Source organism: Balaenoptera acutorostrata, chromosome 9, assembly GCF_949987535.1.
Source record: "Balaenoptera acutorostrata chromosome 9, mBalAcu1.1, whole genome shotgun sequence".
Classification (NCBI taxonomy): domain Eukaryota; kingdom Metazoa; phylum Chordata; class Mammalia; order Artiodactyla; family Balaenopteridae; genus Balaenoptera; species Balaenoptera acutorostrata.
In genome coordinates this window covers 112,196,194-112,257,141 of record NC_080072.1, presented here as the reverse complement: position 1 = coordinate 112,257,141, position 60,948 = coordinate 112,196,194, and the positions used below count along the sequence as shown (strand labels likewise).

Here is a 60,948-nt window from a genome sequence, read left to right as displayed (position 1 = left end):
GCAGCAGGGGCACAGAACCGGAGACAGAGAAATAGCACATACGTCCTTTCAGATTCCTCTCCTGCAGACCCTCATCCCCATTACCTTCTCCTGTCACCTCTATGGATGGAGAGAGTATGGCTCAGACAAAAGAATGACCCAGACTCCCAGCTTGCTAGGGCCAGAGCTGGATGGCCCCCTTTAGACACCTGGAAGCCAGAGCATGTAAGTGAGGGCCACAGCTTTCCACCTGCTCCAGTGCCTCGCTGCTGGGCCTTTAGTCCCGGGCAGGCAAGGGCAGACTCAGGTGGAGTCCTGTGAATCACATTCTCTGTGACGCAGCCCTTGGCAAGGTGAGGGGTTTCTGAAGAGTCACGGCCGCGTATTCCTGTGGGTACTTCACAGGGAGGGCTGTCAGGGCTCCTAAGCTCTGTAGGACAGATCTGATGCAAAGCAGAGAACCTCTTTTCTGCATTCTTACATTAAGCCACAAAAACATGAAACACGTCTTCTTTGAGACTGTTCATAGCTGGCCTGGAAAGCCACGAAGGGAGAGGAGCGTGGTTGGTAAGGCTGAGAGGGTTATCGTCTGGTTTTCAGATAAAATCGTCCTAAATTATGGCTCTACTTTCTTCCTTGGGCAAAAACTTGATCTTCTTTCAGCCAGACAAAAAACGAATACAGTTTGGCTAAAATTCCAAGAACTGGCGCCCACCTGCTATATCCTACCATACACACGGTTCTGCAGTATCACGCTCTGTAACAGGTGGGGTCCTGGTAGACCCCCTCCCATGTTTGGGGACCCATCTGGATGAGACATCATAAAATGATCCTATGTGGTGGGAACAGGTGTCTTAAGCCAGGAAGGCCTGGATCTGTCTCTGGGCCAGTCACCACCTCCATCTCACCAAGATGTGGCCTACAGGGAAACTGTAACTGAGCAGGAGAATACTGGATATTCTGGGAAATTAGAATCATAATGAAGTTTGAGTTTTAAAAAGCAAAGTCTCCAGGAATTTATTTTTGGAGAGGACAAAGTGGACTGTTAGAACAGCTATTCGGGTCCAGAAAAACAACGTATGGCCAGAGGCTGCAGGTGCCTGCAAAGATCTGTGAGCATTCTGAGCTGAGATGGAAAATTCTTATGATAAGAAGGTTTAGAATCCTGCAAAGATTTTCCCCACTTCTCCTGCATCAGATCTTAAGATGAGATATTTATACTTCGGAAATCCAATTTCCTTTGTTTATTTTCTTCTCTCCTTCCAAGTTCTTTTAAACATGCTGACTGGTCTCTGGCATATTGAGAGAAAACAAGGTGAAAGAAGTTGCTTCATAAATGGGCTAGGCTTCTGTAATGGTCACGCTCACATCCCTGTGTGCCTGGGACTGGTGGTGGCAGCTTGAATTCAAGCGAGAGAATTCTAAGATCTAGATACTGTCTGTCTACAAATGCTTTCTTTCTAGGGATTTCCTCTAGAGTTCATTTTTGGCTGAATTTTGGAGACTGTTTTCCTGGCAAGTTGTATCATTTCCCCAGTGGCTGCAGCACGACCTCCCATCCCACGAGCTTTGGGATGTGGACACCACTCCTATCAAGAGGTAGGGATCTACATTCCCTGCTTTGGAATCGGGGCTGGGTTTTGACTCTATTGGAAGTGGTGCTATGTGTCTTCCAGGGCTAGGACATAAAGGGAAGTCTATCTTCTGCCTGGTTCTACTGGGATGCCAGCTCTTGGAACCCAGCCACCATGCTGTAAGGAAGCCCAAGCATCCCGCGGAGAAGCCCACCTGGAGAATAACTGCAGTTCTTTGCCTGCAGCCCTGGCTGCCAGCCAGCATCACTTGCTGACCACATGAGTAAGCCGCCTCCAGCGCACAGCTTCCCTCCACCGGTTGGTCAGATGTTGTGTGAAGCAGAGAAGAGCTGTCCCCACCATGCCCTGCCCAAATTGCAGATTTGTGAGCAAATAAGTGACTCTTGTTGCTTTAAGTCGCTACATTTGGGGATGTTTTTTTTTTTATATGGCAAGATAACCGATACAGTTCCTGACTATAGAAACACTAAACACCCTCTCTGGTGCTCACTGGGGTAAATTACTTGGACTTGGAGATGCCTCTCTTCCTCACAAGCAGCTGTTCTGACGGCCGTCCTCACCTAGATTCTACAAAGAGGTCTGGGACCACTGAGGAAGGGGGGATGACAGTGAGTGAACAACTGGTTTTGAGTCCTATGTGCTCAGTAGATGTGAGGAGGGAGTGAGTACCCCCTCCTCTTCTAGATTTGAAGCTTCCGCAGACACCTGTCCTTCAGGGCTCCAGGGGGATGTGTGGGTAGGTAGCTAGATGGTTCTACATGGAGGAACTGATAAGACTAGCATTTTGCATTTCCAAAATGTAGGAGGGATGACATCTACTCCCTTACCTGACGTACACACCTGCATTATTAGAGACACTGATGACTCACCAGGTACACCCAGGAGCTGCTCCCAGGAGTGGCATACATCCTTCCCTCATGTCCGTGTTGGATGCTGGGGTCCATGCTCACCTTGAGTCCATTACTGGACGTGTCCCATCCTTCTTGGGTCCCGAGATTAGCCACGTGCCAAGAGGGAAAGACTTAATTGTCTCATTCCTCACTGTGACCTGATATTGTACATCTCTTTTGAGTTGATATGAAACCAAACTGAGACATGTCTGAGGATGACGCTAACTTTTACCTTTAAATCTCAACTTTCCTCCCTTTTCTCTCTGCCTTCACTCCCCTGTTCTGCTGCATTTCCGGTAGATTTAGCCAGAAGAAATTTAGTTCCCTTTTCAGATAGATCTTTTGAAACCCTTCCCAACCGAACTCACGCTCTTAAGCTCTTTATGTTATTTTTTCCTTTCAATCTGACAGACAGTTTTAGTTCCCTAGCAGAAACCACTATGCTGAGTAGGACAAAGTCAATGGCCAAGCAAATACAGTCAAGATGATGGTGAGAGTGGCCCCACCCCTTTCCTTACCCTCCAGGCCCCTAGAAGAATGTTTCCCACTCCTCTGCCGTGTTTATGCCTACAAAGGGCTAGGGACTGGGGCGGCCCTGGGGGAACCCAGCATTTCTCTTTAGGCCAGCTAGCTGCTTAGGGGCTTTACAAAGAGAATCCTGTTATCGTTAGTTCTGCAAAGGGATCCCTTAAGGCTCATAGCCCTAGGACCCTGGTTACATGTATATGTTGAGGGCAGAGCTCTAGTTCCTGGACACGCTGGTTGGGAATCAGCCCTTCAGTGGGGGACCAGAGCTTCCAACTCATTTCACATCCCCAAGAAAGGCATCTTGGCAGAGAAAGAGATCCTAAAGTGATGGCTCAGGGAGAACTGTCCCTGTATCACCGGAGTTATGTCTCATGACTGGAGCAGTTGGGCAGGGCAGGATTCTGGTTCTCCAGGTTACATCCAAATGCTAAACTTTACCAGTGTATTTGCTGCTCTGCTGGGGAGGGGGTCCCAGCTTTCCATCTCCTGGCTGGCGGTGAGCTAAGAGGGTTCACCTTCCAGGGAAGGCTGTTTCTCCAGTGTTCAGGCCACTTTTGATGCATGGTGTGTGTGTGTGTGTGTGTGTGTGTGTGTGTGTGTGTGTGTGTGTGTTTTCTTAGAAGCAAGTTTCCCTCTTTTTTTTTTTCTTTGAGCTCCATGTCCTAGAACCAGTGAGCTCCCCTTTGCCGCCCCTGTGTCTCCCCTCTGTGGCAGCAGCCCATCCTGGGGAGCTGTGCCCCTCTCACCACTGCTCTCACTCCTTGAAAGAACAGGCATCTTCACTGCAGCCTCAGAACGCCCGTGTGAGGGGATTGTTTGTAGTAGATGTTTCCATGACACTTGTTTATTTCTTCTGCAAATACAACTGCACTGGGGGAGGGGATGAGATTGGGAAACATGAACACCTTCCAGTTTCCTCCCTGTCCTCTACTGTAGGAATAAGAAGCCCACTTTCCCTGGGTCCCTCCATCCCAGACCCCTACACTGCTCCCCAAATCCATTTGGCTTCATGCTGCTGAGATGGGGCCAGGCTCCCAGGCGGGTGGGGAGGGGGGAGGAACCTTGTGCTTGAGGAGACAGCCTTTTTAGGAGAAGAACAAACACTTTCACTGCTCAAAGTCGAGATTTCGTGGTGATGAGCAACTATGACCCGCACTGGGGGTGGCAGTATGCACACGTGTGTTCCCGATGGGGCCCGTGACTCTCCCGCAGCTGAGCCAATGAATCACCCCAAATCTTAGCGACTTTTAGAGGTCATTTTAGTCATCCCCCTGCCTTCGGGCTGGATGGAGCTTAACGTAATCTCACGTTTGGGTAGGAGGGGGTGCGTTGGGGAGAAAAGAGTGGCCGTGTGTGGAAGGGAAGGGGGTGGTGGCGGTAGCGCGTGACCCCTTGGAAAAGATCTCCGGCGAAGGACGTTCCCAGCTTCCCCAGGCTGCCGTTCCCGGGTTTCCCCATCACTGAATCAGCACCGTCCTCCCGGGACGCCTGTTTGCTGTATGGAAACCGGATGCTGGGTTCACTAGGTGGGCGGGGGCGCCGACCCCTCAGACCAGCAGAGTACCCGAGACTCCAGGGTCCCGTTAGCCGGCCCGGCAGCCACATTCCCTCCCCCAGAAACTTGCCAGGCAGCGGGAGCAGGGAGCAGAACCGAGCGGAGACGCGGTAGCGCCTTCTCCCCGGCAATGCGCATGATTCTGCGGCTCTGGGCTGGCCACACGTCAACGCACCTTGAATGGGCTCTCCCCCCTCGCCGCGACGGGCAGGCGTCCCAGCCAATAGGGCCCCGGGATCGCGAGCCGCGCCCAACGGGCGGACGGCGGGGGCGGGCCTGGGGCGGTGCCGCCGGGCTTCTCCTCGGCGCTGGCTGCGCTCCGCTTGGGTTCTAGTGCAGGTGCCGCTGCGCCGGGCGGGAGGCTACGCGCCGAGCCGAGCGGAGCCGCGGAGGGATGGGGAGCGGGCCGCCCGGGCTGCAAGAGCCGCAGGAGCCGCGGGAACACCGGCACGGGGCGTAGGCGGCGCGGGGCACTTTGCGATAGGATGAGGCTCCTGGCTGGCGCGCGGTAGTACTATGATTTGGTATGTGGCCACTTTGATAGCAAGTGTGATCAGCGCCCGAGGTCTTGCGGCTCAAGGTGAGTTGAAGTGCAGCGTCCCTCCCCTGCGCCTCCCTGCGCTCTCGGCCCCGTCCTCCCGCCGAGCCCGCGCCCTCCCGGCGGGCGCGCTCCGAGCACCGCGGGGAGGGCGGGGGCCGAGGCCGCGGCCGGCGTGAAGGGCCTGAGCCCGGGCTGCCGGCGCTCGGGAGAGGACGCCTCGGGCTTGGGTCCACTTCGCCACCCTTGGCCCCAGGGCTTCACAGCGGGTGCCGCGCCCGGTGCCCTTCGCGGGCGCAGCCGCCGCCGCGAGCGCTGGGGAGGCGGCGGCTTTCTGAACTCTGCCGCCGGGGAGTTTGCGGGTCTTCGGGCGGCTGCGGCACACTGGACCCCGCGCAGCGCCACCGCTCCGTAGGAGAGCCGCTGTGGGGCTTGGCTCCGGCTCGCGTCTCTCCGGACCACACGTCTTGGCAGCTGGAGGTCGGGTCCCCTCGCAGGACGGGGCGCACGGAGCCCCGCGAGAGGAGAAGAGCTGGTTTCGCGCGGGGTCCCTCGCCGGCTGCGAGGAGCGGCCGCCTTCGGCTGGCCCTGCCCGCGCCCCGTTCCGCCGCACCTGAGACCGGCCGGGCAAAAGTTCCCCGGGAGCGCGCCGCAGCCGGGCACAGCTGGCCGGGGGCGAGGGCGGCGGAAGGGGGTCCCCACTGCCGCGTCTCCGGGCAGAGGGAGGTTTTCCTCTTTCCGTTTTTTCGGTCTGAGCTGGGAAGAGGCCAGAGGGAAGCCCGCGCGTTGGGTGATGCGCGCGTGAGCGCGCGGGCTTGTGCTCTGGAGACGGCAGAGCCACCTGCCCGCCTCTGTGTGACACCCCGGCTCTCGGCCCTTGTGTGGAAGTAGGAGCGGAGCCTGGAGGTGCCGGGAGCTCACGGTGCTCAGCGCGCAGACACGACCCGGCTGCGGACAGGTTCGTAGGGCCGGGAGGGATCGCTTCCGGGGAGAACCGCCGGGGGTGGGCGGCAGCAGGAGGACCCGCAGCGGGATACCCCGCGTCCGGCCGCGCTCGCGCAGGAGGGTCCTCTCCTCGCCGTGTCTGGTGCTGTGTAGGGGGAGGGGAAGTGATTTGGGAAAGTTTCTGGAATGGAATAGGTCTCCGTGCGGTTTGGGGGGTGTGAATACAGAGGAGGGCCAAAGGAAGGGTGATTTTGTTAAATGGTGTGTGACCTGGATGGTTTTAAAACTCTCCCTTTGTCAGGTAGGGGAAACTGAGGCCAGAGTGACCGCAGAAGCTCGTGGAGTGGGGTGTGAGGTGGTTCGAGCTGCGCTTGAGAACCTGTCTCTAGCCTCAGGCCCCCCTCCCCCCATTCCCTTGTAGTCTTCCGATGCCCGTAGCTTCCTCCCCTCCAGTTTTTGGTATGTTCCTGCTATGGGACTGTGGCTGAAAGCACAAAAGGATGTGCTGGGATCTTTGAATAAAAAAGAGACTCCGAAGGGAGGCTCTGAAATAGCCTCCAAGCCTGAGACTTCAGGGGAGGCGGATGGACTTTTTGCAAGTTTAAGCACAGAATAAAGGAAAATGGGCTTTATTACAGCAACACACAAAGCGGCTAGACAGAAGGAAGGACTTCCCAGCATTGAAGGCTGTTGGTTATGAAGCTTTTGCCTTTTTCTGTCTGGGGTGGCTGGACATGAACCCCTGCCCGCCACCCCTGTGGGTCTTGGGGGTCTTTTTAGCCAAAGGGGCTCTGCGTGTGGTGGTGAAGGGCCTAGGTCTAGTCACAGGACCTGGACTCAAGTCCGGCTTGGCTACTTGCTGGCCTGTGACCTTGGACACGTTGCTTCGCTTCTCTGATTGTCACTTGCCTCATAGGGGGTTAGCCTGAGCTTGTAGGGTTTTTGTGAACATTAGCGTTCTGTAGTAAGTAAGTAAATGATGATGATGATGGTTTCAGTGTCTGGGGCTTCCAGGCCCCCCTCTCAATGTCTTTCCCTTGAGCCATTCAGGGCATTGGGAGCTGGGAATGCCTTGGGGTAAAGTTCAGTTGCTGCCTCTGTCGGGAACCAAGTTTGGTTTCCCAGGCAGACCTTGTCCGGGGAGACGTGGAGGGCTGCTCGGAAATCCTTCGAAAGATCTGTAAAACTGGAGTTTTGTCAGTGGCCAGAGGCTTGTGGGAAGGATGCGGCGAGCCCAGGAGGCAGGCAGCTCATCACGCACAGCCTCCGGGGGCAGGAGACGGGCCTGTGAGGCTGCTGCCCGCACACTGCCAGCATTCACATGCTGCTGTGTGAGCTCAGCTGTTCTCCGACTGGCAGAGATGACTTCCGGGAGATTCCTGAGGGGAGGGACTTCGCGGTGCCAGTCTAGGGTTTGGCTGAGCAGGGGCTGCTCCAGCAGAGGGGCAAAAGGGTTGGGACTGAGGGAGGGATGGGCTTGAGTCACGTGTGTCCGGGGGGCAGTGGAGAGGTTGGGGAGGGCGTGCAGAAGAGCCTGGAAGATGGCTATGGAGTCTGCATCCCAGACGTTTGCTGAACAAGCCTGGGGGGAGGACCCGGGCCTTTACCGCCAAGGCTGCCTCCTCCTGTTGACTACAAATCCTGCATGACTAGTGTCCCCAAATAAAGTGGGTTCTGACTCAGATCCTGCTGGTAGCTGGACCAGTGCCCTGTGCTCTTGGCCTGGCCCTGACCCTCCTCCCTCCCTTTGGCAGCGAAGGTGGGAGGGAGGAGGTCTAGGCCTGGAGGCTGCTTGCGAGACCCACGGGCAGCCTCTCAGCTGAGCAGGACGTGGCCAAGTGGCATGTGTGTGTCCCCAGCACACACGCTAGAGGCAGGGGTGTGTCTGGCAGGCCGCGCTCAGGAGAAGCTGAGCAGAGGGTGTGTGGGAAGAATCAGCTTTCAGCTGCTGGCCCCAAGATCGGCGTGTGCTGGACCTGGAGCTGCCGGGTCCCAGGGCCGGTGGTTTCAGGTTTGAGGCTCTGAGACAGAAAGCTGGGATCTGGTTACCCAAGGAGCAGATGCTGCCTGGCCGGGAGATGCTGAACTCCAGCCTTGCTCTGGCTGCCCTCTGTCCTGGCTCCTGGCCCTGTGCTCTCCTCCCTCAGATCTCCCTTCCTCGGGCCTGGCTGCCACAGCCTTGCTGCGCTGAGGGAGTGAGGGCGGACCTGGGCGCGAGGGGGTGAGGCCCGAGAGGGACGAACTCTCTTCTCTCTGAAAGGCTCCCTGTCCCCCGGCACGTCCCAGGCCTCCTCAGGCTGGGCCCGGGTCTCGGGTCTCAGGGAGCAGCTCTTTCCTGTCTGAGCCCGAGGATGGGGAAAGCAGCTTGTGTGAGAGTGGATCTGAATTGTGGAAAGAGCTGTCACTGGTGGAAGCTGCTGGAGGTGACTGCACACGCGCGTGTGTGCACGCTGTGTGTGCAGCTGTGTGTTTGCATGTGCACGTGAATGCAGCAGACAGGCGACCCAGAGTCTCTAGGAACGAGGTGGGCATCACTCCCGTCTGAGTGTTGATGGCCGTGGGCGGCAGTAAGGCTAGACTTGGAGCAGACGCCTGGCTTCCCTGCCCCCTGCTCCACACCTGAGTCTGGGCAGCCCAGAAGCTCAGCTCAGGGCCTGGTTGAAGGATGCCTGAACTCCCCGAGAGAAAGCCTCAGTGGGGACACACACGGGCAGAGCCCCGGGGACGCAGAAAACGGGTCTGTCTTGTAAGGTGGGCTCTGGCCTCAGCTGCCCAGTAGCCCAGACTCCTGAGTGGAGAAGGGGCTGGGTCCCTGGGGAGCCAGGCGCAGAGGCAGCTTGTAGCCTGGCCCTGCCCACGGGGGTGAGCCCAGCCTGCCCGAGGCAGCTGACCTATTTTTCTTAGGAATCTTCCTGCTTTTCTGTCCTCTCTTGCGTGAATCAGCAGGAGACTGGTGAGCAGAGTCGGGGCCTCTATGAAGGTTTTGGAGAGCAGTTCCTCGTGGGCCAGACTGTGAGCAAGGTCTCAGCCAGCCTGCCTGTCCTCCTGGAAGCGGGGGAGTGGGTGCTGCTCTCAGCCGTCCCTCCACCCCGCCCCGCCCCGAGCTCCCTCCTGGCCCAGGCCCCGGCCACAGGCCGTGGCAGGTAACTTGCACACACTGTACGAGGGGAGCCGCTGTCCTGGTTTCTGGCTTCTGAGTAGGGAGCGCTGCTGACGCTTCACTACGAGCAGACACGGGCTTCGATCGCCCCCTTGCTCGTGTCCACCTGGCGCCTTACCCGAGGGCTCTCCCGGCTCGCGGGCACTTGGACCAGGCCTGCGCCCGCCCGGCAGGCGGGCAGGGTGGGTGTCGCTGGGTCTGTCCCTGGAGGAGCCACTGCAGGCGGATTGCTGACTGCTTCCTGCCAGTGGCTCCTGGGGAAAGGCTCTTGGAAATACAATCTAGCCCAGAGCAAATTAAGGCTGCTAATAGCCTCGTTGCTGCCTCTCGGGCTGCCTGGGCCAGGAGGGTTAGGGTGGAGAGGCGCCCACGGAGGAGCGGGCCTGCAGATTCTGCCCCTCCCCCAGGGCCTCGAGAGAAGATGGGAAGGTTCCCAGCCAGGGCCAGGCTGGGCTCAACTGACCCTTGACTTGGGCCCTGAGAGTTTGATGGGGCGTGGGGGCCGAAGGGCTGTGAGGACAGCACTGGGAGACTGCAGAGGGTGGGGACCTCCCCGAGGATCTGCCCGGGGCTGGGGTGGAGGTCCTGGCCGGAGGCAGGCTGTCCCGGTGCCCTCTGGCCCACCTGCCTTCTGGAAGGGACAACCAGGGTGCGGCCTGACGTGGACACAGCCGTTCCTCCATCTCACACTTGGCTTTGGGTGGTATGTCTGTCCTCCGCTTTCCTCGTGCAAGCCTCTGGCTCTCCACCCCCCGGGTAGGGGGTGGGTGCTGTTCCAGGGGAGCCCAATCACAAGCTCCCTGGAATCTCCTGGAACCCCCTGGCGTGCCAGGGAGGAGGGACTGGGGGACTGTTGGGGGCTGTGCCTTTTTTGGACTCAGCAGGGATTATTTTTAGGCTGGCAGATGGAGGTGGTGGCTGGCGCTGGTATTATTAGACAACAGGCCTGTGGTTTGGGAGCCCGGTGCCCGAGGGGGAGGGGGAGGGGGAGGGGAGGCTCCCGGAGGACTTGTACTCACAGAGGAGGAGGCTGGCGCCGCCGCCACACCCAGCCCGAGCTCCCGGGTCCCAGGTGGAGGGGGCTCAGCCCAGCGCCGGCAGCTGCCTTCTGACCCAGGCGCACCCCGCCGTCGTCCTTCTTGGGTCCGGGGCTGCAGAGCTCTGGCTGTGAGAACCTGTCCAGAGTGTGCGGTGTGGAGGGGCTGGCCTGACTCAGCGGAGGGGAGGGGACTGCTTCTTGGGTCGGCGCGGGAGGGGCCTTCGTCCTTGGTCCCTGGACCTGTGGTCGGGTGAGCGGGGGCCAAGGGGAGACACAGCAGCTGGAACCTGCCCCGACCCGCTGCCTGGCGGGCGGCTGAGCCAGCCAGGGGGCCCCCAGCCTACTCACCTGTGAAATGGAGATGGTAGTACGCCTGTCAGCGAGTTCTAAGACCCAGCACGGGCCGGGTATGTAGGAGCGGCCTAGAGGAAGCCGAGTTTGCCTGGTGGCCGGCTCTCCCTGCCGTCAGACCTTCCCGTCCTGGCACCTCTCCTCCCCCAGCCCCGCCTGTGGAAGAGCCCCAGCTTGAGGGGGGGCGTGCCAGGCCCTGGATGCCCCTTGGTCCTGTGGTCACCGGGGATCCAGTGGCAGCCCTGGACCCGGCTACCCGCCGGGCACCACCTGGCCCAGAGAGCAGGAGATTTGTCCCCTGTGGGCTTTCGGAAAGGTCAGCCAGACCGCAGGGGCACCGCGTCCTCCTTTGCCCTCTCTGCCCACCAGGGTGCGTCCCCAAGATGCAAATTTGCTCTGCTCCTCCGGGTACAGCTGTGTCCTGCCTTCTCTGAAAGGGGTGTGTGGCATCCAGAACACCTCCCACCCCAGCGGTGCTCACCCTGCAGACGCCAGCGTCCCTTTGAGGCTCGCGGCCTTGTCCCTCGGCTGCTGCAGGCTTCTGTGGTGGGGAGGGGTCTGGGGCCTCCCCCTCCTGCAGCCCTCCCCCTCAGGTCACCACCCATCCCTGTCTTCCCCTCCCCCCCACTTCCTGCTCCCTTCTGTCCCCTCCTGGCTCTGGGTCCTCTGAAGGCCTGTGTCTCTGTGTCCCAGGCTGAGTCCTGTGTGCCTCTGAGCTCTCCCTGTCTGTTTGTCTCTCTCTGTCTCTGTCTGTTCGCACCCTGACCATCTGTCTCCATTCTTGCCCCTGGACTCTCTTTCACTCTTCGACTTCGGTCGTGTCCTCCTAGGGTTGAGGTCATCTCTCTCCTCCATCAAGCCCCTCTTCCGTCTCTGCTGCCAGCAATGTTTACTTTTTTTTTGCAGTGAGCTTTTCTGGAGAAAGTGTTTTATTAGACATGCTTGGCTCAGAAAGGCTCAGGCTGAGGGGGAAGTGCTCGTGGGTGATGGAGTGAGAGCACACGCTGTGTGTGTGTGTGTGTGGGTGGGTGGGTGTGTGTTGAGGAGATGAGGGAAACTGATAAATATTTTAGGACTCAGAAAGCCAGGAGGGCTGGTCTGAGCGTGGAAGCTGGGGCAGGGCCTCCCCCCGCCCCCCGCCCCGGCCTTCTTCCTGGGAAACGGGTCTCTTTTGGCTTTGCTCCCCGTCTCTGCACTGCTGGCCTCACCGTGTCCTCTCCCAGCTGCCGGCCGCTGGTGGAAGGGTCCTCGGGAAGAACCGTGGAGGCGGGGCTGAGGCCCCGGTGGGCCTTGGGGGGGTGGGTGCGTAGCCCTGAGTCCAGGCTGGCGGGGGCCGGTGTGGAAGAGGCTGCCTCGCTGCTGTGCGGTGAGAATGAGGCAGCCCAGGTGCAGACCCTCACCCCGCCAGAGCCTCCAGAGCCTTCGCTGTGAGGGGGGCAAGCGACCCTGCCCCCTGCCCCAGGCGCTGGGGCCGGAGCCTGGGAAGGAGCCTCTTCTGTGGAGACCTCTGCCCCCCAGGTGATGGCCCCCGGGAGGAGCCCCCTCCTCTTACCCTGCCTCCTGTATTTCCTCTCTTCTTCTCCTCCAGAGTCTACACACTCACACGTGCATGCACACACGCACACACGCGTGCACACACGCTGCTTTCCCTGCTCGCTCAGGCGGCCTGCTCCTTGCCCATCCCTGCAGGGTCCAGGATCAGCCTTTGTGCCCGGGTGCTGCGAGGCGGGCTCTGTCCCCACCTGGTACCCCTGGGGTAGCGGGGGTGCCTGCTGCGCTTTCCCTGAGGGGCTGGGATTCAAACTTAGCCTAAAGCAGGGCTGGGAGGGTTGGGAAACCGGCTGGGGCCTCAGGCAGGTGAGGGCAACACTCTGCTCTGCTCCAAAAATACTCTGTGATCTTAGCTCTTTCTCTAGAGAACAGTGATGTCACCGGTAGCCAATCAGCTTCTGGAAGGGTTGCCTCCTCCTTCTTCCGCAATTTGCAGGAGGAGAGGGAGCTGGAGCGGGAGGGAGAAAAGGAGAGACAGACAGAGACACAGACCCAGAGAGATGGAGGCAGAGCGCACCACGGAGACCGGGCAGTGGAAAAGCAAAACCCCTTCCCCGGCACAGGCGAACGGAACCCCACACGTTCCCCCAACACACACACGCGCTGATAGAGACATGCAAACGAGGAGGTGGGGAGAGACTGGCAGGTAGACAGAATCACCCATGTAGCGGGGAGCTAGAGAGAGTGACAGGGACACAGCGAGACGGCCGTTGGAGGAGGAGCCAGAGCCAGAGGGTCAGAAAGACACAGAGACACGAAGGATGGACGGACGAGAGGAGCGGGGCAGGAGCCCGCAGGGGAGGGAGGTGTGGTCAGAATCAGGCCCAGAGGCGCGCGGAGGACAGGCGCGGCTCTCCTGGGCGTCCCCGGCTGGAAGCCTCCGCGGAGGCTGCTGTCCCTGGTGCTGCCTGGAGGGGCCCAGCCGGGACTGCGGGGAGGGGCGGGGTGGGAGGGTAGTGTGGGAACTGGAGGGAAGGCAGGGGGAGGGGCCTCTTTCACTGGGAAGGGAGCTGGACAAGGTGCCTTTGGGCTGGAGGTGGGGGGTGCAGGCCTCGGGGCGGAGCCTGGGTTAACCGCTTCTCTCTGCGGCTGGGGGTGGGGCTGGCCTCATCGCCCGTCCCTTCCAGGCCCTTTCGGGAGGGTGGCCGAGCCCTATCCAGCCGTGCGCCTCGTCCTCTGCCGGAGGTGGGGATGTTCCCCTTAGCTGGCTGAGGTTAGCGGCCCCAGGGTCCCCCTCCTGCGTCCCTAGCCTCCTGCGGCCTTAATGGTGATGTCTGGGGCTTCGCAGCCTGATAGGCTTGGGGCGTGGAAACTGGCGGGCTGGAGGCCCCTCCCGCTCCCCCCTCTGCGGCAGGCGCAGCGGACAGAGGGGGGAGGGGCAGAAGGGCCAGCTCCGGCCCCCGGGGTTTTCCCTCTGGTGATGCCAGGAGCAGCCTCTGCTCAGCCTGTTAGGGTTCCCCGCTCCCGCATAGAGCACTCTTGCTTTGTGCCCTGAACCTCAGGCTGAGCTGGGGGCGGGGCGTGGGAGGACGGCTGGCTCTGCAGCTCCCGCCGGGCTCCAGTGGGAAGCATCCCGGTGCAGGAAGACGACCCTTGTTCACCCGCTGCAGCGCCCGGGCCACGGTGTCCGCAGAGGGGCCGAGGCCCCTCCACCTTCTCAGTGGCCACGCTCCTCAGAGCTGGCGGGGGTGTCATGGGGGAGGGCGCGGTCGGGCTCCGCTCTGTGGGGTTGGCAGGGCAGGGGTGGCCTCTGTGGGGGCCGGGCAGGATCTCCTTTCACCTCCTTTCCTGTGTCCCTGTGTGGCTGTCCCGATAGGTGCCCACGGCCTGCGAGAGGAGCCCGAGTTCGTGACCGCGAGGGCCGGCGAGAGCGTGGTCCTGCGATGCGACGTGGTCCACCCGGTGACGGGGCAGCCCCCGCCCTATGTCGTCGAGTGGTTCAAGTTCGGGGTGCCCATCCCCATCTTCATCAAGTTTGGCTACTACCCGCCCCATGTGGACCCTGAGTATGCAGGTAAGGCCTTCCCGCCTGGCTCCGGGGCCCCCGTACCGTCCCTCTTGCCTGTGTCTCGTGGCCTCTTGTCTTTTCCGACGGTCCTCGTATCTCTGTTTTCCCGTCGCTGTCTCTGTCCTCCCATCATCCTTTGCACTCTGGGAGGCTTTAGTTAAGTGGCGTGAGGAGAGGGACGCGGAGGTGGGGCAGACACAGAGCCTCCTCACAGCCCCGCTGGGCCGCAGGGGCCGAGGCCGGAGGAGGAGAAGGGAGGCCAGGAGCCGATGGGTGGGAGAGGAGGCCGGCGGGAGGGCGGCTCGGCGGGAGCAGCTGCGTCAGAGCCATGGCGGCCGTGGGGTTTGCTCTGTCTGGCTTTGCCCACTCCCTCCCTCTGGCTTTGAAGTTGGGGCCTCATCCCGTCCTGAGTCCTGAGTGCGAGGAAGTGTCGGGGCGCCTGCTCCACTCGCCGCCTCGTCCTCCGGCCGCCCTCCTCCCTCCTCCTGTGGCCCCAATGCTGTCTTGCTCTGCAATTACTCCTGCCAGCGGTGGCCTCACTGAGTCACTGTCAGGGCCTGCCCGCCAAGGAGGAGGGCGTGGGGCGGTGTGAGTGAGGGGCCTGTGTGCCTGTGCTAGGGTTGCACGTGGGCTTGTGTGTGTGTGCATGCATCTCTGAGTGTGTGTACGCATGCGCGTGTGTTGGGGTTTAAAGGAAGAGAGGAAACTAGTGGGACACAGCTTTTATCTTTACCTCTGATTTCTGAGGTTTGCATTGCATTTTTCTCAGCTTCTATTTTTCTCTCTGTCCCTCTCTTTCCTCCTGTGTCTATGTCTCTCCGGCCCTGGTTGGTTTTGACTGTCTGGTTTGTAGGCAGATTGCCATTGCCGAGGAGACGAGGAGGAAAGCACAGGAGGTGGTGACACTGGGGCGAGGGGTGGGCCCGAGTGGAGAGTGAGCGGAGGGGGGACCCCGAGGGCTGCTCTGGGGAAGGGGACGGAGTTAGGGAGGGTGGCTCGGGGCGTTGCTCGCCTGCCAGCCGCTCCTCATTCTCGGGCTACAGGCCCTGCGGCCAAGCTCGGAACCTGGGCTCTGGCTGGATGAGCGCTCTGCTCTCTGGCCTCCGCGACAGGACTAGGAGGGGACGCCGGCACCCTGTCCCCAGCGGCCTCTTCTCCGCCCCCCGTAGGGGTGCTGGGCAGACAGGGTGCTGGGCGTGGCAGCCACGGGGACCTGCTGGGGCGGGGTCCCGCTCCTCTTCTTCTGGGCTCTCTGGCCCCCTTCCCGCCAGCTCCGTATGCCTCCTGCCTTTCCTTGGCCCCAAGAGAACGGGAAGTTGCAGGGAACTGAGGCTTCCTCGGTGCAGCTGGCGGGCAGCGAGGCTGGGGCTCTCGGGGCCGCCCTGCTCTGGGCCTGCCCGGCGGGCGGCGGACTGGGGTCGCAAGGGTGCTCTGCGCGGCCCTGACCTGCTCTGTCCCCTCTCCACAGGCCGCGCTAGCCTCCATGACAAGGCGTCCCTGCGGCTGGAGCAGCTGCGCGCCGAGGACCAGGGCTGGTACGAGTGCAAGGTGCTCCTGCTGGACCAGCAATACGACACCTTCCACAACGGCAGCTGGGTGCACCTCACCATCCACGGTGCGTGCGTGCGCGCGCGCGGGCCTGTGCGTGGTGCGTGCGTGCGAGTGAGCGGGCAGACGTGCATGGTGCGTGCTTGCGTGAGTGTGCGCGCAGGCGTGTGAGCGTGCGTGCGTGCCTGCGTGAGAGCTTGAATATGTGGTGCGTGCGTGTGCGCCTCCGGGCTGGGGGCCCCAGGCCCCTGGCTCGTCCTGGAGCCCCCGGGGGCCGTGGGCGCAGAGGCCTGGCAGCTCCCGGCACCAGGGCGTTTGCCGCGGGCGGGGTCGTCAGAGCCCAGCGCAGGGAGGTGGAAACCGGCATCTGAAACCGGTAGGGTTGAGGATCTGCGGGGCGGACTCGGGCGCAGCCGCAGGAAGACCCTCTCCGGGCATCTCCCCGTTACAGCCTTCCTTTAGTCCATTCGCCTCAGTAACCGTTGGGCGCCAGTCTCTACGCTGGATGATTGGCAGCAGCAGAGCAAACCCAGGGCCGGGCAGGGATCCTGCTGGTCCCGGTCCGGAGGGTAACCTTCTGATGCCCGCCGCGGGTACTTACCGCCCAGGTGAAGGGTGACGGGCCTCGTGCTGTGCCGTGCTTCCCAGGGGGCCGGGGTTTCCCTGGACCGAGGGTCCCCTGTGCGCTTGGGAGCCCTCCCTTGGGAGGGGACATTCCTGAGAAGCCAGGGAGCGCCGGAACCGGGAGAAAGTGGAAGGAGAAGTGGTCCCCACGGTGGAGGGGAGCAGGGTTTTTGCTTTGATTTGTTTTTCTGACCGTACAGTTACTCTTGACTCAGTTTATGAGCCGACGTGTTCAGCCGCCGCGTGTTGCAGACGCTGAGCTGGTAATTGAGGTGTCAACAGTGCATGTGCTTTGGACGCGCCCCCCACTGCTTGGGTCTTTCTGGGTGTGATGTCTGTGACCCTGGGTGCCGTGGTCGGGAGAGAGGAATGGGCGGTTGCCTGGGTTGCAAGTCTTTCTGAGCCTCGACGGTCCCTGCCTTGTGGGGTCGGGTCAGGCCATGCTCCTTCCGCCTTGAAAACCCATCCAGGGCCCTGGAAGAACAGATTATTTTAGCCAGAGCATTGGTCTCTGGAAAGCAAACTTAGGGACGGTGGCCCTGGGTCAGTGGTCCAGGCTGCCTGAGCCTCTGGGTGCAGGCGGCTCCTGCTGGGCAGTCCCCAGAGACCGATTGGAGGCTTATTATAAATCTTGGTTGGGCTGTCCCCACCACCCGCGAGTTTTTGAGTCATCCCTTTTCGATGCCAGCTGTTGTGTGTGCCCAGAATGAAAACTCGGCTTAATATTAGCCCAAGCAAAACATAATTAGGAAGGTAAACCTGCTGCTGACAGCGTCACTGACGAGCACCGAGCCAAGAGCCCCACGCTACTTGCTTTCTTGTGCCCTTTCCCGAGGCGGGCCGACGCCTCCTGCAGCCCCACCTCCTCCCCTCACATCACTAATGGGTCCGGTCCAGCGAGTGGAGAAGCAGGCATGCGCAGACGCTCCGAGCCGGGACGCAGAGCTTCGTCCGGAGTCGTGTGTCCTGTTACAGCTCGGGCTCCGTCTGCCCCAGGGGGAGTTCATGGCTGGGAATTCCTCGTTGCTCGGAGGGACCGGCACGGAACGCGACCCGATGAGACTCGGCTTATTTCACGAATCCACCGCATTAGCTGTCTGATCCCTGGCACCCATATCACCTCTCTGAGCTTCCCTTTTGTGTTTCCAAGAACAGAGCCTGTTTGTAGGGCTGTTGTGAAGGTGAAGGGAAACGCTGTGGGTGAAGATGTCTGGCACGGCGCCTGGAAGGTTGGCTGCGCGGGGTCATTGTGTGCAGGATGCTGGTTATCTTCTTCCTTAAGGGAGAAAAAGATGAAGTCGGGTCGCACAGGAGGCGCCTCAGGCTGGGAGAGGTGGCCTGCGGTGGTCGGAGAGCCCTTGGGAATACACCCACGACCACCCATTCAACACACACTTCTGAACATCCACTTGGCAGGCTATGGGGAAACGCAGTGGGTGTGACCCAGACCCAGCTCTGAAGGACACGTCAAGAGGCAGTCAGGTCCAGAGAGAACTGCAGTATGGGCTTTGGGAGCGTGAGGGATGGAGGGCTCCTCTGAGGCAATGAGCCCTGGGCAGAGACCCTTCGGGGAGGAGGAGTCTGCCAGGTGCGGGGGCAGGAGGCGGGAAGGGTGTTCCAGGGCAGAGGGAACAGTATGCCTGGAGGCCCAGAGGAAGGAGAGCCAGCGCATTTAGGCAACCTGGCAGGTTGTTCTTCCGGAAGGGTCAGGCTTTAGCACTGGGTCTCATCATCGGATGCTTTCCCTCACCAGGGGCCTCCCTCTCAAAGTGTGGACACCACAGGCACCTCCCAAGGTGAGCGATCTCACCCTTTCTTCCTCCTGCATTCTGAGGTTCCTTCCCACGTAAATACTTCCGTTATCGAAGGAAAGAGTTTGGAGCACCAACATTCCGTTGCTTCCAAACTAGAATATTTAATGTCAGGCATTTCTGACTGGGATCACCTTTGGAAAATGAAAAATTAGAATCACAGATTGTCTTATTCTCCTTCTGTGTTTTCTTGAAGACCAGTTGGGAGGAGACAAACCCAATTATTTCTTTATTGCATATAAAATACCTGGAAAGCCAGAGTCAAACCTTGCTTTAGGTTGATGATTGCTTGGAGGAGAGACCAGCCTATTTCTAACGTGCACGATTAATTATAGGGCATTTGTAAAAAAGAATTAAGCCTAGAAATGCAGCTGGTAAGCTCACACCTAATCCAGTAAATAATCGGGAGTCAAACCATTATTTTCCGGAAAACTCGAAATTGTTCAAAGTGCTTTCCTGATTAGCACCTAAATAGTAAAGTAATTATGTAATTAGTAATTAATTTGTCACTTCAGGATGTAATTTACCATATTATCTTTTCTTTAAGCGTGACACAGAGGTAACAGAGGCCACGGCTGTGTGAGCTGGAGTTCAAGGGCAGGCGTGGCGGGAGGGCTCTGCTGGGGTGAGCGCACGGCCAGGCCAGGAGGGGCCTGGGGTTCGGATGCCAGGTTCCCTCTGCAAGGACTTGGAATGAGTTTTACCGTCACTTTTGGTGTGTTAGACGTTGGGTGAGGATGGACTTTCTCAAGGATGTGTCGTGCGTGAGGAAGCCTGCTTCCTGGTTGCCCAGCCCTCACTCCTGTGCCCCCTTTGTGGCCACGCTCAGCGGAGGGGTGGGGAGATCATCGAAGAAAGCCGTCTCGCCGTGGTTTTGTCTTCGGTTTTATGTTTGCGTTTGTGTTGGCCTGTTGTGTGTGTGTGTGTGCGTGCGTGCGTGCATGTGTGCGGATCTTTCATTGCATTCATCTGTCCGTTCAACCAATGTTTGATGAGACTCTCCTACATGCCAGGAACTGCACTAAAAGCTGGGCACATAGTGGGATTCTTGGAAATCTCTGCTCTCAGGAGACTTGGTCGTAAGTGCTTTAAACGGTCTGAGGAGACAGGAATGCAGCAGGTGCCTTCCTAGACCGGCTGACCAGGTGAGGCAGGGGTGGCATTTTAGCAAAGGCGAGCAGGCACTGGAAGGGTGAGATGTGGGTACAGCCCAGGAGTGGGGATGGCCGACGTAGAGCCCCCAGGAATGGAAGTCCTTGGCATGTGTAGGAAGGCGGGAAGGCTGTTGTGTCGGAGCAGAGTTGAGGGGTGTGTGACGGGAGGTGAGGCTGGTGGCAGGTGGTGGGTGGCCGCGACCCCCAGCGTGTGCTGGGCCTGGGGCAGGGCAGCCTCCGAGGAGACCCCTCTCACAGCTTCTCATCGGGGCCTCAGGAGCCCTGGGCGGCCGACAGCAATGACAGTGATGACAGAATGGCCACCATTTCACATGTTTACGTTTTACCAGCTCCCTTCACGGACTTCACCTCACTAATTCCTGCCACTGGTCTGGAGGGTGGGGTTTAGGTAGAGCCCAGAGTGGCTGAGCCCAGGGTTACAGAGCGAGTGGCAGCTGGACTTGAACTTGGAGCCTTGAGCCCGGTGCTGTGGACCCTAGGCTGGTGTCAGCAGTTGCCCCCCACTCCAGAAGACCCCGAATGATCGTCCAGGGAGTTGGGGTTGATCAGGTGGCTTCTATAGGCAGCTCAGACAGGTGAGACACAGTGTGTTATTCATACCGGATGGGATTTTAGTCAGAACTCCGAGGCAGGTGCTGGGGGACAGCCTGGCACGGTCATCGAGAATTCGGAAGGGAGTAGCCCGTAGACTGGGCTGTCGGCCTGGTCCCCAAGGCAGCTGCGGGGAAGGCGGGGGATTGTCGCTGCAGAGCCTGGGCGATTCTTTGTCACCTGGCTTATGATCCGCGCTAGGCCTGACAGGGCTCAGATGGCAAGTGTCCCAGAATCATGGGCCTGGCTGGGCCGGGGTTGCAGAAGGAGGGGTGTCTGGATGACTGTGGGGTGATGGGGGCCTCGTCTATTGCCGCATCCCTGGTGCTCAGCATGGGGGGCCTCCCAGTGGGTGGTGGACAAACAGTCCTTTATTGGGAATTGGGTGTATGCAATGGCGAAAGTTTAGACTTGGGATCCAGCCACACTGCCTCTGAGTTCCAGGTCCCCCCCCACAAGGCAGGGCCTGTCACCTGTGTCACCTCCCACCTCCTGGAGGGTGCCGGCCTCGTGGGGTGGCCCAGAGCAGGGCCCTTGCTGTGTGCAGGGCCGCTGGCTGACCCCACCCCGCGCCTTGGGTCTCTTGCAGCTCCTCCCACCTTTACAGAAACACCCCCCCAGTACATCGAGGCCAAGGAGGGCAGCAGTGTCACCATGACCTGCACAGCTTTTGGGAACCCTAAGCCCATTGTCACCTGGCTGAAGGAGGGGACGCTGCTAGGCGCCAGCGGCAAGTACCAGGTGAGTGCAGCTCTGCCTCGGCCGCCGCACCCTCTCCTCCTTGCCCTGCGCCTCCGGCCCCGTGCCCGGTCACGCTTGCGGAGGCGCAGGTGGGGCTGGAGGCGGCAGGCGGAGCGGCTGGCACCCGTGTGCTCGGAGGGAGAAGCCTGCTTCCGTGTCCCCAGGTGCATGGGCCCCAGGCCACTTCCACCTGGGATGGAGTTGGCGGGCCCAAGGCTGGCAGCTGAGCCCGACTCTCCTCGGCCCCAGGTGAGTGACGGCAGCCTGACGGTGACATCGGTCAGTCGGGAGGACAGAGGTGCCTACACCTGTCGCGCGTACAGCATCCAGGGGGAGGCCATCCACACCACCCACCTGCTCGTCCAAGGTGAGAGCGACCTGGCCTCTACGCCCAGGGCCTCTGGCAGGGAGTTCCGGCCCCACTGAGCTTGGGGGGTTCTTCCCAGGGCGTGGGTGGCTCAGCTGGGGGTGGTGGGAGCTCCTCCCCCTATCGTGGGGCTCCTTGGTGGCCTGCGGCGGCCCTCCTGTGAGGTGGCGGGAGGCGCCATGCCGAGTGGGTTTCTGCTTTCTCTGAATGTCCGGAGGGCGTCCTGCTGGGCCTCCTCCTTCCCCGGGGCAGGAGCCCTCTCTCAGGCCTCCACCTTCTGATGATGGCATCAGTAAACAAAGATAGGAATTCCGTCCAACCCCAGAGGGTTAAATAACACAGAGGGCATTTGGTGGGGCTGGCGCCTGTGGGGTCAGCACCTGAGATGCCAGTCTGCCTTGCCTGGGGCCCCGAAGCCCCCCGAGGGGGCGGCCTCCGTCCTGCTCGAGCGGTGGGGGCTGCGCGCTGCTTCCGCGACTAGGGCCTGTCTGGAAGACCAGCACCGCCGGGGCTGCTGGAGCGCCACCCCTCTCCTCCCCTTCCCTGACCCGCCTCGCCACCCCTATCTGGTCAGCCCGCAGCCTCTTACTCTCTCAGTGGCAAGGCGGTTCCTTTCTCCTTCCTGCACGTGTGCTGCCCTGGGCTCCGCTGCAGAGAAGGAGGGGCAGGGAGGGCCGTGTGCGTGTGTGTATGTGAGTGTGCGTGTGTGTGTGTGTGTGTGTGTGTGTGTGGGCTGGCTGCTCGGAAGACGGGTTTACAGAGGGGGTGTGCGTGGGGCGGGCGTCTACAGCGGGCTGGGAGCACACGGCCACACCTCCGGACCCCTTGCATCCCTGGGACCTGCAGGGAGAGGAAGAACCTGAGCACAGGCAGCAGCTGGACGCGTCTCCATGACAACCGCTTGGCTGTGCTGCCAGCTCCTGGACCAGTGCCTTCCCCGCTGTCCCTACCCGGCTTGGGGTGCCCCTTCCTGAGGGTCGGAGCCTCCTGGGAGCCCAGCGCTGTGGTCCCCCCCTCCCACCCCCCCGCCAGGAGAGGTCACGCTTGTTCCTGTCCCCCCAGGGCCTCCCTTCATCGTCTCCCCTCCTGAGAACATCACTGTCAACATATCCCAGGATGCTCTGCTCACCTGCCGGGCAGAGGCCTATCCCGGCAACCTTACCTACACCTGGTACTGGCAGGACGAGAATGTCTACTTCCAGAAGTGAGTGCCCGCCCTTCCCTTGGGGCCCAGCCAGGCCCCCCCGGGGTGAGGCTTCCGAGCAGGGGCTGCCCTTGGGCTCTGGGAGCTGGCGGGGGTTGGGGGCGTCCGGTCCGTGTGTCCGTCATGCTGAGGCCAGTGTGTGTGCAGAGGGCGCCTGTCCGCCTCCTCGGCTGTGCGGAGGACTCGCTGGCACGTTGTCCAGCGTGGAAGACGCCTGCCCCCGCCCCCCCGCCATCGTGTCCCGCGTTCTGTGTCCCTGCAGCGACCTGAAGCTGAGGGTGCGCATCCTGATCGATGGGACCCTGATCATCTTCCGGGTGAAGCCTGAGGACGCGGGGAAGTACACCTGCGTCCCCAGCAACAGCCTGGGACGCTCGCCCTCGGCCTCGGCGTACCTGACCGTGCAGTGTGAGTGGGGCAGGCGCAGGCCACGCTGGCCACACGGGGGGCTGGAGGGCTGCGTGGAGGCAGCGTGGACGGAGGAGGGGCCGAGGCGGGGACGGGACAGCGCGGGAGGAGGCCTGACCCGGGCTGGTCAGCGGAGGTGAATCGAGCCCCCGCCAGGCTCTTCTCCGGGCCGCACGGCCGCCCGTGTCCGCTAATCCATTCCGTCAGCCTCGCCCCGGTTGGGCTCAGGGACAGGGGGGCCTTCTGGACACCGCCCTCGTGCCGGTGCTGGCCAGCTCCTCTGTCCGCACCTTGAACGAGGTGTTTTTTCCTCAGTATCTGAGGGCATGTAGCTCACACCCAGTGGGGCAGCTCTCCTGCCGCTCTCTGCTCCCCTGCTGGGTGGGCAAGGGGGACAGATCCTCTCTGGGGTGACGAATCCGCTTCCCCAGCACCGGGCCCCTGGCGGCTTCCCTGCCGCGCCTCCCAGGGCTGCCCGAGACCCGGGGGAAGGGGCTGCTCTTGGGCCGGAGCGACCGAGGGCCTCTGTGCGGCATCACTCAGCTCGCTGGTCTCGAGTGGGGGAGAGGATGAGTGCCGGGGGCTCATCTCTTGCTCCTGATTGGAGGATGGCTCCGTCACTTTGACAACAAAGGCCCCCCTTGACGTGGTAGGTGACAGGCGCGCCATCACACAAGGGCTCGTGTGCGAGGACCACTCCCTCCCACAGCACGGAGGGGCGGGCGAGAGTGTGACCGTCTGGAGAGGCGTGGCCCAGAGGTGGCATCTGAGCTGAGGACATTAGCAGAACAGCTGGTGACCCCGGGAGGCGGGCAGAGCGTGGGCCTGGCGGTGGGCCCCCTGAGTCCCGACCTCACGCCCTCACGTAGTGACGCTGCTGGTGGGGGTGGGGGTCTCCTCTCCGCTGTCCACAGCCGAGGACAACCCTCAGCTGCTGTCTTTTGAGCCCCGAGTTCTTAAGAGCTGTGAGGCCCAAGGAAAGCTGTGTGGCCCAAGGAAAGCTGTGAGGCCCAAGGAAAGCTGTGTGACCCAGAGCCCCAGGCCTGTCCCACCCAGAAGAGAAAAAGCTTTCATAAGTTACCTACTGTGTGCCCAGGCTGTGAAGGTGCCAAGGGCAGGGCAGGCTCCTTGCGGAGCAGAACCCCTCTGCCTGTGTCACCCGGGCACGGAGGGGGCAATGGCGGAGGGAGAGGGCCAGCAGGGGTGGTCTCCGAAGGACGATGATCCAGCAGGACCAAGGCTCCCATCCTCCAGGCTGGGGCCGTGTCTGCTGAGGGAAGCGTTTCCCTGTCTCCCTCTGGCACCGTCACCCACTCCCACTTGTCGTTTTTTACCTCTTTCCTGCCTTCAAAGAGAACCCGGGGGGTGAGATTTTCAGGTGGGTGAGACAAGGATCTTTGTTTCTGCTAAAAAGCAGTGTTCAGAGTATTTCCCATTCATAAACCCTTTGAAAACCTTGGAGGAGAAAAAAAAACACCTACCATACAAAAGTAGGAAGCTATGTCTAAATATATACTTCGGCCTGGTATTTATGTAATGCTCTTCTCCGAAGGGCTCCAGACGCTACCAGAGCCGCCCATTCATCCCCGCCGCCTCCTGGGGAGTCCTGGGGGGAACCCGGGGAGCCTCGGAGGGGGTGACTCACCCACGTCACAGGGCTGCTGCCCCTGCTCTCCCGAGAAGGTTCCAGCGGCTCCGTGGCTGACTCTGCAGCCCGCCTGCACAGATGGGAAACCGAGGCAGAGCAGAAACGCGGCCTTGTGGTTCCGCCCCTGGCCGCCGTCCGCAGAGGATGTGGGGCGAGGAAGGGCTTGGGGTCCCGCAGAGACTCGGGAGGGGTGCTGCTATCTTATGTGTCCCGGATGCTGAATGAGTCTTACGAGAGGCCGGATGCTGGCTTTGAGGTTGGGAGTCTAGGGGCTGGGGAGGCGGACACTGGGTCCCTGCCGGCTGCTGAGTCTCCGGGCGGAGCTGTTTGCGGGGAGCTGCAGGCGGCAGGAGCAGCGGTGCCTCCGTGCATTCAGGCGGGTGTTCTTAAGGATGCAGGGCTGGACAGACAGGACGGGTGCTGTGGCCTCTGGGCGGGCCGCCCGGGGAGTGGGCTTTGCCATCTCGTGGCCCCCGCTGGGCCGACACCTGGCACTGCGCCGAGTGGGGTCCCTGGGCTGCGGGGTGGCTCGGCCCCCGCCCCGCCTTCTCACCTCTGCTTCCCTCCCCACACCCCCGGCCCTGCAGACCCAGCCCGCGTCCTCAACATGCCCCCCGTGATCTACGTGCCTGTGGGAATTCACGGCTACATCCGCTGCCCCGTGGACGCAGAGCCGCCGGCCACCGTGGTCAAGTGGAACAAGGACGGCCGCCCCCTGCAGGTTGAGAAGGTGCCGGAGGGCCGTGTGCCGGTCGCGGGAGGCCCCCGGCCCTGAGGTGCCGCCTCTGGGGATGTGGTTCCCGCTGGGGCCCCTCCCCTCCCCCCAGGATTTTGGGAGAGCGAAGCTGTTTCCCGGGGGCCGAGTCCGGCAGGGCCTGGCGGCTCTCGCTCCGCGAGACGCCGCACCCAGCCTGCGCACGGAGGAGCAGCTCAGGTCCGGCTGCGGGGCCTGGGCCGAGCACCGGCCCCTGACCCCAGCTCCCCCGCGCTGTCTGTGCCCCAGCAGAACCTGGGCTGGACGCTGCTGGAGGACGGCTCCATCCGAATCGAGGAGGCCACGGAGGAGGCCATTGGCACTTACACCTGCGTGCCTTACAACACCCTGGGGACCATGGGCCAGTCTTCCCCCGCGAGGCTCGTCCTGAAGGTGGGGCCGGGGCTGCGGGCGGCTCTACGCAGGCGGCGGGCGCCTGAAACGCCCGACGTCACGGCCTCGCCTGCTCTCCTAGGACCCCCCGTACTTTACGGTGCTACCAGGCTGGGAGTACAGGCAAGAGGCCGGCCGGGAGCTGCTCATCCCCTGCGCCGCCGCTGGGGACCCCTTCCCCGTCATCACGTGGAGGAAGGTACCTCTGGGCTCCGGGGCTCCCGGGGAGCGCGGTAGGGGCGCGGCCTGGGAACGGCGCTGTTCCAACGGGGCGGGGGCCGAGTAGCGACGGTGACTCCTGGTGCGGGGGGCAGGGAGGGCTGCGGGCTGGGGCCCAGTGCTGCCCCTGTCTTTCCTGGATCCCTGAGTGTTGGTGGCTTCTCTTCTTCCCTGCCCCTCCTCCCTCGCTCCTCCCCGGCCCCCGTGTTTGGCCAAGGTAGGGAAGCCCAGCAGAAGCAAGCACAATGCCCTGCCCAGCGGGAGCCTGCAGTTCCGCGCCCTGAGCAAGGAGGACCACGGGGAGTGGGAGTGCGTCGCCACCAATGTGGTCACCAGCATCACTGCCAGCACCCACCTGACTGTCATCGGTATGGGGTGCGGGAAGGCGGGCCGGGCTCTGGGTGCAGGGCTGTCTGCTCCCAGGTCCAGGCTGGGCCTGGCACAGGTGTCCCCTTACCTGGGGCTCCGGGCACGTGTGCCCACTTCCTCTGCCTGAGACCTCGTCCCCAGGACCTCGTGCCCCTCCGGGGACAGACAGCCACAGTCGTACAACAGCCCGTGCTTTTTGAGCATTTACCACCAGCTTTAGGCTCAGCACCTAGTGGCGCCTCACCACACACGTGTGTGAGGTGGGAGCTGGGGTTCCCCCCACGCTCGCTCATTGAGACCGAGGCTGGTCTGGGTGGGACGCCCTGCCTGGCGTCACTGCACTGAGTGGTGGGCCCAGGACTCAAGCTCCTGCCGGAGCTGTTGTCTGCCGTGCTGGGCTGGTGGGCGGCTCTCACGTTGGTGTTTGGGTCTCAGGCCAGAGAGCTGTGTGGGACGGGGGCCTTTGGGCTTTGCCTGTGGCCGTCGGCAGCGCTTCCATGCTCTCCAGACGAGCGCAGGCCTGGTCGGGGCAGATGACCAGGGGCTGGTTTCCCTCCGGCCCTTATTCCTATGCTCACGCATCTCCTGCTGGAAGGACAAGCCTGCCTGCGGGACGGTTTTCCTCCTGCAGCCCCATGACCCAGCAGGGCTGGGTGCAGCTCCTCAGAGCGTCCTTGTCCCCGTCTCTCCCCCGGGGCACCGCTTTTGCCAGGTGCACGAGGTCACAGTCCGGCTCCGCGGGCTCAGTTCCTCCCGCCTGAGGTGTCCCCTTGGCCTGCAGGCACCAGCCCCCATGCCCCGGGCAGTGTCCGGGTCCAGGTCTCCATGACAACTGCCAACGTGTCCTGGGAGCCAGGCTACGATGGAGGATTTGAGCAGACTTTCTCTGTTTGGTACGGACCTCTGTGAGTCACCCCCGCACGCCTTGCTCTCTGCTTATCCCCCCCACCACCGTCAGTCCCTGGGGTCAGGGGGCAGGTTATGAGAAGGGTGTGGCTCTCCACCTGCCCTACCTCCCTCCGGATGGTGGGGTGTGTTGCCCGGTGACCAGGCTCCAGGGGGGGTGGGGTGTCTGGGATGACGACGGGGCTGGGGCCTGGATGGTCCATCACCCTGTGCTGTGCGTCCCCAGCTGACCTCGCGGCCCCTCCCTGTCCTTGGCTCGCTCCTCCAGCTTCCTCTGTTCTCTGGAGCCCGGAAGAGACTCCTGATGTTCAAGGGCATCATAAGACAGCCAGCCACAAGCACAGATCTAACTTTTATTCTGGCCCTGCGCCAGCGGTTCCAGAAACCACTGTGAAGTGGCGCTCACCTTCCTGGCCTTTTGTGCACGCGTGCGTTTTCTCTCTAGGCCTGTGTGTCTGTCGTCTTTGTACCTGGTTATACGTGCACTTAGCGAAGGGCAGAGATTGGAGATCTTTTCCAAACCTCAGGGTAGACAGACATCTTAATAATGCATGAATCAGGCTGAGGACAGGAGGTGTAGAAAAGCTGGGAAGAGGCGCCTCGGCTGAGGTCCACCCGTCGCCTCAGGATTTTCTCTCCCCACATCCCTATCCTGAGCCGAGCACCGGCCACCTGCATCATGGGTGACATCCTCGAGTGGGGCGGGTGAGCCCTCACCTTCTCCCTTCCAGCCCTGTCTCTTCTGGGTGTGTAGCCCCAGCCAGGCTCACCAGGTCTCGGGGGAGGAGGAAGCATAGCCGGGGGCGCCTGGAGATTCAGGGAGAGCCCTCTGTATACTGCTCAGCAGCAGGGAGGTTAAGAGGGACCTGGCCTGCTTCCCAGACTCTGATTACCGAGGCGTTCTGAGTTGTGGATGCCGACTGGACCTAGGTGGCGAGCTTGGGGGGCTCGGAGTTGAAACGGAGCCCGCTCCCATCCCCACCTGTTCCCCAGGACAGGCGGGATGCTGCCAGGCGGCTGCGTGGCCGGGGCAGGGCGTGTGGCCGCCTTCGGGGAGGCCCGAGCTGAAGGTCTGGGCGTGGACTGGTTCCCTCGCTGCCTGCGGCTCTGCTTCGCTTTGTCACTCTGCTGCCTGCTGTGGTGCTGGGCGGAGGAAGGGCGGTCACGGGGCTGGGGAGGCCTCCTTCCCGCACTGGTTTCTCTTCGCTGGGCTATCGGCTGCCTCCGCTCCGATCCCTGGGCAGAGGCTTGAGCTGCGAGCCGTGAGCCTTTAGCCTGCAGGGGCCTGGCCTCCGCGGGGGTCTTCGGGCTGCTGAGGGATTGCGTGGCCAGTCCCACAGGACGACGTGTCCTCCCCGTGGTGGCGCCGGGCACTGCGCCTGGGCGCTGGCTTCATGGCTGGCAGGGAGTCAGGTGGGCCGCAGAGCGAGGGTCGACCCTCACCCCTGGTTCCCGTGTTCTGTAGCCATAGCGCGGCCTTCCTTGGTGACTTCTAACCCAGAAAGCCTTAGGGGTCCTGGTCCCCATCGTGGGGAAGCGCTGGTCATTCTTGTCCTGTGCCCAGCTCCTCCTCAGTGACTCAAGCCTGCTTGGACAGATTGAGCCCTCGGGGTCACGCAGGTCCCACTTTGGCTGTCCCCGGGAGGCTGGGTGGCCAAGGGCACCCGGCCTCCCCCTGGTCCTGCTTATCCCCACTTTCCCACTTTGGTACCTGCCTTGTTCCCAGTGTCCTCACTCCCAGGGCTGTGCCACTCTTAGGGCTCTGACCAGGGTGAGATTCTCCCAGAATGCAATTGGTAATTTGACCAGTATCTCGAGCATCAGTAATGCCAAGGGTCCCTTTTCAGAGAATAGGCACCAGTAGTGGCTGGGGACCTGGCTTCATGGGGACCGGCACAGCCACAGCTGGGGGGTCGTGACCTGTTCCTGACCTCTAACCTGGGGAGGCTGGGGCAGCACCCCCAACTCCAGCACCTGTGTGCCCTCTCGAGTCTCCAGTGTAACCCACCCCACGCCCTTGTCCCCGATCCTCTCTCTCTCGGGCAGGATGAAGCGGGCACAGTTTGGGCCCCACGACTGGCTGTCCCTGCCTGTGCCTCCGGGACCCAGCTGGCTGCTGGTGGATGCCCTGGAGCCCGAGACAGCATACCAGTTCAGCGTCCTGGCCCAGAACAAGCTGGGCACCAGCGCCTTCAGTGAACTGGTCACTGTGAACACTTTAGGTGAGGCCGGGCCGGGCTGCTCCTGGAGGAGCTGGGATGGAGAGCAGACACTTCCTGCCCGCTGTATGCGGGCGCCTTGCTAAGTGCCTCATACGACCAACACTGACCTCCCAGTAAGGGTCTGTCCTACCGTCGCGCGTGCTTTGTCCGGGCCAGGGTGCCCTCGTGCCCCGTCTGAGCGCTGTGGGCTGCCCTGACGTGTCCTCAGATGGATGGAAGAGCTTCAGTTCCATCATTCCTTGTTGGCCCCATGTTTGCCTTTTTCTGTGGCCTCCCGGGGGGTTGGGGGTCCTTCCTCCTCCTCCTGTACTCCCGCTGCGCCCTTCCTCTGGCCCCCGGCCTCATCTGGTGGCAGGCGTAGGGCTGCCTGTTCCTCCCTGACCCAGCGGCTCACCCCGCCCGCCTGCTGTTGCATTTGGCCCCTGTCTGCGGCCAGAGAGGTCGGCTTCGACCTTGTCCCGCATTCTTTCTTGCCTGGCTCACCCCGCCCCGGAGACCTGCGCCCTGGGGCCTGTTTTTCCACCTGGGCCAGAGGGGAACTGATGGAGTCAGCAATGCTGAGGGAAGATGTTCCTCCTTCCTTGGAAGAGAATGAAAGATACGTTTTATAGTATCTTTTCCTCTTTTTTAAGATATATTTGATGTGGACCATTTTTAAAGTCTTTGTTGAAACTGACCAGGGATCGAACCCACACCCCCCTGCATTGGAAAGTGAAGTCTTAACCACTGGACCGCCAGGGAAGTCCCTGTAGTATCTTTTCAAAGATACTGTCTTATTCAAAAAATTATTACATTTCCTTCTTCCATGAAGTTCCTGACTCTTTTCCTTTCACGGAATCTGATGCCCTTGTGTGTGTCGTTAGAAGTGCTCTGGAAATGGAGTCAGGAGGCTCGGGCCCACCTGCCCTGCCCCCTTCCCTTGGGTCAGGAGGGCTCTTCATGGGACACGTGTCCTGAATTGATGCCTGCACCCTGGGGATGTGGCCCTCATCGCCCTGGGGTCACTGCCCCCACAGGGACGTGTGGGTAGAGGGGTTGCAGCGGCCTCGGCACCCCCGCCATCACCTCTCCCTCCCCCGCAGCATTCCCTGTCACAACTCCAGAACCCCTGGTGCTGGTTACCCCACCGAGGTGCCTCACAGCCAACCGGACCCAGCAGGGTGTGCTCCTGTCCTGGCTCCCACCTGCCAACCACAGCTTCCCCATCGACCGCTACATCCTGGAGTTCCGCGTCGGAGAGCGCTGGGAGACGCTGGATGACGCCATACCCGGCACTGACGCGGACTTCTTTGCCAGGGACCTGTCCCAGGTGAGGTGCCTAGCGTTTTCCCTGCTTTTCTCAATTCCGGAAGTGACGTGACTCTTCCTAGAATCGCCGGAAGCTTTGAGTGACCAGCTCGGGTGTGTGTGGGCCGGCTGTGTGCCATCCCACACCTGCACTCCTGTGCTCCCGGGTCTCCGGCCAGGGTTTGGGATCCTCCTCAGATCGCTGCAGCTGAGGTCCACAGGTTCAGGGCCTGCCCTGTGGCCGCGGGGAGTGCTGTTCCCGCTTGAGGGGTCTCCAGGTGCTGACACGAGCCAGGGTGGGCTGGGGGCCCAGCTCCCTGCTGGAGTCTGATGTGGGCAGAGGCTTCCCAGAAGGGTTGTCTTCCACTTGCCCAGAGTAGGGTCCCTCCTTTAACAATTCCGAGCCCCTGGAGGAGAAGGCGGTACCTTTTTCCAGCTGACTCCCCTTAAACCGGGATGTCTCTCTAGTTGGAGAGGCAGCAGCTTATTTCTCAGATGCCCACTGTCTCACCCATCTTCCCGTCTCCCTTCCCTGCATACTCTGGAGCTGGGATCGGCTCCTGAGAGCCCACGTGGCATCTCTGCCCAACTCTGCTTTCAATGACCTCACGTTGGTAGCTTGAAATTGGCCACGGTGGGAGTTATTTATCCCATGGAAATCGGCAGATACTCCGAGTCGCAGAGCTGGGGTGGGGGGAGGATGGGCGGCTGCCGCAGGTCCAGGTCGCTTGGCTGACGATGGGGTGTCCTCCCTGGGGCTGTAGGACACGTGGTACGAGTTCCGGGTCCTGGCTGTCATGCAGGATCTGATCAGCGAGCCCAGCAACATCGCCGGCGTCTCCAGCACAGGTACTTGGGGGAGGGGCAGCGTCTGTGGAACAGCTCTTGTGGGAAGAGGCTGAGCTGGAAGTAGAGGGAGAGCGCCAGCTGAAACCTGACAGGTGGGTAGGATTTCTCCATCTAAAGAGCTGCGTTCATGACCGTTTCTATAAGGTAACCACAGAAAGAAATCCAGTTAAGGTTCTTGTTAGAATGGTCAAAAAGGACTTAAGCCCTTTTGCTATAACATTTCTGTTCCTCCAGTGTCATCCTCCTGTGGGGCGGGGAACGAATTGGAGCAAAGAGACAGAAGCAGGTCAGCAGTACTTACTGGCGCCTCTCGTTAAGACGGCTTCATGATGAGGGCGTTTCATTTGGAAAATTGCTGTTTGGTGGTGTTTTCCTCCATTCCTTCCTCTCCGTAGATATTTTCAGGCTAAATAAAGCCAACTCCCCAGCATTTTCTCCATGTATCTTTCTTTCTCTTGGCCCTGCTCCCATTTCTGTTCATCTTTCTCCAGCTACACTCCCTCACGTGTAGCAGGTCCCTCCCCCAGAAGTGGTTCCCTTGGTTTGGGAAGAGATTTTTGCTTAGTGATCCAGCAGTGGCTCACGTCCTCGGGCAGTGCCTGCAGAGACCCTCGGAGCCAGTGGGCGAGACCTGGGCCAAGAAGCTCGTGTTCGGGCCTGGGAGAGATACGGGGGGCAGCGGGGAGGGCGGGGGCGGGCGGGCGAGAAAGCCCAGGGGGGAGCGGCTGTGACTTCTGTCGCGTGTACTAGGCACTGTGGAGCTGTTTTTTTCTACACGGAGGTGCCTGCTGTAGCAGCAGAGACAAAGGTACTTCTGTCTTGGCTTCCCTCCAGGGAAGAGAGCTGCAGCCAAGCTAGAAGAGAGGACTTGAGGGTTTGGGGGTGCCTCTCGTGAACTGTTCTGCATTCGGTGGCTTTATGTCTGGTTCCCGGTGGTCGGGAGGTTCCCGTGGTAAACAAGGATGCAGCTACCTCAGCGTTCCCTGTCTTGAAGCCTCCCACTTCCAAAGGCTGAGCCCTCATTTTCTACTCAGCCAGTCAGCATGATCTGGATTGTTTTAATCCATCGCTGTCATCGACACGGCAATGGATTCTGGCCAAATGTATCAAGATACGTAGGCTTCGCCTTTGATGAGCCTGCAGAGCAGCACTTACTAACACAACTGTCAGGTGACAAGTGACACAGTGGACTGGTCCAGTCTTGGCTGTCACTCTGAGCTCTGCGAACCTGGGCACCAAGTGAGGCTCACTTCTGCCTGTAGAACAGGGACGTTGTTTGATGCCCCTATCCGTGCCAGCACACGCCTGTGGGGACCAGGATGTGCTGACCCCCTGCGGAAGTTGCCTGCCTGCACCGTGATGGTTAGGAAGGGGCACCTGCGTTCTGGGGCAACAGCCCCGCTGCTGCTGCAGAGTTTCACCCTCTGGGCCCTGGTCCTGTAGAGAGGCTGGTGGGAGTCACGATGCCCGTGTGACGCTTAGGCCCCTGCAGTGTCCAGTCAGCTAGTCACGGGTTCCACGTAGAGCGTGCTGGTAGGTGAGGGTGGCTGGTAAGGTGCTGGGCCAGCGCAGACCATCACAGAGCTGGCGTCCCACAGGGAAGAGATAACAGATGGTGTTTCCTCTCCACAGGCCAGGTAGCGATTCCTCGGCTCTGTAAACGCCCTCTCTTCTGTCTTCCCGCCACGCCACCTCTTCATCTTTAGGGCGGAGCCTTAGTGATGTCTGTCCTACACAGTTGTGGAACCACCTGGGGCCCTGGGGAGGGAGGGTCTAACCCGTGCTCTCCCCCTATCCCCCCAGACATCTTCCCGCAGCCGGACCTGACCGAGGATGGCCTGGCTCGGCCGGTACTGGCTGGAATCGTGGCCACCATATGCTTCCTGGCTGCGGCCATCCTGTTCAGCACCCTGGCTGCCTGCTTTGTCAACAAGCAGCGCAAGCGGAAGCTCAAGCGCAAGAAAGGTAGGTGTTGCCTTGAAAACAGGGAAACTGGGACCTCGTGGGCAGAGCTGCCGACGGGACTTGCTTTGATGGTGGGAGAGTTGGCTGGGACCGAAACGAGGGTGGAGGCAGACCCGGTGGGGGCACGTGATCCTGGACCCAGACGTGCCAGATGCTAGGGTGCTGCTTCCCAGCGGGGCTTTGCTCTGGGCCCTGCTGACAGCTGGGGAGGGCTGTGTGGCGTCAGGCCTCAGCGGGCTCCCCTCTTTCTCCCTCCAGACCCTCCACTCTCCATCACGCACTGCAGGAAGAGCCTGGAGTCTCCGTAAGTGGTCCAGCCCCAGAGAGACAGGGTACGGCTGTCTGGGGTGGAGGGTGGAGGGCTTGCTCCGCCCTGTGACAGTGTTTCCAAGCTCTTTTCCCTTAACTGACCTGCATGGTAATTTTAAGTTGTCCGCGCTAAGCGGTGGAGCAGTAGTGTAGATGACCCAGAATAGTAGACGAGCTGTTTCTTTCTTTGATTTTTTTCCGTCCTAACAGGTGTATCTTCTTAACGTGCCTTTTGCTTAAGTTACTCTTAAAATGAGCTTGCATTCCTTGAGCAGCCTGGGAGTGAAGTTGCAGGTGTGGCCAGGGAGAGGTAGCAAACATAGGAGCAGGCAGAATAAACGTGGAAACAAGGCGTCCGTTTGGAAAGTGGACAGCACACGCCTAGACAGTTGGGAGTGGAGAGTCGGCCAGAGTATTTCTCGCCGGCACACGCAGCCCACCAGCATTCCTCCTCCTCACGAGTGTCCTCCTAGGCGCTTGTGGTGCTTTGCAGGGAGAACGGAAAGCAGTAGTGTCCTCTGAGCCGCCTCACGCCTCCTGCTCTCTCCCTGTCCCCAGCTTATCCTCCGGCAAGGTCAGCCCCGAGAGCATCCGCACGCTCCGCGCCCCGTCCGAGTCCTCCGACGACCAGGGCCAGCCGGCGGCCAAGAGGATGCTGAGCCCCGTGCGGGAGAAGGAGCTGTCCTTGTACAAGAAGACCAAGAGGGCCATCAGCAGCAAGAAGTACAGCGTGGCCAAGGCGGAGGCCGAGGCGGAGGCCACCACGCCCATCGAGCTCATCAGCAGGGGCCCCGACGGCCGCTTCGTGATGGACCCCTCCGAGGCGGAGCCCTCTGCTAAGGCTCGGCGCATCGAGGGCTTCCCCTTTGCGGAGGAGACCGACATGTACCCTGAGTTCCGCCAGTCGGACGAGGAGAATGAAGACCCGCTGGTGCCCGCGTCTGTGGCCGCCCTCAAGTCCCAGCTGACCCCTCTGTCATCCAGCCAGGAGTCCTACCTGCCACCACCAGCATACAGCCCTCGGTTCCAGCCCCGCAGCCTGGAGGGCCCCGGCGGCCTGGAGGGCCGGCTCCAGGCCACTGGCCAAGCCAGGCCGCCCGCCCCCCGGCCCTTCCACCACGGCCAGTATTACGGGTACCTCAGCAGCAGCAGCCCTGGGGAGGTGGAGCCGCCCCCCTTCTACATGCCGGAGGTGGGCAGCCCCCTGAGCTCTGTCATGTCCTCGCCACCTCTGCACGCCGAGGGGCCTTTCGGCCATGCCACCATCCCCGAGGAGAACGGAGAGAACGCTTCCAACAGTACGCTGCCCTTGACTCAGACGCCCACCGGCGGGCGCTCCCCAGAGCCCTGGGGCCGGCCGGAGTTCCCCTTTGGGGGACTGGAGACCCCGGCCGTGATGTTCCCCCACCAGCTGCACCCGTGTGATGTGGCCGAGAGTCTGCAGCCTGCGGCCGGCCTCCCCCGAGGACTGCCGCCCGCCTCCCTGCAGGTGCCCGCAGCCTACCCGGGCATCCTGTCTTTGGAGGCGCCCACGGGCTGGGCTGGCAAGGCGCCGGGCAGAGGCCCTGCCCCAGTGCCCCCCGCCGCCAAGTGGCAGGACAGGCCTGTGCAACCTCTGGTGAGCCAAGGGCAGCTGAGACACACCAGCCAAGGCATGGGCATACCCGTGTTGCCTTACCCCGAGCCAGCCGAGCCGGGGGCGCACGGCGGCCCCAGCACGCTGGGCCTGGACACCCCGTGGTACGAGCCGCAGCCCCGGCCCCGGCCCAGCCCCCGGCAGGCCAGGCGCACCGAGCCCAGTTTACATCAAGTGGTGCTACAGCCCTCCCGGCTCTCGCCTCTGACCCAGAGCCCCCTCGGCTCGCGAACCAGCTCCCCAGAGCTCGCCGCGCGGGCCCGGCCACGCCCCGGCCTCCTGCAGCCCGCCGAGGTGTCGGAGAGCGCCCTGCAGCCGCCGGCTGCCGTCAGCTTCTCGCGCAAGTCCACGCCGTCCACGGGCTCCCCGTCCCAGAGCAGCCGCAGCGGCAGCCCCAGCTACCGGCCCACGGTGGGCTTCACCACTCTGGCCACGGGCTACCCCTCCCCTCCGCCGGGCCCCGCGGGGCCTGTGGACCACTTGGATGTATTTGGACAGACGCCTTCCCCTCGGAGGGCGGGGGAGGAGCTGCTCAGACCGGAGCCCCCCCCGCCGCCGTTACCTGCTGCAGGGTGAGTGTGAGCCGGCCTCTCCTGCCCACCTCCGCCTGGTCGTCTTCCTCCCCTCCCTCCCCTGCCCTCGCCCTTCCATCCACCGACTGACAGGGCTTGTCGGGACACGCTGCAGCATCCCTTCGGGAGAGGAGTGCTGGTCTTGGCAGAGGCAGGGCGCGGTCACTGGGGTGGGGGTGTGGCTTACCTGCCCAGGTACCCTGCCAGGGGCGTGAGGGATCTTCCCCACCCAGCCCAGAGCTCTCAGGAGGCCATCCGGGGGCCGGGGAGAGGACATGGCCGGGGGCGGGGGTGTGGTGTGTCCCCATGAGTGGTCCCCCGGGGCCTTCTGGAGTGGAGAGCCCACCACGTCCCCGTGAGCCTGGCTTTGGGTGGTTCCAGGGTTGGCCCAGAGACCTTGTATCCAGCCTCCTTTTCTTCCTCAGCCTCTCCTCCTTGAAAGCAGGACCCTGGGGCCTGACTTCCCTGGACCAGCAGGCTCCCGTCCCCAACCTCCTGCCCTTAGGCAGCCTAGTGCGTGCCGCCTCCCCCCTCCACCTGGCCCCCCAGCCTCCCTGGAGGCTGCGTCCTGGAGGCTGGGAGCAAAATCTCAGGCCTCTGAACCGTGTGCCCGAGCCACACACCCCACCCCAACCTGTGTGCCTCGCAGGGAGCTGCAGACAGACAGACAGACAGACAAGCCCCTGCGATCAGCCGGCCTGGGGGAGCCCACTGTAAACTGTAGCAGCTGGTGTGCCAGGTACCAGTCAGCCTGGACGCCTGCCCGTGTTCTTTCTCTCTGGTCTTTCTTCTGCTCTCCTCCCTCCTCCTCCCACTACTTCCTCCCAAGTCCGTCCTCTGTCCGTCTCTCTTCCTTCTCCATCTTCTTTGGGTTGGCCCGACTTGCTGGGAAGAGCCTGCACCGTCCGTAGTCCCCCATCCCTCCTGCCCCCCCGCCCCGGTTCCGTCCTTTGGTCTCTTCTTGATGTGGCCGCCTGTGCAGGGGAGCAGAGTCCAGAGGAGGCTGGCCTGGTGGTAGGCAGACGGGAGGAGGTCGAGAGGAGGGAGCCCAGCGCCCTTCCCTTGCCCCCTTCACTCCCCCCCACTCTGGTACCTGGAAACACAAGCCTCACCTCCCACCCCGGCTCAGGTGGGGAGCAGGCTCGGGAGGTGGAGGAGAGCTGCGTGCTGTCTGTGCAGGAGATGCGGGGGGCTGTGCCCTGTCGTCTGTGCTTTGTGCAGCCCTCATCTGCTTCGTCCCATCGTGCCGTCTGGGTCTCTGTCTCTCTCCTTACTGCTCCTCACCCCATTCTCTGGCCTCGCTTGTCGCTTGTCGGTTCTCTGGTCCCCGTGCTCCTCCCCTTCCCTCTGGGTGTGCGTGGGTGGTTCCCTCGCACCCCTGTTGATAACCGCTTTGTTTCTGATTGATCTCAGCTATCTGGGCAGTGTTGTCGAGACAAGCCTCTCTTCAGCTCAATAGGTAAGGGAGCTCCGGCTGGGTGGGTGGGCAGGGGGCGGACCAGCGGACGGGCCTCCGCAGGGCCAGCGCTTCCTCCACAGGGGAATCCAGACCGCAGCCCTCACCCCGCTGTGGGGCGGCAGCCTCTGCTCCGATGGCGCGCGGCTTCTGGGTCCCCACGCCCTGCTGCTGCCACAGCTGCCGGGGCCTCGCTCGCACTGCCTCGCTGCAGCTTCTGAGCCCCTCCCAGAGCCTCCCTGCAGTTTTTGCACTCAGACACCTCGCCATCTTGCTGCCCAGAGCTTCCCACAGAAGCCCTTGGGGCCCTGCATGCACCCTGAGGGGCCTAGAATGCCTACGAGCGCTTTGCACCTCTGCACCTTGGAAACCTGGCTGGGCACGTGGTGTCTCGGAGCACCGGCCCCTTTCTGCCCGGTTTCCCCAGTAGCAGGCGTAGAGACCCCCTTCTTCCCTAAGCCCCCTGGGTGCAGATCTTCCCCTGGGGTGGCCGCTCCCTCACTGTCCTCTTGGGATCCTATTGATGATCGGTCCTCCCAGGAGCACGGGGCTGGGCTATGGCCCTGCTCCTTTCCTCACCAGCCGGGTCTTTCTCAGGACGAGGCCACCTGTCATCCTCTTGGGGCAGGGGCAGGGAGAGGTCACCACTCCTGAGCCTGCCCTGCAGCCTGTTGGCTGTCACAGGACTGAGGCGTGGACCTCGCCCGCGGGCTCACGTTGCTCTCAAGGCCCCTGCAGTAGCCACTCCTGATCTCCCTGGGCCACAGCTCCGGGAAGGGGTCTTGGAGGAGCTCCGCTGGAGGAGAGGACAGGCCCCCGGGCAGAAGGCAGCTCTGCTGTCCACGTGGGCGACTCCTCTTCCAGGTGGAGGTCTCAGGACCTTGACAGCAGAGGGGTGCCGTCTCTTTGAGAGGTTTTTGTGGTCACCTGAGGCCTGCTCAGTGTCACGGCAGCTGACAAGGTGCTTCCTTTTGCCGCGGACGCCCGTCCCGTGCTTGGCAACAAGCAAGTGCAGGCACCAGGCCCTCAGATGGGAGTGGGAGCCTCCTCTGGGCGCTTCTGGCTTCCTGGGTTGAAGTCTCTGCATCCCTTCCCCACCTGGAGACGGCAGGAGGGCTCACGGTCCTAACTCATGACCATCCATCTCCTCTAGTCGTAAGGATGGCCTCCCGTAAACAGGACGGCCGTGCCATCTCCTCATGATCTGCAGCTATGAGAGTGTCCGCAGCCAGAGGTTGCGGGATTGTGTGAGGCTGGCCAGGTGCCACGCCACAGCCATGAGCTCGGGGAGACCAGGGACAGCGTAGTTATGAGCGGCCAACGGGGTGACAGTGATGGGACCGCCCTCCACCTTCCTGCTGTCCTCCCTGCCCCCAGTTGTGAACCCCCTGCTGCCCCCAGAGGAGTGATGACTCCAGGCCCAGCTCTCACTCCACTCCGGGAAAGTGCCTGGGCCCCGGCCCCATTCTCGTTTGTGACCCCCTCCCCGGTGTCCCCACCTGCCAGACCGGGGGGGTTGCTGAGTGTCCTCTCACTGCTGTGGTAAACCCAGAAACCAGGGGCACGATGCGGGATGGTTTCCGCCCGGGCCGGCCAGCTCTCCAGCCTTGGGGAGTCAGGCCCTCACCGTGCTGCCTGCTGAGAGCTCTGGGTGGAGGCTGCTGGGCCTTTGCAGGAGCCAGGCTCCTCCTCGGACGCCCCCCTCACTCTGCCTTTGCACGTGTCCCCGCTGGGTGTCGTTGGAGAAGGTGTGACTCGTCTCGTCTACGTGTGTCCTTGCTCTGTTCCCACTTCCTTCGCTCTCCCGTTACTGCTCCCGCACTCCCCGCCCCCCCCCTCCTCTCCCCTTTCCTCCTCCTCCCAGCTCCCTTCTCGGACCTGTCCCTTTGTGGACGGGGCTCTCAGTTCCCTGTCTGACACCAGTAGCGGCCCTGTTCTTGCATCCCCTCTGATCCCCTTTCCTGTTCATACTGACCTTGGCCTCCATGAGGCAGGTGGGTTGGGAGCGTGCTGGGGCCCCTTGTACTGGGTGAACCTTGGGAAGGAGGTCCTGTTGGTAAAAGCCTCTCCCGAGTTCGGAGGCCACACACTGGGCCCACCAGAGGGGGGCTGTCTGTGGGCGCAGCTGGTGGGCACCGATCTCCAAACTCCTGGCTGGCTGTGCTGTGACAGAGGGTGGGTTCACCCATGTCCTGGCTACACCGTGGATGTGAGTGGGTTTCCTCGGTCTCCACCCCAGTCCTGTAGTCAAACATCAGAGTGTGCGCTCAGGAGAGGAAGGAAGTGCTCCTTCATCACTGCCCTGCCTGTCACCGGGCACAGCAGCCGCTGGGGGTAACGGCCAGCTCTTGGGGCAGGAGGGCAGGAAAAGTCCGGAGGATTTCGACTGTCCTGCCCTGTGGTTTGCCTTTCTGAACCTGGCGGTGTCTGTCTTCCACTGCTCTGGGTGAGCATAGAGATATAACGCAGCTAAGGCCTCTGGGGCTATATGGTTGTGATTTGGATTTTGTATGGATTTTATAACAAGTGAGAGAGAGAAAAAGAGAGTGTTAAGGTCAATTTCAGGCTGTCTTTGGTAGGTGTGAACCACAAAGAAACACCTGTGGGACAGAGAACTGGGGTTCATGGGGAACACAGTCCGGAGAAGCCCCTGGGCTTTAATTTCAGGCCTTCACCTTTCAGTAATGCTCGTACTTTCTGGGGGATGGGGTCCAAGTTTGCTGAATTCTTGTGTGTTCTGGAAGAACTGGGGCTGACTGGAAAGAGAGCTCCAGCCTCACCTCCCTGGAGGGCACCCCACTGGTCAGCCCTGGCCGACCTGCTGCCCTTGTTCCAGGGATGGGATGGAGCTGCTTCACCCAGCTTCCTACTGTCTGAATGTCATCGGCACCTGCAAGTCCCCTGGGGGACTTGGCATTGATAGGGGACATGGTCCCCCTTCCCCCTTCCCAGAGAAGGGAGGTGGTTTGATTCCAGTCTGCTGGGACACATTTCATGTGACTTTTTCTACATAATTAGCTGAATATAAAGACCAATTTTGCCCCTTCCCCTGCACCTCACGTCCTTCCAGACCCTTGGTTTTATTTTTTGCCTCCTGTACCGGGAGTGTTCCAGTGCCTTGGGGAGCCTTCTCGGGTTGTGCATCTGAGCCCTGAGCACCAAGCCAAACGCGAAAACAGGTGGACAGCAGGTGTCTTAGAAGAGCTGGAGCTTGGCTGCTTCACAAGGGAAAATTGGCTTCCCCCCCACCCCCCTCAGTGGATTGTTGCTGCTCGGGAATCATTGCCTGAGGGCATCACTTGAGCCAGCTTTCTCCCTCCCTGGTCTGTCTTCTCTGGCTCTGCCACCGAAGCAGAGAATGTCAGTGACTGTGGCAGCGAGTGCGTGCAGGGCAGGCTGATTGCTCAGGTGAATGCGAAAGCAGTGTTTTCCTTCCATGTAGTTTCTGTACCTGCTTCCCTGAGGAAGAAGCTGGACACGCAGTTTATCTGATGTTGAGAGTCCTGGCTCTTATCCCGTGATAACTGGATTATAAGACAAACTGCCTAACCTCTCTAACTTCAGTTTCTCCATCTGAAAAGTGGGGTCAACACAGTATTTGCCTCTTAGGGATGTTGTAAGGGTTAAAGAAAATTACTGCAGGGAACATAGATCAGTGCCTGGCATGGTAAGTGGTAAGTAAATGCTGTATGATAAAAGTGATAATAGTAGTAATATGTTGCTTGTAATAATAATGTTGTCCCTGGAAGTTTCAGCTGGCTTGGAGAATCCCTAGGAGTTTCCGGGGGCACCCTGTACCCATTTCTCTCATGCCCAGAGGGTCACCCTGAATTGCGTTGTTTGCTTACTGGACCCTGGGCCCACTTGCTTGTCATGCGCCGCCTCAGACTGTACACCATTCATTTGTATGGCCTTTTGGATGACGCTGGCCAGGACCGGGAGGCAGATGAACTGAGCTGTGGATTCATGTCTTTTTCCTTCTAGGCAGCACGAAGAAGCCTTAGTCCAGGATGAGCGGGGGGTGAGGACGTGGCATCAGCTCTGGGAAGTCATGCTCCCTCGTGCCCTGGCCATCTCCAACCTTTGTCTGCCTCCCAAGTTTCCTTCCAACTGCTGCTGTGCAGGGTCCATGGGTAGGCTGTGGGGTTTGTGAAAGAGGAAGGAAGGGGGAGTTGGCAGTCAGGTCTTCGGGGTGAAGACCCGACCTCCAGTGGTGAGCTGGACTCCTCTCTGAGACCGTGTGTGCATGTAGCTGGGTTCTTAGTTCTGTGCTCTTAGCGGGCTGTTGAAAATTAATACGTCTCTGACCTGAACTTGGGAGGAGCTTCTCCATGCTTCATCTACTAAAGGATGATGGAATGATGGCATCCATCAAAGAAGATGTAGGTTGCTTCACTGTCAGTTAGTGCAAGAAACCCCAGGGACCAGAGGCTTATCTACAATTAGTCTGTATGTTTTTCTTTCTCGTCCCTGCAGAGATATCTGATGTTGGGGGGATGCGGCTGTAGTCTTCCCACCCCTCTTTTTTTTTTTTTAAACCTTAGATTGCTTGCTCACCACTGGGGACTTTTTTTTCCCCTCACAGGCTTGGCTGTCCTACTCCCTCCTATCAGAATTTACCCACCACTGATTGTGAGGGAGATGGAAGAGGGAGGTGTGGGGATGGAGGGAGAGTGACTCGCCCCCATCCACCAGGGTCCTGGAGTGTCCCTGCTTCCCTGATGGCGTGCTAATGCCAGCACTGGAGGGAAAGAAAGAGTGACCTGTCTCTCCCTTCCCCCCCTTACTCCTCAGGGTCCAAGTTTGGGTTACTTTGAGAAGAAATGGCATTGATCCATGTCTTCTAGATTTTCTTCTTTTATGACCCTTGAACAGTTCTCTCCAGTAAGTGCAGACTGTCACAGACAGTCCATCCTCTCAGCTCTCTTTGGGCCCCTTTGTCACCTGGGCAGCACAGGCTCCAGTTAAGTTGTTGCCGTTGTCCTAACCATGCAGTTGCTCTGTTAGGCAAATGGCTACACCCACTCGACAACCGGGGCAGAAAGAGATGCTGACGTAGCTGGTCTCCTCTCCCATAACCTTGGTTTCTCTGTCGAATCTTAAAATATGGGTCCACTGGATACCTGCTGCGGATGTCACGGGCTTTGCAAGCCTGCCTGATTTGGACACTCTGTCACAACCCACTTCCATCCTCTTCTGTTCTCTCACGTGACTGATGAAGCCTGAGCCCAGTCTGCTGCTGAAATGTTGGTGGACGACAGCTGTTAGCTGCTGTTGGCTGCCGGGGTTCTGCCTGCATCTTGGCGATGGAGGGGATGATGTCACTGGGCATCGGGTCCCCGTCCGGCCCGGCTTTGTCTTTCCCGGAGGAGGACAGTCAGTGGGGTGGGGGGGTTCTCCCCCTCCTTTAATCTGCCCTTTACTTTTCATTGCAAGGTCTTGACTGTGACGATCCACACACTTCAGACGTCAAAGCTGCTTCCTTCTCCGACTTCCTTGCCCCAGCTTGAGTGCCATGTGATGGGCTCGCCGTTCAAGCCCGTCTCCCCCTTTCCTAGGTCATCTGATGGCTCTGCAGATCGGTGTCCACCTGCAGCCGGCCTCCCACTGCTGGAGCTCCCCGTTGGGGTTCTCTCTTCCAGGAGCAGCAGGAAGGCAGGTGTCAAGGAGCCGTCGCGGGCACCTGGGACTCCGTAGAGCTGTGCTCTGTCTCCTCTGGGTCAGCTACTTGGCTTTCTTCCAGCTCCTCTTCCAAAGCTCTCTCGTCCGGGAGCTGACCTGTGCCTCTCCAATTGTCCCTTCCAGGACACATCCACCTGCGCCTGGGAATGCTGCTGTACCTGAGAGGCTGGAGGCTCTGAAATACCAACGGATAAAGAAGCCCAAAAAGTCATCCAAGGGCTCCTCGAAGTCAAAGAAACGATCCGGTAAATGTCGAGAAGCACCCTGCTCCTCTCTTCCCACCCTGACCTGCCGCTATGGACTTGTCTGGCTCAGGATCCCAGCCCTGGGTCCTCTGCACAATCGACTCCTCTAGCTTATCTCGTTCTTTGCTTCTCTTAAATACTAATTGTCAAGTAATACGCAAGTAGAATTTTCATACCAAAAAATGAGGAAAGTAAGGTTAAAAGTCTCTGATCATCCTCCCAGTTCCGTTTCATCCAGCCTGGGAACCATCCTTCTTGGGGGGGGTGTGTGTTCAGAACCCTTCTGTGCATACACCTTTAGAAAATACATGGCATTGTTTTAGTGTGTTTTTTTTTTGGCTGCGTTGGGTCTTTGTTGCTGTGTGCGGGCTTTCTCTAGTTGTGGCGAGCGGGGGCTACTCTTCGTTGCAATGCGCGGGCTTCTCATTGCGGTGGCTTCTCGTTGCGGAGCACGGGCTCTAGGCACGCGGGCTTCAGTAGTTGTGGCACACAGGCTCAGTAGTTGTGGCTCCCGGGCTCTAGAGCGCAGGCTCAGTAGTTGTGGCGAACAGGCTTAGTTGCTCCGCAGCATGTGGGATCTTCCTGGACCAGGGATCGAAGCCGTGTCCCCTGCATTGGCAGGCGGATTCTCAACCACTGCGCCACCAGGGAAGTCCCCTGTATTTTTTAACAACATAAATAGTACTTTTTTTTCTTATTCTGCCATATGCCTTGGACATATCCCTATCTCCTTAAATATTTCCTCTTTATCATTTCAGACCTCTGGTTGGACATGAAATTCTGGGGTCCTACTCAGTGTTAAGGGGTCACTGTGGCATGGACTCAGCCTCTGCGGGCTGGCCAGACTTTTCTCCATGAGATAGAGTGAAATTGCCTTATTTCATAAAAAGGACACCACTACTGAAATGTGTGATGTTTATCCAGCAGCGATAGGTAGCTTCTAATATAGTGCAAAAATAATTCAGCCCTTTTTCAGACTTAGAAAATTCCCTAATATTTATCACGTGCTCTCTTTTTACCAGTGGTTTTAGAAGTGCTGTGACAGGCCGTCCAAGAAGACCACTGCACAGCTTCCTTGCCAGTCTTTCTTATCTACCAGAGCACAACTTTCTGCAGAGGCTGGGTTATGGAAGAGTGATACACAGAGGCCCTTGAATCTTTGGGAGGCAGTGAGTACTTAGTTCTCACTTAGCCTTCAGGTGGTACTAATATCCTGTTAGTTTATAGGTTGGAATACTGAGGTAGAGAGAAAGAAAATGAATTTTTTAGGTTTTGGGAGAGAAATTAGAGCCCAAAGCTGAGTTTTCAACCCATTTAAGCCCATTTCAGGTTAAGACCCGTCTACATACCTACCTACCTATCATTTATCTATTATCTTTTTTTTTTTTTTTTGCAAAGAAGTCCCACGAGATGCCTGTATTCTCTGTTGTTCTGCTTGCAGCGGTCCTGTTCCCTGTCATATGTTCACAACTCCCAGATGCCCCCCGTCTTTAGCCCAGATCTTGTCCATGAGCTCAAGTCTCATATTTCCAGGTGCCTGCTCCATATGCAGCCAGATGTTCTGGAAGCCTTTACCATGTCCAAAATAGAGTTAACTGATTATCCAGATGTGCTTCTCCTCGGTTCTTCCCCAGTTTCATAAAAGGCACTCCTACCTGCCCAGTTGCTCAGGGTACTTCATCCTTGACCCTCTTCCTTTCACGTCTTACATCCAGTCCATCTGGTAAGGTCTGTTGACTTAACTTTTAAAACACATCCTGAATGTGACCACTTTTTTCTGTCTCCATTGCTAAAGCTGAATTACGAGTCATTCCCATCTCTCACCTTGCCCAGAGCAGCGCCTCCTCTCTGGCCCTCCTGCCTCCGTCCTGGCTCCTGCGGTGTATTCAACACACAGCGACCAGAGTGACTTTTAGAAAGTCACGGGAGTGTGCACACACATACACGCATGCACACGTACACACACACTTCTGATTAAAACCCTCCAGAAGCTTCCCCGTGCAATCAGAACAGACTTCTGCCTGCCCTTCCTGCCTCACCGACTCTGCTCACTCTGCGTTACCATGATGGCCTTCCTTCGGTCTCCAGAACAGGTCACGTTTGCTCTTAGCCTGGGGCTTTCACACTGTGGGAACACTTCTCCCCCAGGTCTGTGGCAGGTTCATAATTCAAGACTCGCCTCGGTGTTACTCCTTCAGAATAGAAGCAGTGCCTCACTCATTTGCCGTCTAGTGATCCTATTTTATCTTTCTTGGTAGCACTTGCAGTATCTGACAGTTTTATATCTGTAGTTTTTTTGTTTTTTGTTTGTTATTTATTTATTTATTTATTTATGGCTGTGTTGGGTCTTCGTTTCTGTGTGAGGGCTTTCTCTAGTTGCGGCAAGTGGGGGCCACTCTTCATCGCGGTGCGCAGGCCTCTCACTATCGCGGCCTCTCCCGTTGCGGAGCACAGGCTCCAGACGCGCAGGCTCAGCAATTGTGGCTCACGGGCTTAGTCGCTCCGTGGCATGTGGGATCTTCCCAGACCAGGGCTCGAACCCGTGTGCCCTGCATTGGCAGGCAGACTCTCAACCACTGCGCCACCAGGGAAGCCCTATATCTGTAGTTTTTAAGTCTTTATAGTTTGTCTCTTCCTCCCCATTGCCACATTGAACTATAATCTTCTAGAATGCAAGGGCTTTACCTCTGTGTCCCCAGAAGGACCATAAGGCAGAGGGATGGCCCTGGCAGTCCAGGGTGGGCCAGACCTGACTCGAATGTGTATGGATAAAATCTGTGTGACGTCCGTCACTGCTTGGGGGAGGCGGTGGGAAAAGTGTGCTGAGTCCCACCCCCAGTACCTAGAATGATGCCTGCTACCCAGGAGGCACTAAAAGAGACGTATGAATATTTCTTTAATATCGATAAATAGAAGAAATATTAGATAAAAGGTACTGAATATATTCAGTATTAAATACAGGATGAAAAAGAGATGTTGCTTGGCTAGATCTGTGAATCTGCAGGAAGTAGAGCCACAGCCATCCTGCTTCCTGGCTCTCACTAGGACAGCACTTGGGGCGGCCCCGGGCGCGGGCCCTGCGTGGTTTCTCTGCTGCACGTTCTGCACTGGGGCGATTCTGGCGTGTGACTCTAGAGGCCGGGCACCGTGCCCGCAGAGGACGGCTGGGGGGGTGAGGCTGCCTTCTCCCTTTCACCGCTCTCTTCTCTTTTCCTGTGTGTGTGCACCTGCTCCTCCCCAGATGGTTCTGCCTCCCAGGCTCAGAACCTTCCAAACTCTCAGGTCCTGTGGCCCGATGAAGCTGTCTGCCTCCGGAGGAAGAAGAGACACTCCCGGCCCGACCCCTTTGCCCGCCTCTCAGACTTGTGCCACCGCCAGCTTCCGGAAGACCAGACGGCAATTCTCAGCAGCGTGGAGCACGATGACCCCAGCCACGCCACTTTGCTGTGATGCTGCAACTCCAGCGTCCCCTGGGCGAGGGTGCTGGCCGAGGGGCAAGGGTGGGCACGGGCGACGGGTGTGCGGGGCTTCGTCCTCTCCTGCCGGTGGAGGGGTGGCCTGGCCGTTAGCTTCCAGGGCTGCTCAGACCCTGGTTCTGCTTGTTCCCCCTCTGGCCTGAGCGGGTGTCTCCTCCGCATCCTGGCCTGCCGGCCTCGTGTCCAGGAGAGAGGGCTGAGGGCAGACTGGCCGCTGTGGCTGTGTGTAGAGCTCGGGAAGTGAACTGGGGACGGGGAGAGAGATGCCTCCTCCCCCGCCTTCCCCTCTTCACTGGATGGATTTTTCCCACCTCCTCAAATCTCTCTGGAGTGCAAAAGAGGAAGCAATGGCTCTCACTGCTTTCTGCTTCTGTTCAGTTTCTCAAGTCCTGAAAGAGGGCTGGACTTCCTGCCATCTTCCAGACTCTACATATATATAGATATAGATGCAAATGCGTATGTGTGTAGTTTGTGGGTTTCTTTATGTATATATATGTACGTGGAAGCAAATGCTGTTTACTTCTGTGGTCAATGGAAGGAGGAGGGAGAGGGCAGCTGGCATGTGGGCTTTGTGAGAGGGGCTGGCGGGGGCCCTGGTGTCTATATCTCGGGAATGAGTCCTTCTGAAATGGGATTCATGCCTTCTCAGCTGAATTCCCCGTTTGTCTTGACCTTCTCCCATTCAGAATGGAAGCAGGGGCTTGCCATGGTTCCTGCTGCCTGCTTTGGGGGGTTCAGCAGTGAGTTACCACAGAACTAAACACAGCCTTTATTTCTTGGTTCTGGGTGAAGAAAGGGGGCTGGTGAACGGCCAGACGGGCATCTCTCTTCGTTTCATGGTTTGGCTCAGAAGTAGAAGCTGCTTAGCAGCGGGGCTGGGAGGTGGCCCTGTGCTCAGACTCAAGCGCATCGTCAGCCCCTTGGTCCAGCCAGGCTGGGAGCCCTGTGGCCGAGGGCCTCCCACTCTGGAGCCATCTGTGCCGAGCACCACGCGCCGCGGCTCTATTTATATCCCAGCCTGGCTCCGCACCCTCTGGAGTGCTGTTCCAAAGCCCTGATTGGATTCCTCCTTTCCTTTTGTGGGAGCTAATTCCCCAGATTGATTAATTGCCACGTGTGGGGAGCCCGCCCGCGCTCCTCTCCATGCTCCCCACGTGCACCCCGCCGCAGACCTGAGCTCCCACAGGATGGGATCAGATAAAGCTGGGGGGCCTCAGATTCTGGGTTCTGGAGGTGCTCAGGCCCCCTCTTCCCCCAGGTCTGTTTATGTAGAACTGGCTGAGGCCTGGGAGTGAAGCTGGAAGGGGTGGGAGGCACGAGCCAGGCTCCATCCTTTCCCTGCCGAATTCTTGTCCTAACTCAGACTCTTAGCACCCAGAAGCTTCTGCGAGGTCGTCGTACAGCGACTACCGATGTATCTCTCTCCTCCAGTAAGGTAACGGTCCTGCCCTCGACCGGGCAGAAGGCCTGAGTGTGGATGGGGTGCGTCTGGCCTCTTTCTCCTCTCGTGCAGGAGCCTGCTTTTCTGGCCACCCGAGAACCGAGGGGGCTCTCAGGTTCCGCCAAGTACTTCCTTCTTGGTGCTGCTGTCTTGGTGGGTTTGGGGACATCCCTTGTCCCCAGATACCTGCTTGGATGTTGGCCCAGTCAAAGCACTGGAGACTTGTGTGGCTCTCAGCCCGGTGACCCAGGCAAGGCGGCCCGAGAGTGGGCAGCTGCACATCCCTGGGAGCTTCCATCCTAGGGGTGAATCCGCTGCCACGCAGACCCGCCCCGTGCTTCCTTCTCTCGCCCAGCGAGTGGGGACCAATTCCACCCTTGAGGCTCTGCCTCAGAAGTCACAAAACCACAGTTTCTTTCCAAACGTGACACATCGTGGAGAAAGAAGTGGCAGGGGCAGCATTTGTGGCCTCTCTGTGTCCACTGCCCAGCCCCCGGGTGGAACCTGCACCTTCTGGCCAATGCACTTCGCTGGACACCAAGTCCAAGTCCAAGCCACCCTCCGGGCGGCAGCTCCAGCGAAGCAGCGACTCTGCTTCTTTCCTGAGGCAGCACTACCTCTGCCACCGTGCCCGACAGGGGATGCACGGGCACTTCCTCTGGGCCCTGGGGTCAGTTGCGGCCTTTGTCTGCACTCTCATGGTGGCTGTTTCTCGAGCAGAGCAGATCCTGCTGGACTGTGCGTGGGACGTCAGGGCTGTGCGTCTTCAGGGTGAACTAGGCCACCCTTTCTGAGCCCCGTGCTGGGACTGTAGGCCCCAAGGTTACAACAGAAGAGGAGATGGGGGAAGGCTCTGCTTCTTCAGGGTGGCATACAGGGCCCCGCCCGTGAGCCATCCCCAGTGGTGACAAAGGTGCTGACTTCTTCCTTCCTTTCTTCCTCTGGCTGTGCCCTGTACCTCAGCAGATAAGACCAAATGGTTGGAGCTGTGCTTTTTGCTGGCCACTGGGTGGCAGCTGTGCTGGGTGTCCCCAAAGCTGGGGAAGGACATAAGGCCGACCTATCTCTCAACAGCTTCGGACTCATTTCTCCTCCCAAGAGGGCTTCCTTCTTGTGACAGTGTGCACGGAGACTGGCAGCCTTCCTGCGCCTTGGGGAGCTGGTTCAGTACTTCCTGTAAGGATTGCGATGGAAACTGGCAGAATACAGTTCCCTCTGCCCATGAGATGGAGACAGGGATGTCACAGGCACACACTGAAGTGCTGGGTGTGTGCATGTGCGAGAGGGTGTGCTTGTGAATGTCTGCATGGTGGGGTGCAGCCATTTCTAAGGACCAGATGTCCTTTGCACTCTGCCCTTGAACAATTGCAGTGACGACTCTGAAGCTTCCTCTGACTTTCACGCTCCAGTCCATGGGAGATCAGGTGTCTTCCAAACTGCCCCTTGGATGATCTGGTAGCCTTGCATAGAAGTAACCTGCCCCTTCATCCTGCATCTTGCCTGGAAACTGCAGCTGTTTCAGGTTAGGTGACTCGGAGACCAGGGAAAGGGTAAAGTGATGCCATAAGTTGTTTGGGGAAAAACAAGCAATAAGGAAAGTGGGTTTCCTGTTTCTTGATTTGCTGGCTGACCAGGTGGGGTTGAGTGTGGACCCCGCCCAGCACGCGGTGGTCAGCTTTGTCCGTGAGCTCCCAGTCTGTCTCCCTCAGCTTTCCTCAGAGACACGGGTCTGAGAGGCCTGAGACTCTGCTTTCTCCAGGGGAAGGATGCTGCATCCCACAGGGCGGGCAGGGTCTGCGCCCCCTTTGAGGAGGGGCCCATGTCCCATGATCGTGTGCGGGGCGGTGTCTCAAGCAGGGGTGGATTGGAGTCATTATTAATATTTTTCAATACTCTGTATTTTTGATTTGAGATCTAAAATTTGGGGTTAAACTGGTTTCAGCTGTTTTCCTTTGCCCTTTTCATGCAGAGGAAACCTGGTAGGATTCACAGGTGAAATTTCCTGACTAGGGTTTGTTTGGTTTTTTTTCTTAAAAGGTTGACAAGATAGCTTCAGGGAGGAAACAGACTTCACAGAGCATCAGGGCGACTTTGTCACTCGCCAGGATTAGAATTCGGGGCCAAGGTGTGCGTAGCTGGAGCTGTTTCTTCCAATTTTGTTAGAAAAAGCCTTTTGGGGGATTGGGGTGGGCTGGGGGGGAGGCACTGTACATAAAGTACATTTTACTACTATGTAGAGAAATATAGGGAAAGAAAAGCTCATGGTTAATCCGAGGCTTGCTTTGCTTGCATGTGACAGAGCTCTCTGGGGGCATCACAGGGATTGTTGGGGAACAGCAGGAAGGTAGAGGGTAGGCAGGTGCCTGGGGGCTCCCCTGAGTTCGTCCCCCACCCGCTCTGGGAAGCGGGCATCCATGGCTCAGCTCTGCCTTTCTGTCTTCAAAATAAAGGGAGGCTGGAGGCTCGGAGCCCCGTGGGGCTGCATTGTTGCTTTGAGGAGAGGGCCCAGGAGTGTTTTGGAAAGGGCGTTAGAGAGCTGGAGTGTGGAGAGGAGGTCGGCAGCCGTGTGTCTGTAAGGCCGGAAGGGGAGTAGACAGCCAGGTCGGCCCCGGAGTGGGAGGTGGGGATGGATGTGACAGGAAGACCAAAGCCAGGGACATCAAGCTTACCTTTTTCTCTGGGCACATGGTAACTTAGCTACCATTCAGGGTGCCATGTACAGGTTGGGGGTGGTCCCAGGAAGAGAAAGAGGAGAGGCTGCCCTGGGGTGGGGTGGGCTGGGGGTGGAGGCAGTGAAGACCTTTGGAGGGGGGCGATACAGTCATTGAAAGAAGCCTGGGGGTGAGTCTTGGATCCCAAAGGGGTCTTGCTTCTTGGCTGGACCTCCTTGCTCCCTCTAGAGTCAGCCTACGACACTGAGTGCCCAAACCAAGCACGGACGTATTCTCTGTGATGTCAGGGACATCAGGGTCTGACATCATTCTCTGTGATGTCAGGGCCTGAGGATGTGGGGACTCCTCAGGCCCAAAGCTGGGAGACTTGTCTTGAGGTCCCCATGCTACCACCAGCTCTGTGTTAGTGGAGAAGGAAGAACTGTTCTTATGGATTTGCGTCTGTTCTCATAAGGAGAAGGGCAGGTGGCCTCTTCCCTGATCTGAAACTGGTCCTGAGACACTGTCGCTGGGGATGGAGAGGAGGGGCTGAGGCTGGGTTGTGCCTTTCCTTCTGAGGGGGCAAGACTGCTCCAGATCACAGAGCTACACGGAGGCTGTGTTCCTACAGCTTTCGTCCTCACCCTCCTTCTTTTCTGAGATGAAAGCTACCAGTCTGGTGGACGTAGGAGGGTGAAAGGGTTCACCCTGAAATCAGACCAGCCATTCTTCTGTCCTCTTTGATGTCTCCAAATCTGCCTCTTTTCACATCAAGAGGCAGAATTTAAAAAGTTGATAAACCAAGGATCAATGCCCAGACTGGACCTCAGCGCTTTAGCAACTGGATGTTTGGTTAGGGGTGTCCGTTACCGCCCCCTCTGACTGGCAGGGAATCCACACTGGCCCAGTGCTTTATTTCTGGGCCCCCTGTCTGCGCTTTCAAATAAGTTTTTCATGAGCAAATATAATATTTTGTTTGTTGGGTTACTGAGAGGGTAGAAGTGTTCCTATGACTCGTTTTAAGATAGAAGAATAAATCAATAGGTTGACTCTTATCCAAAGACATTCCCACACCCCAAGGGTTTCTGTGTAGGATGAGGAAAAGTGAGGCATAAGTGCAAACATCACGGCTGGCTGCCCATACCTTCTAGAAGAGCTGGTGCATCTTGACTGCTAAATACTCTGGTAGAACAGCAGCCATTCGTAAACTTGCTTGGACAGTCTCCTCCGTGGTGGGTCAGCAGTGGTAGTTAGGGTTTCTGAAGAAGGCTGAAGAAACAGTAGCTTCAGATCACTGGCTGGGAGAGCTGGACTCGGGGGTCAGGGAGAAGTGGTACAAGTTCTCAGTTCCTGTCCCTGGTCCTTTGCCATCTGTCTTTCCCATCCCACTTGATGGTGACATGAATGGCTGCTGGGCCTCTTGTTCTTTTGGAGCTTGAAGAAATATGCTCTACCAATCCCTCCCCTCCCTGGCACTGGATTCCCTGGCGTTATTTTAGGACCCAGGCCACACTCTCCCTTCCGCCCCATATACACACCAGTTACTTCCTTTTCCTTCCTATCCCACTTCTTCACGGCTCCAGGGATCCTGACCTTGTGCATGGTTTACGATGGGGAAGTGGTTGGGTGGGGAAGGGAATCTGAGAGGGGAGAAGGTTTGGGCTGGGGAGGGGGGATTTGCATTTTCAGCCTTAGAAACACTGCGAGCATGCTTTTGATGATGTACGACATACATAGAAGGAAGGGGCAAATGCCGACTTTCCTCCTGTTGGTTGATGAGGGCTTAGGGGCTTTTTGGTCCCTTTTGGCTTATGGCATCTAAGGGACCTTGTTTCTGGCGTGGGGAGTAGACCTCCTGACGGCCATCTTGCAGTCTTTGGAAGGGAAATTGTCAGTCACTCTCAACGAATATTTCTATTGCCTACTGCGAACCAAGAGGGGTCTGCTGTGAGCAGACAGTGTCCAGGCTGGGGCAGAGAGGTGGGATTGTCTCACCTGTCTCTCTGCAGTCACCAGGCTATCTCCCTGGTCTCTAGCCCCAGCCAGCTGTCTTGTCCATATTCCTTTCCTGGGCTCAGGAAGTGAGAGTGTGTGTGTGTGTCCACACGCATGCATGTGGTATGTGACGTTTGTATGGTGTGTGTGTGTGGTGTGTATGTGTGTGTACCTATGCATGTGGTATGTGGTGTGTTGTGTGGTGTGTATGGTATGTTTGTGGTGTGCTGTGTATGTGTGGTGTGTTTGTGGTATGCATTTGAGTGTGTATATGTGTAGAAGAGATTTGTAGGGACACACTAATTGGCCTGAGTAGCTTCAGGCCTAGGAGACCCTCTTTTTGGTTGAGTCTTTCTTTGCGAGGCAACTCCTACTTTGGTAGGAGGGTGAAATTAGTAATATACCATCTTTAGTGTATTTTTTATGGAGATTGTATATAAAATTATATAAATATATATAATTTGTTCTATTTTAAGGAGAGAGGGGAGCTTATGTAAGCGGGGGTGGGTGCAGGGATAGTATGCAGTAGTCATGATTGGGAGGCTTCAGGTAGTGGGACATCTGGGGAGTGGGAAATGGGAGGGCAAGAGACTAAAGCCGGGTGAGAGGATCAGAGATTCATGCCCTCGGCACACATTTATAAATGGACAGAAAACCTATATAAAGTCTATCTATCTAGCTTGTCTATATATCTATATGCAGTCATAGTTGGCTTTATTTTTGTACTTGTGCTTAGAGTCGTGTGGAGCAGGACCACCTGGGGTGACCTGGGATTCTAGCTCATGCCTTGGTGCCCCCTCCTTCGCCATCCATCCTCCATGCCTCGTCTTTTGAGACACTCTCTGTGCAGAGTTGCTTGGGTCTTTCTGATGGAAATGTGTACATAAAAGTTTAAAAAATAACAAAACAAACAGTGCTCCTGAAGAGAGGACAAGTGAGCCGAGGGTTGTGGGAAGCTACTGGATCTGATAGCCCTGGAGAGCCAGGATCCACAGCGTCTCTTGTTACTGGGAGGAGACACTGCGGCTGGAAAGCTTTGGCACAGGTGCTTATTACTACAGTGAGTGTGGAGCGGGGAAGACTCTGAGTCCGTGCCCATGTTCCATATTGCTGGGGGTGGTGCCCTCATTGAGGTTACCTGGGGGCTGACGGCAGTACCTATCCTGGTTTGTGGCACTTTGACGCAAGCACCCCTGCCGGGTGTGGCATCTCAGGAGAGTTCTGTGAGGCCAATGGCATGGGCTTGGTCTTGGAGAAGAACACCCTGGTCATTCTTGCTGCAGATTCTTGGAACCAGTGTGGGTGTGGTATCTGGTATAAATACATCATAGACGCTTTTTTCCAGTTATTATTTTAATTGGAAAATAGGTGGCATTGGAAACAGAATGGTCCAATCCTGGGACACTGAGTGGAGGAGGAGAAGTGAGAGGAGAACTTGGGGCGTAATGGGGAGGATGGGGCCGCTGGACCCTCCTTCTGGCACCTGGCCTGGGACTTCCAGAACTGAACAGTGTATCAGTAGAGTCTAACCCAGAACTGGAGAGTCTGGGGAGTAGGCACTCAGTGGCACTTGAGCAAGAAACTTTGTGTGCCCTGAAGATTACCTTGCTGAGAACTCAAGACTTCAAATATGCTGCAAGGACCACGCACCCTGCGGCCTCAGCAATCGTCTCTGGGTGCTAGCTTTTTCGTTGACTTGCCAAGAGCTCAGAGTGATGTGTTTGAAGCTGGTGCAGGGCCAAATGGTGCAGACAGCCAGGAGAGACCTGTGGAGGCAGTCTCTCTGCCCACGCCCGGCTGGTCAACTAAAAAAATGCAATACTAACCCCTCCTCCCCAACTAGAGTGTCATGGTAGCCAAGAGCTTTTGTCTTATGGAGTCTGGTCATTAGAGGAATTCAGATGCCTCAGCCATGGGAAGGGCATTTTTTTACATTTGGGGTATTAATGGGAAGAATAGGTAGCGGTGGAGCTCGAGTTTGACTCCTGACCCTTCTCCCACCATACTGTAGACTTAAGGGGCCCTGGCATTCACTCAGGCACTGTCCTTAGTCCCTTGCATTCCTGCTCAAGACATTCTCATTTCCCAAGGATACTGAAGGAAAATGGGCTCTGTCCATGCAATACCGGGGGAGCTCCAATACTAGGTCCCACTGGCTGTGTGTCCATCCTTGGCAGGTAACTCATCTTTCCTGCAATCTTCTCAGGAGGCCAAAGGAGGATATGGCCAGATGTTTCTTGTAAGATTTTTCAGGGAGGTTGAACAAGAGGAAAAGCAGCACATTCTATGTCCCTTCCCAGCTTGCACCCTTTTCCAACCTGCCAAAACCTCCACACCAAGAGGGCTTTCCATTACTGTTCTTCTGGCTCTTAGAGCGATCCTCTCTCTTTCTCCACAGACCCTGTCCCACTTCTGGTACCATGCAACCAGCGAAACAAATCACCTTGGCATCACAGGCCCCTCAGAGGGTTAGTACCCCTCTGGGTCTGGGGTTACTCTCAAACTCTTGCTTCTTTCCGTATGAGAGCCTAGATGTGGTCCTTAGCATCAAGAAGTCACTGACCTGTGCATTCCCATCCCATCCCTCTACCTCCGATTGGAGTCTTCATTTATGGGAAGAAAAGTGAAGACAAGGGACATAGCCCTACCTTGAGATTTCAGAGCTTGAAGGGGATGTGATATTTATCTCTACCTGGTCTGTGATCCTCAGAAAGATGAGCCTCAGAAAGATGGCGAAAGGGTAGACATTGGCGGGGAAAGGATAGATAGCCCAGCCGAGATCTCCAGTTTCTCTGAAGAACCAGCCTTTCACAAAGGCAGGTGGGGCAAAATGGATTGAGATGTGATTATACGTGGAGTAAGCCAAGTTTTCTGTCTTTGGACCTCTCAGTTGATAAAACAGGCGGGTGGGATGGGTGCTCTGGTTAGGTCTTTGGGGCCTGGAGCCACGTGCCGCCCCATGTGCTTGTGCCATGCTCCTCGGTCCCCCTGTGGTGGAAGGGATATTGAATGTTGGGGCTTCTCCCTGTTGGTAGGTGGTGGGGGCGTCTACAGAGTTGTTTTACTTTTGCTACCTCTGTCTGCTCTATGGAACAGGGTTTGGAGTAGACAGATTCACTGGGCGTTGCTCACCCAAGGAGCAGCGTGGGCCGTATCCTTTCTCCTCGGTCATTGAGTAGTAGCTGGGGAAGCGGGGCTTGCCCATTGCCCTCTGGCCCTTCCGCTCCTCTTTGCTGTAGGTGTTCATGCTGACCCACTTTGCGCAACGTCGAGGCAGAAGGTGGGAGAACAGGAGAACCCACACGGCACGTTCCCTGTCCCTGAGGGTCTGGCCCTGGTGTTGGCACGTAGGGGTCTCTTCTGTGCTGCCGTGCCCAGGGCCTGGGAGGGGTCGCTGTGTGCAGGGGTCTTGATCGCTGGGACTTTAGACGGAATGGCTGGCTTAGGGAAGAATAGCAGTTTAAAGCCCCCCTTGCCAAGTCGTATACATCCGTCTCCAGAGGTCTTAATGCCTCGTTCAGATTTCATTTCCGAACCGCCATCCGCGGGGCCAGAGGTAGGGGCGCGGGTGGGTGTGCGCTCACCAGTTGCTCCTCCTCTTCACAGCCGCTGACCTGAAGGGACTCTATCGGCTTCATGTCAGTGATGCCCGGTTCCTCTCGTCTCCAGCTTTTTCTCTTCCACCAGGAGAGACTTTATCACCCTGGGTATGATTCTTCCATCGCGCACCTGGAAGCATGTGTGTGGATTTCTTTTCCCCATTTCACCCAGTGGCTTGTAGACACGGAGAGGGGCGGGGAGGGGTCCCGCGGCCCCCTCACCACACCCCAACAGCCCTGCGCCTCTGTCTGCCCGGGGCCTCTTGCATTAGTTCTTTTCTGAGGAATCTGGGTATGACTCTCGGTTTGGTCATGGGAGTTCCTGCTCTCATAGCAAACGCTTTTTCCTTCTTCAACTTTCTTTGGGGGTTGCCCTCATCCATGCCAGGTCTTCTCGTGAAGATCCTTCAAACCTCGTTTCCATTTCTCGAATGTTGAGTACTACAACGTAACTGCGCTAGGGTGCTTTATGGTGCTGTTCTTGAAGAGGCCAGCTGGACTGAACCTCCTTCATCCACCTGGTTCCTTAAATCTTGCTGTATTTTGTCCTCTATTTGATTTTTCCCCTAGGGGTTTGGGGTGGGAGACGTAGGGGTGGCTTTTGTGTTCTCACTCTCTCTCTCTTTTCTGTATGTATGGACTGGAAAAAGTCAGTTATCATGGGCAGCTGACTTCATGGTATTGGTTGGCTGACTTTGGTTAACCATTAAAGACAAACCAACAAATTGTACAGATGCACACAGAACACCTTTGAGTGTGAATCTGAATGGCAACTAGAGGCTTACTTTTTGAACTTCAGGTATGTAACTCAAAAGTAAATAAAAACACTATTTTTTCAGTAAGCTTTTTTTTTCTTCTAAGAGACAACTTAGAAATCAAACGATAAGAACATTTAACCGGTGCTGTACCAAAGCCTTATATGAACATATTCTACACTCTGTACAACCTGCCTCTGGTGAGTGCCCTGTCCTGTCACCCTCTTCTCAAAGCCTGGGAATGCCAGTGTGTGCCCAACCTGGGCCTGGGTCTCGGGGATCTGTGGGCCAAGGAGACCCCTTGGAGCGGAGGATGATGGTGAAGATGGGGCACCATTCTGCTTCCTGAGTAGACTCTGGAAAGACACCAGGCATTTGTGTGTGTGTGTGCATGTGTGTGCATGTGGGGGGGCTGGGGTGTATGTGTGTAGGTGTGCTACAGGTGCACAATGCCAAAGTGAATGCACCAACCGGGGGCCTGAAGGGGAGACCCAGGCTGGCTCTGGGAGTGGGCTGGTTGTAATGAGAGGGGTAGGGTGTCCTCCCCCGTTTCCTGTCTCCTTCCCTTTCCTCTCTGTCGGGGAATGGAGGTTTATGGAAATAGCTACACTCTCCACCAGGTGCTTTTTCCTCAAAATCTCCAAAATCTAAGCATTTATAAAGGGCCCGTCCAAGAGGCAGACACCTCCAACCACCAAATCACAGACTGTCAGGACGGGCAGGAACCTTTCTCCTTCCCAGCTCCGGCTTGCTTTCTTGGAGAAGGGGTTCCTCCTGCAGGGTCCCCTGACCTCCCGTCCTGGGCCTGGGCCTGTTCCAGCTGCCACCCCTTCAGGCTGCCCAACCCCTTCTTCCCAATCCACAAAGAAGACCCGGCCAGAGGTGCCCCTTGGCCACGCCTGCTCTGTGGCCTAAGCAATAACGCCTGCCCTGCCTACCACGGACAGTGACCTTTGGCCTTAGGCTCTTGCCAGTTGAAAGCTGAGTGACACCCCAGACTCAGTTAGGAGAGGACCTGTGGCTAGCCTCGGCTCAGGTCACTGTGCCGGGCTCCCCTTGCTGGCATTTCCAGGCTTGCTGGATACTAACCAATGCATCGCCAGTAACACTGCATGTTCATATAGTGAGTTAAAGAGCAAAACAAGCAAACACAGACAAGGGCAAACAAGCAAAGGGAAAAGAAAGGGCACAATGGGAGACAAGATGTGTAGCCAGTGAAGGAATGCCGGGAGTGTTGCAAGTTAAAATTAAAGAAGTTTAGGATTTAACTGCTTCTCATGTAACATTACTCTGCTTCAGAAATGTTTTGTATTTTGATATAAATAAACATTTGCTAAAAAAGTTCATTTTCTAACTTTTATTTATACCTAGGAGGTACTTTCTGATGACATCTAATCTCACCTCTGGCTTTTGGTTTCCTTAATCGACCCCAGATTTTAAACTCATGGCTCAACATGATTGTGAAAGGATTTGAGGCTGGAGGTGAAGGAAATACTCTTCATTCACTGAGCAGATGTGCATTGAGGGTAGATCATGTGTGGGTCACTGTACAATTCACTCGGGATCCATCATGAACAAGTAGGCAAGGCTCCTACCCTTCTAGGCCTACATTCTAGTGGTAGGGAGACAGACAGCAAGCAATTATTGCAATAAGAAAATCACATGTTGTAGAATAAGGTGCTAAGAGCTTTGGGAAGAAACTAGGGCAGGATGAGGGGCAGGTGGAGTGAGGAGGAGCATGGGCTGCAGTTTGAATCCGTGCTGGCGGGGGGCCCTCACGCTCAGAAGTCAGCCCCTGAGCAAAAGCTGAACGGACCACTCAAAGTTTTTAACTTGCAGACTTCACAATGCCTGACATCTTTAAGAACAGGGAGAAGATAGCCGACTCTTCAGTTGTGTGATGAAGACAGTCTTGGGGCCTGACTCCACCTGTCTGAGCGGGTCCCAGCTCTAACGGGCCCGCGGCAACATTCACGTACAAGTCAGCGGTGCAGCGCCTGCTCCGTGGTGAACGCGCTTCCTCCCACTCGGAGGGGCTGTCGTCCCTGGGGTGGATCTGCGGGACCGACTGCGAGATCAGCTCACCTTCCCCCACCACGCCGGCACCCCTCCTCTTCCTTAACAGCCTCTCTTCCTTATGTTCTGTCTCGGCAATACTCTGGTAATCTATCAGCTCCTACTATGCTTATTTTTAGTTTCATCTGGTCTTTAGGTGGAGGGAAAATACCAAAATATGGTATTTCTATTTATGCTCATGGTTCCAAGTGAAGAAAACAGCCAACCCACCAGCCAAAAAAAAAAAAAAAAAACCAGGTCCATCTACAAGTTTAAAAACACCTGCCGTGGTAAAAAGTCTCCATATAAATGCCCTAAAAGCTGCGCGCCCCGGGGCTGCTGTGCCGGGAGAGCGCCTCCTAGTGTCTATCTGGCTTTCTCTGCCTCAATGAACTGTCACAATTCTCCTAGTGTCTGTTTCCTGTTTCCTCAGTCCTTTTTCTTTTTGAGCCTTAATGAAAATCTTTGTGGTATTTCATATACTCTGATCTTAATTTTTGAAAGCAGATACTTAAAGTGTTTTGTAGTCTCCCATTTTCACACAAAAGTGCCAACCCTTCAAACTCCTCTGCACCAGGCTGTGAGCCGGGACAGACCCCTGGATGGCTGAGAAAATGGACAAAGCTAAGTTTTAAAAAAATTAAGTACTGAGGAGAAATAAATAGTTTAGGTCAGGAGGCCCTCCTCTGTGTTAAACTGTGATATTTAAGGGCCTTTAATCTATTATAAATTGTCCCTAACTTCATGCTAACCCAGTGCTCCACACTTTAGAACATTCTTTTACGTGTATTTCATTTGGTGCCCATGGTGACCTTATGGATTAAGTAAAACAGGTGGTGGTCTCTCTTTTTTAGAGACAGGAGTGGGCAGTGAGACCCATTAGAACCCACCAACCAATGTCCCTTCTTTCCTCTCCCCTCCCCCCTCCCCCCCACTGCCTACACCATCCCTGCGTTCTTCCTTCCCTCCTTCCCTCCCTCCCTCCTTTCCTTTCCATACCCCTCTTTGTTCCACAAAGGCTTTGAGGCAGCAAGAAGTTGCCTAGAAAGGAAGAAGAGGCCTCAGTCTTGAGTCCTGGCCCAGTACTGCTTTCTTTAGGCTAACTTTCAGACAGACACAAACCAGCCCCAGGACAGCTGTGTCCCCAGTGAGGTCACGTAGGGGATGAGACTTCGGAGCCCTACTGAGCAATGTCAGTACACCTATTAATGGGAATTCAGGTAAATTACGGTGACAAAAAAAGGTGGGAGAGACCATGTGCCAAGAAAACTTCATGGACTTCATAAACCTCAAGAATGCTGATTTCAGGGATCCAGACCCTTTGATTTAGGCTGCGGGACAGACCGGGCTGGTCCTGGGGCAGGAAGGGACCCTTCGTCACCTTGTCGATGGCATGGTACAGGGTGTGGCTGGGTCAGATCTGTAAACCAGCCAAAGCTCCTTTTGTGTCCCCAGCCTCCCCTTCTGGGGCCCTTTCCCCTATTTCCACTGAACCCTTTTCCTCTATGGTCAGGGGCCTCAGACCCTTTGTCTACAAACATGTTGTCAAGGAAGGATCTCAAGATGCTTTTGTTTCTTCACCAGCCGGGGACAGGGTCCTTTCCCCAGGACCCTGAGATCTCAGCTCCGGATCACTCTGCTCTTGAGAAACCGTGCCTTTCTCCTTATGCCTCAGCCCCAGCCCCTAAACCATCTGCATTTACAATGTCGGCTCCCCATTTAGTAACTGAAGAACGCGGGCAAACCATTTATCCTTCCTGAGGAAGCTGGTCTTGCCAGGTTCCCTCCTTTAGAAACACGGTGGGGTGCAGGGTGGCATACAGGCTCAAATGTCAGGGGTCAGGGATGCTGGGCAG

At 58.3% G+C, this 60,948-nt stretch overlaps 1 protein-coding gene and 1 long non-coding RNA gene across 4 annotated transcripts; one reads left to right on the top strand and one right to left on the bottom strand.

Annotated features, from left to right (window-relative positions):
• The first annotated feature begins 4,919 nt into the window (after nucleotides 1-4,919).
• Nucleotides 4,920-50,193, top strand: IGSF9B (immunoglobulin superfamily member 9B). Of its 3 annotated transcripts, none has more exons than XM_057553966.1 (20): nucleotides 4,920-5,127; nucleotides 13,948-14,145; nucleotides 15,608-15,754; nucleotides 20,478-20,629; nucleotides 20,879-20,996; nucleotides 22,059-22,200; nucleotides 22,463-22,608; nucleotides 24,844-24,986; nucleotides 25,263-25,403; nucleotides 25,486-25,602; nucleotides 25,840-25,990; nucleotides 26,773-26,884; nucleotides 28,944-29,119; nucleotides 30,202-30,428; nucleotides 31,171-31,255; nucleotides 33,059-33,220; nucleotides 33,479-33,524; nucleotides 34,088-35,737; nucleotides 42,999-43,120; nucleotides 46,362-50,193. In XM_057553966.1, exons 1-20 carry the CDS (start codon nucleotides 5,064-5,066, stop codon nucleotides 46,568-46,570), a joined length of 4,308 nt encoding a protein of 1,435 aa, XP_057409949.1. In that variant the 5' UTR covers nucleotides 4,920-5,063; the 3' UTR covers nucleotides 46,571-50,193. The 3 variants fall into 3 exon arrangements, with proteins under 3 accessions (XP_057409949.1, XP_057409948.1, XP_057409950.1); XM_057553965.1 differs by having other exon boundaries at nucleotides 25,260-25,403; nucleotides 26,773-26,896; XM_057553967.1 differs by lacking the exon at nucleotides 46,362-50,193 and adding an exon at nucleotides 37,151-37,196 and having other exon boundaries at nucleotides 25,260-25,403; nucleotides 26,773-26,896; nucleotides 42,999-43,074.
• LOC103020242 (uncharacterized) lies at nucleotides 6,672-10,825 on the bottom strand. Its single transcript, XR_009009374.1, has 3 exons — nucleotides 10,578-10,825; nucleotides 10,210-10,365; nucleotides 6,672-9,075 (listed from the first exon to the last, which is right to left on the bottom strand). It is a non-coding gene; the product is annotated as an uncharacterized LOC103020242 (long non-coding RNA).
• Nucleotides 50,194-60,948: the final 10,755 nt, after the last annotated feature.

Bases quoted from the DNA above. Each gene is read 5' to 3' on its own strand.
- IGSF9B (XM_057553965.1), top strand. From the start codon at position 5,064: ATGATTTGGTATGTGGCCACTTTGATAGCAAGTGTGATCAGCGCCCGA. The intron at 26,897-28,943 runs GTGAGTCACCCC...TCTCTCGGGCAG, and splicing joins TCTGTTTGGTACGGACCTCT to GATGAAGCGGGCACAGTTTG. The intron at 33,525-34,087 runs GTAAGTGGTCCA...CCCTGTCCCCAG, and splicing joins AGGAAGAGCCTGGAGTCTCC to CTTATCCTCCGGCAAGGTCA.